This window comes from Argentina silus (genome assembly GCF_951799395.1).
Source record: "Argentina silus genome assembly, chromosome: 21".
NCBI lineage: Eukaryota > Metazoa > Chordata > Actinopteri > Argentiniformes > Argentinidae > Argentina > Argentina silus.
In genome coordinates, this window is record NC_139675.1 from 3,875,210 (window position 1) to 3,945,621 (window position 70,412).

Below are 70,412 nucleotides of genomic sequence, written 5' to 3' on the forward strand. Positions count from 1 at the left end.
ATTGTGGTGGTGGCTCTGTGCAAAGAACTTTGCCTCATCTGTAAGAGATCCCTGGTTCAAGACTTTGTTTGGAAAGTACTTTTGAATATGTTTCCACAAACCTTGATGTCAAGTATACAAAAAGAAGCTTGATGATTGTGGAAGTGGTGGTGGTTTTGTGCAAAGAACTCTGCCTCATCTGTAAGAGCTCACTGGTTCAAGGCTAGGTTTGGAACTTGCGTTTGAATATGTTTCCTCAAACATAGAAAAAGAAGTATGTAAAGACTGAAGGAGTCGTGGCTCTTCGGTTAGTACTTCGCCCCATCAAGACCCGGTCATGGCTCTGGAGCTAGGTTTGGTCGTGAATGTTTCCCCAAACCTTCAAGTCAAATATAACAAACGAAGGATGTGAAGTGGCTGTCATAATGGGGTTTGAGGTTCGAGACCTGGTCATGGCTCTGAAAATAAATGTATTAAAAAAAATGCTTGTTCTCTCTGACAGGCCGATTTAACATCCATGATGTGCCTGCTCTCAGATCCCTGGGTGTCTCACTCATCAGCTGTGGAGCAGCGCACTCTGCTGTTCTAACCAAGGTATCACACTCTACCTATCCTACCACCACTTACGACGGGATACACTGATGTTGCGGCCCAATTCTTTACCATTTTCCTCAAGTGTGCACTTTTGCTCACCACCACGTGGATTTAAAAGCATAGGTTGGTGTAATAGGTGTAAGCATGGGCTTGAGAGAGAGTCCATTATTTTTAAATCCACATGGGGGAGTGCACAAAAAAAAGGTGGAGCATTGTGATGCACCATACAGTATATCCTCAGTATGTCAGATACTGCTTCCTGGTATGGTCTCTCTCTCTCTAGAATGGCCGGGTGTTCACATTTGGAGAGGGAAGCCATGGTCAGCTGGGCCACAATTCCACTGACAATTAATTAATGCCCCAAAACTGGTGGAAGGCACGGAAGGACTGGCCTCACAGGTAGCATGTGGCAGGTAATCGTGACCAATGGCTACATCGTCACTCTGGGCCAAACACAATTCTCCCAACAGTATGTAAAAACAGCCAAGGCAACCAATTTCTCTATCTATAAGACAATTTACAGGTTATGCTACGTTTCACTATTTTCTTTTCACTGTTCAAGCCAGCACACCTGGTGTTGGGGACCTCACGTCAACTCTGGGCCTTTGGCAGTGGGGTCAAAGGTCAGCTGGGGATAGGCAGTACAGAGGACAGTCTGCAGCCCAGCCTGGTACAGCTGCCCTGGGTCTCCGGAGGGGCTGAGATACCTGACGGTACTGGATACAATCTGTTTACTCTATTCTGTAGTCTGTTTTATACTGTTTGGATGGTTGAATACAAGCACACATGATAGCAATTCAATAGTATTAGAAATTAAGCCCTCAGTGCATAATATATATACTTTCTTCTTTGGGCAGACCTGAAAATAGCAGCAGGATGGAATTCGAAATTTGTTTACATGACACATGCCATTTTAGTCTCGGAGTAGGCTTAATCCGTGTCCAGGAAACCGGCCCTAAGAGTATGGAGTCAATAATCCTTTTTTTAGGATTTTGAGGTAGAGAAGCAAATCAGGATTTGTGATGAGGCCCAACTGCAGAAGTGGATGACAATGGGAGAGAGTGATTGCACAACAGTATATTTAATCCTGTTATTTGAAATCATCACACAACCGAAGTCAGATAATCCACACATTATATACAATGCAATTGTGCTAAAACATTGTTTGTTTTTTTACTCAATAGAGAAATATCATTGATGTTTTCAACAAGTTCACATCTTGATGCTGGCTTCACAAAGGACAGTAAGTGTTTTCTCACTACAGGTTTGGATTTCAGTTGAACTAGAAAATTGTATGTATGCATGTCGTGTTTTTACTCAAGCTATGTCTTGTGTTCTCTATGATATCTGTTGATATCTTGTCATTAACCGTAACGCCATTGGTGCGCCAACTTTTCGATTCATCAACTATCAAGTCGCCAGAGATCTTTGTGATACTACTCACGTGCCTCCTTCTCCGTGAGGACTCTTGCCCTTAGCGAAACCTACACTGGATCTGAACGAGGCATCCATGAAAACTTTAAGTAAATAAACTGTCATGTTTCTGTCACTTCATAGGCTTGAATTAGAGACACATCTACTGTATTTCAATTCAGAAGACAAATAGAACAAGTACAAAAAGTATTCCAGTCAGACATTTCAGAAATGTGGGCTGACAATAACATTGCCATAAATGAGGTTGGAGGATAAGGTTAACGTCAATGCTCAACATCATAACCATACAATTACGTATTCTGTAACAGCATGTTGAACAAGACTTACAGTACTACGCAGGTATAGTGGGATTTAAGGTTAGATATTATCCTCTAACCGTGTCATTCCACACTTTTAACACCGTTTACAAATTACAGGGGATTCACCGCTTCGCTTTGTGTCCTCAAGAGGGCATCACTGCCCCAGTGTTCCACCTGAAGCTCAAACGACTCTCCCTCATCGGGGACACCTTCAGACAACTGGCCTCTGCAGATCACTGCGCCTTCCAGCGGGAGTTTGTGGAAAATCTATACTTTTCTATTCTTTTTTTTCTATACTTTTTTTTGGCAACTGAGAACCTACTTTCTTTTAGTTTTCGGTAACATTGGCACAAGTTGGTAGATATACTAATACATCAATACATTGCAACTCAATTACATTATATACCTACCATCAATATTCTTTCACATGGTTATGTCAAATGAATTATGATAAGAAAGTAGTGCCACGCTATCCTCGTACAAGTTTGTCCACCATTATCGTTAAAACACTGCAGACTACCCTTTTAACTGCTTCTGCTATCAGAGCTTGCTTTTGAAAGCACAAGTCTCTGCAAAGCTTCATGGATAATAGGACAAAACAACACACTTGTTTCAAATGTTTTTATATTTCAGTAAAATCTACTTGAATACACTTTGAAACAAGAGTACAACAAAATAGAATATACTTCAAATGTTGAATATACAAACTAGTTCAGTCTGAACGCGAACATCTCTTTCTCCCTCTTTAGATTACTAAGAAAAAGCAAAATGCAAAGGAAATGTAGGTGGCAGAGCCACAACTGTGGTGAAAATACCCATGCTGCCAATTGACCTTTTGTTTTCCAATCTACCAGAAAGAAATTAGACCAAAAATGGCAGCTCCAGGCACCCCAATCAGTAATGATGGGTAGGCCCCGAATTTTTACCTGACTATGTGACATGCCCAGGAAAAACATACATCTATGGCCAAAAGCCAACTAGGACCAACCCATATAGCCTGACCTGGGCTGGAAAATATAATACAAATATGTGTTGCCATATCTTTAATAACACTGTGCTTGGTACAAGGTATCAAAAGGAAACAAAAATAGCGCAACACAAAAAGCTAGATCAGCTTATAAACAATGAAAAAAATAGATCAAATTAGTCTAAGGCTGTTTAGTTTTTTTTAATTCCGTAAACTGTATAGTTGATATATACATATTAAGTCCCTTTGTCCTCACCGCTTCCCTTCTAAGAGCTATTCCTGGAATAGCCCTTGATCGTTCCGAAATCCCTCTCGTGTGCATAGGACTCGCGTAGCACCGGACGCCGCCATACTAGACTCGCACAGTGATAGTCGAACAAATTGCTGGTTTTCCGTTGTCAACGCAAAATAACAACAAAAGAAAGTTCTATACAAAATGTAACAAAGCGCATATTTTTTCCCCCCACGTCTCTTTCCCTTGCCGGTTCACATTTGGTTGTTTCTAAATTTGCCTTTTTTGTAGTGTATTGTCTGTTTGAGTTTCAGCTAGTAACAAACATGTAGTGAGTGATTAAACTTGGTCCCTTTTCTGGAGGAGTCTTTTTTAAAAGTCATTGCAAGTTGGGTTCCTATGTTGGGGGGCGGGGGGGTGGGGGAGGGTTGTAAAGTATGTATGTTTCTTCTGGAAGAATAGGAACTGTGGTTCAAGACCCCTAGTCAGTCAAGAAAGGGTCTTGGGTGGCGGTAGGGTTGATTTTGGGGTAAAAATAGAGCTTGCAGAGTCTTTAAAGTCTCTCAGACTGTTGTCGGTTATAAAAAGAATTTGTATCTGGGCAAAACTGTACATGCTAGCCCCCCCCCCTCTAACAAGGGACAGCAGATCCGAGGGGGGGCCAGGATGAGGTGAAACGGGTCGGCTGGTATGGGGACAATGGTGCGAGGGGGGTATTGTTAGGTTTGGGTGTGTCCGTGAAGTGATCCCCCATCACTTTGCTTTCAACACTCCGGCTCCTCTGATTTGATGAAAGTGGGGGAACCCTCGTCCGATTGGACGATGACCGGGATTATCTCCAACTCCTGGCTCGGACTGCCCCCCCGCCTCTCCGTCTGAACACGAACGGTCTGGACCGGGACCGCTTGGACCTGCACCGTCGCATGCTGCTCCCCCCCCCCACCTCCTCTGACCACGATGTCCGTACTCTTGATGATGCCGCTGACGATGCGAGGCGCTGCCGGCAACGTCGTCTGATTGGCCGTCGTCACGGTGACCACCGCTCCGCCACTTCCTGACTGCGAAACCAGGTGCTGTGTGTGTTGGGTGGGCATCGCCAGTCTCATGACTTGTGTTCCCGGGGCCATGGAGACGGGCGTCAGCGCCCGGACGGTCAGGGGGCTGCCGAGCAGGCTGATGCCCGTCGGGGAGCCCCCGAAGCCGGATTTGGGCTGCAGCTGACACTGGGCAAACTGGTGGGCGGGGATGGTGATGATCTTGGCGAGCTGGACCGTGATCTTGTCTCCGTTCTCGGCCGTGGCGGGCACCATGGTGGGAATGGTCTGGATCATCACCTGAACAAGAGACGGAGGCATGGTCAGAAACAGTTCCATCAAGTCAGAAGAAGTTAACAAGAACAAGTCAGTAACCCTGATTCTAGTTCTATGGCATCAGTTGATTCTAGTTCTATGGCATCAGTTGATTCTAGGTCTATGGCATCAGTTGATTCTAGGTCTATGGCATCAGTTGATTCTAGGTCTATGGCATCAGTTGATTCTAGGTCTATGGCATCAGTTGATTCTAGTTCTATGGCATCAGTTGATTCTAGTTCTATGCCAAATCGTTCATACTGCCTTCTGATTACGAGAAATACATACTATATACCAGGGCTATTCAACTATATTCTTAGAGTAGCCAGATTCACAAAATGTTATTTGCAGGGGGGCCAGACATTTTCCACATGTATGTGATTATTCTCCCCAAAAACTGTAAAAAAAACACTTGTAAAAAAACATACTAAACTAACGTAACATTTAATACCAAATAGGTTGCAGTATCAACGTTCAGTCACGGCCTAAGTGAAGCAACCTCCCTGTTACCTTGTGCAAACATGGTTAATGAATACTGGCCATCGTTCATCCAACTGAGTTTTTTCCGATGCATAAACTAACCAACTGTGGTTAAACACACCTTCTGCTGCGAGTTGACATTGCCCGTTGCCGTGCCAATAGGTGACGCGCTGGTGAGGAGGGTGGTGTGTGTTTGGGCTCCCGCCGTCCCCGCCGCCTGCTGCATGGCAACCGTGGCGATCTTCTGGCCCAACGACGTTGTCATGACCACAGGGACCTGCATAGCGACTCGCACCGTCCTTGGAGACGAAAACAGAACAGCGCCAGCCAATGTGAATACAGACTCCTGGCACTCCTAATAAAGTTTGAGGTAGTTAATATACTTCTGTCTGTCTCTCTCAGGGTTTTTCCTGGCTCAAAAAGGGGCTTATGTGGGGAGGGTGGGCATGGGGGCAGAGTCATGGCTACTAGGGGGTATCCAAGGGAATGGTCAAGAATGGAACAAGAATGGTCAATTCTTGTGGCTTGAAATGAATGGTAGACCTGAATCAAGGACAGTTAGTTTGACAAAGTAGGTAGGCATACACTCAAAACACAATGATGTGGTGGTCCTCCAGCTGGTTTTACATCCCTGCTGTAGAATTATTAAACCTGAATTATAAGCCTTAATGTATCCAAAGAAATAAGTTAAAATGTAGTTGTCTGGTCTATTCTTCCCAGCTAGTTGGTTAAAGAAAAAATAAAAATCGACATTTTCCATTTTATTATCCATGTTGTTCGATCAGTATATCAATAAATCCCTTATAAAATATTCCAATCCTCATGCTCATCCCTGTCCCTCATTTGGTCAAGACGGCTGTTCCTTGCTCCCTCTCCCTGGCTCTGTCCCCCCTCCAGAGCCTGTGTGTTTTCCTGCTCCTCAACCCTAATTTGCTGCTCACTACAGTGATTTAATGGTGCCACATTCAAAACCACTTAAATTGCATTTAATGTATGTTAATTACAAAAATACATAAAACTGGTAAACTATTATTGAATTTGTGTGCTTTGAAGACCACACTTCACCTTGCTTCATCAAATCTGGCTCTTGTGCTAAATGATCAATCTATAAAACAAACAAATATGGACACTAACGTTATATGCACACCTCCAATTGCGTCAACCTAACTTTTCAATTCAAATTATTGACTGCAACTCTCAAGGTTTCCCCTCAATAACCACCACCGTCACAGTTGTGTCTCACTGTTTTCTGGGCAATTTTATGAATTTTCCAAAAAAAAAAAAAACGTTATTATTGTTACAGTGGACAGCCCAAAGATTCTCTATGCAAGAAAAAGCCCGCTCTCTGTAGTATCTAGAGTCCATCTGTCAGTCTGTAACCCAGCAAAGGTCTTTTACATAAGCAGTGATTTGTGTGTGTGGTGTGTGTGTGTGTGTGTGTGTGTGTGGTGTGTGTGTCTCACCTCGGTCCAGATGCAGTAGGGATGATGGCCGTGTGAGTATGCTGTGTCTGGATTCCGTCCTGCGCCGTGGAAACGGTCACTATCCTCGGCACCCCCGCCACCGTCATCGCCCCTCCTCCGACCACAGCCCTGTTGCCCTTGGCAACGGGGGCATGGACGACAGTTCTCGTCCTGCCCCTCAGAATGCCAGGCATCTTCGACAGTTCCGCCGCGTGGAGTATCGTCTCGGACGAGGGCAGGACTCTCTCGTACGAATTCTCTGAGCCAATCAGATCGTCTGAGCCGGGGTCAGCCTTGTCGTCGTCGATGATCACAATGTTCTTGGGCATCTCTTTAAACTGATAGACCAATCGCTGGCCTTCCACCTTGGCCAGGATCCCTCTCTGGTAGTAGTACCTGGGGAGGGAGAGTGGGGGGAGAAAAACGAATGTTAAACCTCAGAACCATTGATATAGAACAATCGCGACCAGTGATACTCAATCTTGGGCCTTGGAGAGCCACAGTGGGTCCAGGTTTGTGTTCCAGCCTAGTGCCATCACACCGGATTTTAACTAATCAACTGATCTTCAAAAAACATGATTGCTGAATCAGGTGCATCAGCGCTGAGCTGGGTCAAAAACCTGGTAGCAACGTGGCTCTCCAGGATCAGGATGGAGAAAACATACTTGTCTAAGTTTTCGGAGACAGAGGTTGCCTTTTTAAAGCAGAACTATTGGAGCGTGTACTAACAGTGCACACACATACAGCTCATACCCCCTTCACACACAACAAACCCAACCCACCCACCCAATCTCTCCCTCACACCCACACAGCAGCAGCCCTCACCTGAGTGCCCTGCCCATGGTCTCGTAGTTCATGTCAGGCTTGTTCTTGTGCTTGCCCCACAGCTTGGACACGGCCTTGGAGTCCACCAGCTTGAAGATGCCCTTCTCCCTCTGGGTCCACTTGATGTACCTGGGACAGGTGTTCTTGTCCTGGAGAAGGTCCAGCAGGAACTCCCACAGGTAGGTGGTGCTGCCTGCTAACACAAAGACAAATGTGTGTGTTATTCACCATAGAGCTGAAGTCTAACCTATCACTGTATTTTTCACATTTAAAGGGGAAACAGGTAGGGTTTTGTAAGCAGTGGGAGATGTATGTTTACTGTTGTCCATGTGACATGTAATGTAATGACCTAGCTGTGGTAAAGCCATTATCTTCAATGATATGGATTATTTTGTATTCATCATGTAAAGTGAAATACCTTTGTTTCTGAAGTAGAGAGAACATAGTATGAGGCTTATAAATATTGACCTGTGTGTGTGTGAAAGTGTGTGTGTGTGTGTGTGTGTGTGTGTGTGTGTGTGAAAGTGTGTGTGTGTGCCAGCCATACCTTTCCCTTCTCTGGGTTTCTTCTTTATCCCCAGGTCAGGGGAACCGTTAGACACAGCTGGCTGGTGCGTCTTTGGCTTCCTCCCCGCTGCAGGGGAAGAGACAAATAAAGTTATTCAAACAGAATCAAATGAACTTTGACCCCCAAATGACCAAAAATCAGAAAAATCACAGCCTTCAGTAGACATGAAAATTGTGTGTGTTGTGGTTGTGTGTCATGTACACACAGGAAGTAATTTGCTTACACGCTTGAATCGAGCAGAATGCGATTCATCTAATCTACCACTAGATGGTGCTCTTTGTCTGGTAGTCCAACTGGGACATACATTGTTATAAAACAATAGTTGCACTGAGCAGCATATAAGGCAAATTAGTACTACTTTGCTTTCTCAGTCAGAGGCCAATGATGTATTACCGGGTATTTCTCACTTTTACAAAGACCTTTTACAATATAGGCCGAGTGCTGATCATACTTAAAGTTGTTTTCATTCAATAGTAACTACAGGTAGTATTATGGGATGCTCGTCTGACGAACCTTTCTTCTTTTTGACAGGCTCGTAGTCAGGCTCTGGCTCAGGGTCCTCGATGAGGGTGACCTCCATGGAGTCCTCGCAGTCCTCGGTGGACACCTCCACCACCGTCTCCGTCATTACGTCAGGACGCATGGCGGCGTGGATGAAGTCTGGCGTGGTCACAAACACGTCTGAGGGGGACAGTAGTTTGTTTTGAGAGTGTGTGTGTGTGTGTGTCTGAGAGAGACATGGGCTGCAGTGTACTCTGAGGTTGGATGGATGGGGTGTGTGTGTGTGTGTGTTACCTGGGCTGCGGTCTCCTCTGTAGCTGGACGGTGAGTCCATGTGTAGCAGAGCCTCCGCAGCCTCGATGGTCTTGTCTGAGCAGTGGATACTGGTGCCATGGACAGACGCCTCCACTGAAACACACACACACACACACACACACACACACACACACATTAATACAGATGCCACACTTTCTGTGAAGTGTGTTAGTGTACAGTGACTTAAGACACATTTCATTACGTTTAAATAGTGCATTTGTTTAATGTTGGCGACTTTCTGTTAGCATTGTTTTGCTTGTGAACTCAAAAGACAGGTGTTGAAGACACTAACACTTAGTACTGACACCTCTAACACCTCAAACAACACACACACACACACACAAAAAAGGTTATCCCATCCCCTCCATCCACATAAAGGGAAAGGGATCCCTCAGGGTAGAATCCAGTACCTAATCCTTAACCCGACCCATTTCAAATCTCAACTTCAATGGGGGGACGTCAGAGCCGGCCATCCCAAGCATCCCACTTCGCATTTACCATCCCTCAGTGGCCCTCTGACTGGTGGATAGCATTCTGACTCAATGGCACCCCCTAGTGACCTCTCTTGATTCGAGTCATTATCTTCTCCAACCTGACTGATTTAGGATCAGCTCCAAATACCCCAATCCTATTCTTAACCACTGTGACCTACACAGCCAAGATGACCCTGGCACAGTTATAGGGATCAAATGGCCTAACCCTCCTAATCCTGGCTGTGTCCCAAAAGTCTTAAATGCCTCCTCTCCTCATCTCCTTCACTTCATGAAAAGGGTCAGAAGTTTTTTTTTCTCCCGTTCATGACCAGGAAAAACTCAGAGCCAAGGCTACGGGATACAACTAGAGCCGAGAGTTTTCCTGGTCGGCTCATGTGGCCAGGAAAAACCCCAGGCCCTTGTCATGACTGTGAATTTGCAAAGATTCACAGCAAACATCTGTGTGGCAGAAACCTATCCAGTCCTTTCACCTGTCAATGACAGTTAAGGGAAGGAGGCGAGGAAACCAGGCCATTTTAGAGTGGTGGTATGTCTGTGGGGCTTCAGAGACGAGACCCAGAGCACCTGTTGTTGTCCATCAGGACCAGGAGTCAGGATCAGGTTGCCTTCTACCCTGCCCTTGTTTGGCTATCTGAGGCTGACACAGGGAAGAGGGGCTATGTTTAGGCCAACCCCTATCATTCAGAACCTAACCCAGGCCAACGACAGGCCAGAGTGTGTACCACGACAGCCACTTCATTGGCTGAGCTGCCCTTGAAACCAGGCAGGAATACTGAAATAATCCAATGACAGGCTGTTCATAGCAGTCAACAGCACTTTGACATGTGAATTCCACACCGATCCTCTACTAAATCTTTAGGTTTAGCCTTAACATTTAAGTTTCTGTGAAGTCTAAATCGTTTTTTAATCCATTGGGAAGTAGTTAGCCCGAGTTTGGTTGTTGTTGATCTGAATTTCAAAATGCCATGGAGTCATTTACAGATAAAAAAAAAGACAACAATTGTTTACAACTGTTTCAAAACATTGCTTTTATATGCATCCAATTAACAACGTTATCACACTTTGTCCACAGACTAGAAAGAAAAAGCTGGAACTATTTAACCGAGTCGAGAATAGCAAGTCCGACAAAAAGTAGTGCTGTCCTATGACTTCCGTATTTACACTCTCTCATCCTTTCCCTCCAGTTCTCTTCGAAGACGCACTCAAATCTTCCCGTCACTCAATCCCCGCCCCGAATACCATTGGCTACCTCACCGCTCAAGACCCACCCATCTCAGAACGCTCATTCGCTCAAGGAGGGCTTTCAAACACCTCGCTGACGTCGTTGGACAATCCATCTTGTCAATCAAACAGATACCCGCCTAGATGAATAGGAACGCTTCCGCCATCAAATTGCCCAAAAATACTTGGAAAAATCTGATTTTTCAAATAGAAAATATGGAATTTCTCGTCAGTCACGGAATGTATATGTTAAACGGAACTCAAATGAGACAAGATTTGTATTTGCATTCTCGAGAAAAGCCAAATCCTACATCATTATGAGTGCACTAGTTGCAGCCATTCTCACTTCACAGACTAAATCGCCATGGCTATCCCATGCTCAAATAACGGGACTTGTCTGACTGTTAGAAAACGAGACTTGGACAAAATAAATACACAATGAACGCACAAGTAACCTTCACACGTCCAATTCTGTCAATCTTCGACATAAGAGGCGACATATAAGGTAGTAAGTGGCATGTTATTCAACACTGTAAAACCATATATATTTATTTTGTTGTATTTCAGTATGTGGAAATAATACCATCGCAACTAATGGCACTGTAAATGACAAATAGTGTGGAAATCATAAAACGAAATTACATGATTTGTGTCACGGTATTATTGTTAAAAGTGGAAAAAATAAATCCACATGCCCTTCCGACTCAGACAGCGTGGCAAAGACGTAGGAAAGACAACACATCTTCTACACTTCCTGGTTTCTCAGCGGCTAACTGTCTGCCTGAATTACCCGTTATTATCATAAACACTGAGGTGGAAACTCTCTACCCCGTTATGCACACGCCACTTTGTGCAGATTACAGTCTAATGTTGCAGTGTGCATAGCCAAACGATACACCAAACATTTTAAGAAAGGATGAAGAAAATCGGGAGAGCGCCATGCAGGTTGCTAGCCAAGGTGATCACTTCCTGATTTGCCCTCCATTACTTCACGAAACTACTTAACGGATCGGGGCGCAGCGGTCGCCGAAAAAACTCACAGAACGCGTCAACTATCAATAACAGAGTGAGTTTTTATATAAATTCCGTTACGTTACCTGCTCGGATGAGCAGATCGAGTTGGTTAGCGGGTCCCTCATGCAGTGAAGTCGCCATGTTCTTCCCTTGCTGCAGATTCACATTGACTTTACACTGAAATGCATAGGCAGCCACAATCTCAGATCACTCCGCCGCCACAGGAAATCTCTTCAAATTCAGCCAAACACACAACAACCCCACTGCTGGAGGTATCGTTCCGCGCCGAACACAGGAAATCCTCCGCTCTCCGAGCTCTTACGTCAACAGAACGTCAACAGGAAGAAAATCGTTCCCAATGAATCGAACGACCGTTAAAAAACAACGTGAACAATGTTTTCATGTGCGCCTCTGCTAATGCAAATTAAGGCGAATGATTGGCATTTCAGTTCAATTTGCGTGTCTTTTAGGGAACTGTGTGGCACAACAATGCATTAAAACCACAATCAAACCATTGTGATAACACTGACATTAACACATGAAAGTAAACAAAAGACATCGCCAAACAGTCCGACGGTAGTTCAGAAGCACAAATACGACGAGAGCAAAGTACTGAGCAGTGGAACAAGAAAGCAGATAATCCACTTTGATGGGCTAATTTCTTGATTCCAACACCTCGCTAGGCTTTGACTTGTAGTGACATTCACATAAACAACATCAGCTAGGAATTGATTCCAAAAGATAACAAATTAATAAAATAAGTATAGTTGACAGGAAAAGTAACTAAAGTAGGCATACCTTTTTCAAATAGTATTTAGACACATTGTCTAAATACTTACTTTTGGAGGACTCATATTACAATGTAATGGACTATACTCCCTTGGTCATTTGTTAATTCAGAAGTCTATACCTTGTATTTCCACATCTCTAAACCGTGTGGTGGGATTTGATCTCGCTATACCTGCCAGTTTGATGATGATATTACCGATCACGGTCAGATTGCATTGAAATCAGAGTTTATAAAAGGTTTCTAAACACGCTTGTAAATGACAGTCAATTTGACATACTACTAAATAGCCACAAGATGGCAGCGTCTACTAGCATGTGGCTGAGAGTGACTGTGTCTAACGGACTTACAGTACATGTTAAATGTGGACAAACCGCTGAATTTCTTATAGAGAGACAATGGGTAAGTGCAGGTGAATAGGCGAAATAGTCAACATTAACAAGGGAATACGTGTAGAATATGTCCTTTCGACTTTGCTGACATTGTGTTCTTACTTTTCTCAATTGGTGTGTGTGTATGCATGTATTTATAGCATGTGTGTGCTATATATTGTGTATATATATATATATATATATATATATATATATATATATATATATATATATATATATTTTATGTATACTGTATATTATTAATGCATATTGTGCGCCTGTGTGCATGGAGCTCTCACCTATCCCGATACTATGACTACGTAAACCGTGTTTGTGGGTGTCTTCTCACCTGTCTCTCTGTCAGAGTTTCCCCACCTGGATCTGTTTTGCCCTGCCTAAAACATTTTGGCTTACGTAAAACTCAATTCGAAATGTTGGTTATGGCAACCATGGATGTGGATTTAGGGGCCTCTGCAACCTGCCTAAGGAAAAATCTGAGGGCAACACTGCTCCATGTCGGTTCACCTGTTTGCGTGAGTGAGTGAGTGAGTGAGTGAGTGTGCTTGCACGGTGCCTGCAGTCTCACCTGTTTCCACCACCTCCGTCTCCACCTCCGTCTCCACCTCCTGCTCGTCACCCACGTCCTCCTGCATCAGGTAGGTCCCGTCGTCGTACACCAACACCTGGGCGGCAAAGCACTGCTCCAGCCGTGCGCCTCCGCTGGGCACCTCCTCCACGATCACTGCTTGGTACTCCCCCTCCTCCTCCTCCTCTTCCTCCTCCGCCTCCCCCTCCACCTCCACCTCACACTCCCCCTCTGCCTCACACTCATACTCCACCTCACACTCTTCGTCCTCCTGGAGAATGGGGGAGGAAGCAAAAAAAAAAGAGGACGATGGAGAGAAAGGAAGAGAGACAGAGAGAAAGAGAGAGTGAGAGGGGGGGGGGGGGGGGGGGGAGAAGGAGAATAGCCCCGTTAAAGACAACCGGTTAATCTTACACCAAACACTTTCCTGTGTGAACATCCTAGGGAAGCCATTGTATGCAAGTCATTTGGAACATGGTCCTAACCCCAATGCTCTTCAGTACTTAGGAAGTAAAGGACACAAGGAAAGGAAGTGACTGTATACGAGTGTTGGAACACAGCCCAATATCCAGTCCTTTCCTACTTGCTCAGAAAGGACAACAAGCCATTGAGGAGACAAGGTTCGAATCTCAAAAGTCCTTCCTCAATTCCTCTTCAGCTCACTCCTCGCTTCCTTCTCAGAGGAGCCTCAGACCGTCTCCTCCGACGGGTTTGAGGAGACAGGGGAGGATAGAGGACGCAAAGAAGCAAGGAAAGACTTTTGAGATTTGGCCAAGGAATTGGGTGTGTGTGAAAGTATTGGAATGCAGCCTCATCCTCTCTCACCTGTTGAGGGTCCTCCACAGCGGTGACATACTCCACCACCGCTCCTCCGCTGTCAACGAGCACCACTGAGGTCATGTCGCATGCCCCTCCACCCCAGAATCACTGCCAGCCCCCCTCGCTCTGGCGCCTCTGGGTGGTGGCCTCCGGTACTTCAGCCAGCAAAGTCCAGAGCACTGGAAAAGACGGGAAGTTTTATTGAACCTTTTTAGCCTGATGGTGACTCCCTCAAAAACAATTATATTTTTCTGTAACGACCTGGTTAAGTGATAATGACACACGACAATGGTTGTGATGGACTGTGCGTCATCTGTTTACTGGGATCTCAAAGTGCATTTCAGATAAACGGAAACAGACGAGACTAACCCAACATCTCTCCAACACACACACACACACACACACACACGCACACGCGCGCACACACACACACCACCTAAGCTGTCCAATGTGCACATTCACTCCCACCCCTGAGCAACTGAACCGTCCGCAGCCCTCCATCTAAACCGAGTCCCAGGTTTCAGTGAGGCCTACTCCCAACTCCCCACCCATCTCCTGGCTCTCGCCTGCAGGACGTTCCTTTCTATTGAAAGGGGAAGTGAGAACCAAAACAGGAAGTTGACTCAGATACCCTCCCCTCTGTCGAAGGACAGAGTGTCCTACAGAAACGCTTGCTTGCTGACACCATGGCAACAGTTGGCGAGGGCCACAGGGCCTTCGTTTCCCGCTCCTGTGCGCACCAGGGAGGAACGATCAGTCTCCAGATAAAGGAAGAATGGACACACACACACACTCACAAATATTCACTTGCTCTCCAACACACACACACAAACGCAGTAAGGGGGAGACGCCTTCATTGTTGAGGATGCAAACCAAACAGTGCATTTCCTTCCTTTGAATGTAACACTGCCCTGTCTAGAACACAAACCAAGCTAGGCCCATAGCATCACAAACATGCTCATCCACATCCTGCTTCCTTACACTGTCCCTTTAGTTAGTCAGCCAGTCAGTCAGTCTCACCCACACACCCTTTTTATGAAGTGCCTCGGGGTTGGTGATATGGAGTTAATTTGGAATTGAGCAACACGCTGCATCCAGCCAGCCATTTCCTCACTTGGGAAATACATGCAGAAAGAAGATTCTACTAAAGTCATAAGCACTGCATAATTGATGAGACGGGTTGGTGTGGTGTTCCAGGCACCGTAGGGGCAGGCCTGGAACCAGTGCTAATGGAAATCCTCTCCTCAATTATTCAACAGAGAGCAGACTGATCTGGAAACCAACAGACCGGTTTCAGTCTGACGCAGACTAACACTGCTCAAGACAACTGGTCAACTGGTCAATCTGAGAGGGGGCAGAGGTGACCCATGTGTTTTAATCTACTGCAAACCTTAACACTGCATGCGTCTGTCCAGACACCTTGCCCTCTCTGTAGCCTGGTGCCACACTGCGTGCCATCTAGTGGGCGTGGTCACATAACAGAATGGACTAGGCGGGGCCTATTCTCCACGGAACGTTCCATGCCTCTCTGTGTGTGTGTGTGTAGCCTCAAGTCCTTGAAGGCTGCAGTCTCCGCAATTTTCCATTTCAGTTTGGTCGATGGAAAACGTTGGCACTAAGTTGATCACCGTGGACGAGAACTTAATTAGAAGGACGCAATCTGCGAATGGAAAGCCAGTCGTTGAAGACAGCTCTCTGTCTCTCCCCCGTCTTTCTATCCATTTTCCTATAATGTAGTAAAGGTTACTGCACCAAGCAAAAAGAGAGAGTTGAGCTGTGGTGCAAACCCAAAAAGTCTTGCAGAGAGACGCTTTTCTTTGAAGAAGAAGTAGGAAGAGAAGAAGGCTTTTCTTTGCTTTTAATGTTGTAATTTATTGATATATCAACACTTTAAGCCAGCCTGAAACCTGACATTTCAAAGCAAACCACCTGAACTCATTTCAGAAAACACGCCACAGAAAGTCATCAGGCCTCACACACCTTAAAGCCTTGGCTCATGTTCTCTGTTGCTGCACCATGCTAACTGGCTAGGAGGTGTTCCACATAGGCTGGATATGGTTGTCTCAGGTGTAAAGGTGGACCACCTGCCTGTTCTTCTCACGCCTGATCAAGACCCATTAAGCTCCAAACACTTATACACTTTTCAATTGCTGGAGCATCGAAACAAAACGAGTGTGCAGTATTTTGTTTGTCCTTGACACCTGTGAAAGTTACACACACACACACACACACACACACACACACACACACATATGTGTGTACCTACACTACCTTGGAACAGATTATCTTAAAGCACACAAGACTCACAAATGAGTCATTCTACAATCAAACAAGTATTACAGGACTAGCCAGGGTGCAGGCTGTAGGCTGCAGGCTGCCATGTCACAATAGAGAGAGGGTGGGGGGGGGGGGGGGGGGGGCAGAGACAACAAAACCTCCAAGGAGTCAACAGAAAAAAAGCAAAATTAAACAACTGAAAAACACTCTTGTACGCCCAACTGGGCATCCATTTAAGCCCAGAAAATGACAGTACTGATACCATTCGAGAAGTCAAATGAGATCAAAGACCGTGAGATCAAAGCAGTTAACTTTAAGCCGAACCTAATGTCACTGTTACCCGTACCAAATGAGTGAGACTAAAACTACCTGATGAAACAGTCCTCAATCACTTACCAAGGAGGAACAAGCACAGACCATGATTCTATTCCCAGCCCAGGGTGGGTGACTCACTGGATCTCATGACCACTCGGAATCCTGCATTCATCCAGAACGTCATCCAATATTCCAAAGGACTCCAACATACCCGGGAAAGGAACAACCTGAGCCAGTCCACCCTGCCCCAAAATCATCTATCTATGGCATAAATCAAGGAGCTTCCACTGTAGCTGTCTTTGAACAAGGTAAAGGAAGAGGGGGGTGGGCAGGAGGGTTGAAGAGAGAGGGAGAAATGTGGTCTTGCTGCATAGCAGAACCATTTTTAGTGCATCTCTCCATCTGTTTCCTTTCTCTCCCTCTTTCTATCTCTCCAGCTCTCTTTCCATCCCTCTCTCTCTCTCTCTCTCTGTCTGTCTGTCTGTCTGTCTGTCTGTCTGCTCCATGCGGTGGAAGGAGCCTCTCAGAGCGACTCAGCACTTTGAGTTCGAGCCCTCCCCCCAGATCACATGACGAGGGTGGAACCCACACACACACACACACACACGTCACATGATCCTGCAACAACAGTGCTTTTGTTCAGATTGCTGTTGCTAACGATACAACGCCCTGCCTTGTGCCCTGCCCCCTCAAACACACACACACACACACAGAAATTCAGTTAAGAGACACTAAGCAAAGATGACCTCAGACATACTCTCAGTCTCAATAAAGACGATAACCACACACACCCACAGAAAATTACACTCATTCCTTCCCACACTCGACACCACCAACAAGTAACTCCCCTGTCAGCAAGTCAAGTAATTTGGTGAAAAATGGCGTGTGCAGTTATTCTAGTGGAGGTGCAGAAACCCGTGTATTATATTGACACGATATTCCAGTACGAAGTGAGCTAGGATTCCCAGCTCACTTTGTACGTTGCAGAGATTTCATCTCCTAAATGATTAAGCTTTATCTTCATGGAGCGAAGTCGATCTCTTTAAGGGGAGCATGGAAGGCATTAGAATAATATGTTAGATCAAGCTACTTTTCAGTCTGCTGGTATCCCCTCTACAATGGACTAGCATGTGCCTACGACACCTCTGTGAGATTTTGATCCCCAGCTCATCCCCAGCTTGCTACAGCCTAGCCGTCTCCACCAAGGAAACCTTGGTGTCACCCCTCTTCCAGTTTGTGATCATCATTTTGCATCCTCCTCCCTTCCCCTCAAATCCACCCCCTCCCAGTCAGTCTCTACCCACATTGTATCATCTCGGCGCAACCTGCGTACCCTCTCCCTCACCGCTTTCTCTTCCTGTCTTATCCTCCTCCCTACCCTCTGTGGAATCCTTCTCTCTTCTATCCACTGATGCAGCCTCCTCCACCCTCCTGTCCACTCTTTCCTCATCCTTCGACTCTGTCCACTGACCTCAAGGCCAGCATGATCCTCTCCACGCTCTCCTTGGCTGTCTGAAACCCTGCAAGCTTGTAGAATAGAGCTCCGGGCAGCTGAAAGGAAAAAAACGTCTGAAAAGAAAAACGGCCTCCCTGATGACCTAAAACCTTATCTCTCTCTCCTCCTCAACTACACATCATCTGCATCAGCTGCTAAAGCTTCTTACTACCATTCCAAAATTCAATCCTCTGCCTCTGACCCAAGGAAACTGTTCTCCACATTTTCCTCCCTCCTCAACCCTCCCCCTCCTCCTCCCCCTCCTCCCTCCTCCCTCCTCCCTGTCTGCGGATGACTTTGTCACCTACTTTGAAAAGAAGGTTGATGACATTAGCAGCTCTTTCTCTCAACCTCTTGCCAACACTGCTACCACTCCTCCCAAACACACTGCGCTACACTCAGTCTCTGGTTTATCAAATCACAGTAGAGAACACGTCCCAGACAGCCACTTATCTTGTGCGGCGAACATCACAGCAACAGCACGCACGCCCCTGTAGATTCTTCCTCTACAACATCAGAAGGATATGCCCATTCCTCACCAGATAAGACTAATGCCTTGACTACTGCAACGCATTCTTGGCCGGACTCCCCGCCTCCGCCATCAGACCTCTGCAGCTCATCCAGAATGCTGCCGCTCGTCTGGTGTTCAATCTCCCCAAATTCTCCCATGTCAACCCCCTCCTTTACACCCTTCACTGGCTCCCGGTAGCAGCTTGCATCAGATTCAAGGCCCTGGTTCTCGCCTACCGGGCGGCAAAGGGAACAGCCCCTCCCCACTTGCAAGCAATGGTCAGGCCCCAAACCCCTGCCCGATCACTCCGCTCTTCCACCTCGGCTGGCCGCCTGGCTCCGCCGCCTTTGCCTGGATGCAACAGTCATGCTTCTCGGTCACGGCTTTTCACTGTCCCGGCGCGCCGCTAGTGGAACAAGCTTCCCACTGCTGTCAGGACTGCAGAGTCACTACCTATCTTCCACCGTAGATTGAAGACCCATCTCTTCAGGCTACATCTTAACTGTCCCTCCTAAAGGCCTCTTCATCCCCACTGCCCCCCTCTTTTCTGTACTGTTTCTCTACTATAAAATACTGTCAAATCTCTACTGTAAAAAAAAAAGAAAGGTAATTCTTACTTCTTCTTTAGCATTGTGACTGCCAACGGCCCCTGGTCCTAGCATAGATTACTTTTTTTTTATGATGACTGATGGATAGATGATTCACTTACTTAGACAAATGTATTTGTGGTAAGTTGCTTTGGATAAAGGCGTCTGCTAAATGCCAAAAATGTAAATGTAAATGAAACCTTGTCTGTGTGTGTGTGTGTGTGTGTGTGTACTCTGCCTACGAGGACACTCTCCAAAAAACAGTCCCACTGTTTCACAAGCGAACCCAACACTCCCTGTGTGCCTTTATTGATTTCCCCGCGCCCCCTCTCCCGTCGCCATGGTAACCCTGTCCTGCCACAGACCTCTGCCTTGCCTTTGCCCGAAAGTCCGCTCAGGGACGAATGCTAAACCTTCACTGCACGTCCAAGCAACGTATAGGCCTCGGCACAACAAACGTTCAATGTCCAACAGCCTCTGCAGATGGAAAGACAGAAGGTTTACGTGTCAGTCCAACGCTGCGTAGCCCACTCTAGTTCCCCCCTCTAGAGTTTAAAGCTTTGGGTGTTTTTCCCTTTGATGGAACATGGCTGTTCATGAGAAATGTCACCTCTAAACACCTTAACATGACCAAAAACAGATGCACCTGCCGGGGGGGGGGGGGGTAGCAACTCATGTAGCTAGCTATCTGCTCTCAAATTACTGTAAACTTTGGTACTTTCCGGAATGGCCACTAGCACCTCCTTGTTACCCCTGGTTTGATTGCACACATTGCAAGTTGCCCCAAGGAGTTGCTAAGAATGTGCGTTGGATGGGCATGAGAGGAGAATGGTGGTCCACCTGTAGACATGAAAACATGTCACTCAACAACACATGTAGCAATGGCAAGGTGACATAGCTTCCTTGGCAAACTGAAGCTTAAGGTCTAGGACTAGGTCGTAGTTCTAGCAGAAATAATCAACCCCTACGTTCAGTTAGCTGGCTGACAGTTTGTTTGCATTGATCACCAGTTTGACTTTTGCCAAGGCACCCAAACCCAAAGCACAAGCTGCCTTTCAGTGAGGACAGCTAATTCGGACCAACTTGTATCCGAATGTTGTAGGTCCCCTGCTGATCAATGGCTAGCTAGTTAGCCATCTAATAAATCATGTATGCTTTCATTTTCACGAACAACTTGTTGTCGCCAACCAGCTGTAATGAACAATAAATCTTGCTATATAGTGAGATCTCCTTACCTTGAATGCTTTTTTGAGATGATGCGAGGACCGATCAAAAAGGAACACAGCACACAATAGTAATGTCAGCTAGCTATTTTGCTAATAATATGCTACAGCACCAGACACTCCGACCTCTCCAAGCAACGAGCTAACGTCAAAGGTAGCAAACGCTAGCTAGCTTTCCGTTTTTGAGATGCGGCAGATCATATCTTGCCTCATTATTGCAAAAGTCCCTTAAAAAAATAAAGACTTCGTTTTTTCCTGGTTGGTATTAAGACACCTTGCATTGATTACAGGACAATACACACGGCTACATACGGTCTTGGACAATACATACAACCGTGTTTTCAAACGGGGGCTGTTCCCTTGGCTTTGCTATGAGATGAGATTCAGGTCAAAATTACTCAGTTTGCCAGCCAATGACACTGACGCCATGACGTCACACAAAACAGCAACAGCCCCCCCACGTTCCCAGAAATGACAACGACCCGTCAGCCGTCAATCATTTTCATCCAGTTTGAGTTTTGAATGCATTACGTGTTGTGTGCATCTCCGATAGCTTGTAGTAAGTAGTAGTCTGCTGTTGAGAGAGAGAGGGTAATCATTTGTAAGTGCTTTCTAATGATTTCATAAAAATGAAACAAAAAATTTGCATTCACAGGTTGAATAAATATGTCTGTAGAAGAGACGTGATACAGACTATGCATTCATAGGATCGTAGCTAATTTGAATAATAGTATCCTGCCCCATCTACTGGTCAAAAAGGTTTGTGTAGGTCCATGGCCCAAAACATTTCAAATCAAATCAAAGTTTATTTATCATATACACAGGATACAGCTGTTAACGTACAATTAAATGCTTAGCTACCTCTCAACAGTGCACAATAGAATAATACCAATACAATACACAATATACTATCAATAGTAATAACAGTCAAACAATAAGTGTAGCCTTGGGTGCAATATACACAGATAAATAGTATAAATATTAATAGCAGCAATGATGGAAGTGCGGTGTGCAGGGGTGAGTGCAAATTGTCTCGAGTGCAGGTGAGCAGTAGGTAGTGCTGGGGGTATCAGTTCAAAAGTCTTGCGGCTTGGAGGTAGAAGCTGTCTCGGAACCTGTTGGTCCGAGACCAGATGCCCTGTTACCGTTGGCCAGACGGGCGTATTTTTAGCCATAAGGCTTCCAGTTTCTTCATACTTAAGTTATCCCTCCTTTTGAAGGGTATGTGATTCTGAATATACATGGCTACCCCACCCCCATTCCCAATTCTATCCCGTCTTATCAGGCTATACCCATTAATATTAATCTGCGCATCATTAATGGATTAATCTAAATGTGATTCAGTTATTGCTAAAATATGCACACTGTCTCCATCCATTAAATTAAAAACCTCATGTATCTTATTCAGAAGGCTGCTGTATGCGGCTAGACCTAGCTCATGTACATCCGGGTCTGAGGCAGGGACTTCTCCAGTGATGACAAGGTCTAGTGTACGCCCATGATTGTGTGTGGGGACATTGTGTGTGGGGACAGTGACATGCTGTACCAGGTTGAGACAGTCAAGCATGCTCAGGGAGTCAGTAGCAGAGGAACAATTTGTTGAATCTATGTGAATGTTGAAATCACCTAGGATAACTACATTGGAGAGGGTAGGACACAGAGAGGTGGTCAGATCAGAAAGCTGTACAGTAAAAGAGAGCGTGTTTGTTTTAGAGGGCGATAGATGAGTATCACAGTGAGAGGACCATGCACTCAAAACATAAGCCAGCATGGACAGGAAACATTTTCAATCTGGCATCGGCTATATTCCAAAAGGATTTATGTCCTCCTTCAAACCATGGATTGTCATTGATGGTTTTCAGTACTTCAAACCATGGATTGTTATTGATGGTTTTCAGTACTTCAAACCATGGATTGTTATTGATGGTTTTCAGTACTTCAAACCATGGATTGTCATTGATGATTTGCAGTACTTCAAATCATGGATTGTTATTGATGATTTGCAGTACTTCAAACCAACTTCAATCTCCATGGCCCTGTTTCACCATTCTCCGTGTAACATGCCTTCTTGCCCAGGGATGGTTTGGTGCTGTCGGTGATTCCACTTGGCCAATCCTTTGATCAGGTTTGCTTTCTTGTCGTCAGCAAACTTGATGGTAGAATTGGAGTTAGGGCCACAGAGTTGTGAGTAAATAAGGGAGTGCAGGGGGGGACTGAGCACACAGCCCTGCCCCTGGCCCCCTGGCCCCACCCCCTGGAGGAGGTGATGCTGCCTATCCTCACCACCTGGGGTCACACAGCCCTGCCCCCTGGCCCCCTGCCCCCTGCCCCCCTGGCCCCCTGCCCCTGGCCCCCTGGCCCCACCCCCTGGAGGAGGTGATGCTGCCTATCCTCACCACCTGGGGTCTACCCTTCAGAAAGTCCAGGATCCTGCTGCATAGGGAGGTGTTAGACCCAGGTCCCTGAGCTTGGAGGGAACAATGGTGTTAAATGCTGAACTATAGTCAATGAACAACATTCTCACATAGGTGTTCCTCTTGTCCAGGTGAGATAAAGCAGTGTGCAGTGTGTCAGGTAATGCGGAGTTAATGTGGGCCTTGACCATTTTTACGTTTACACTGAAGTCATTTAGCGACCAACAATAAATACATTTGTCGAAGTACCGTAAGTGAATCAACTATACAACAGTCAGACCAGTGCTACCTGGCGATAGTCATTTAGGCAGGTTACCTTGGACATCTTGGACACAGGAACAATGGTGCTCACCTTAAAACAGGTGGGGACTCCAGACTGGGACAGGGAACCAGGAAAGGTGGAGTATGTCTGTAAAGACGTTGCCAGAGGACACGGCCTGGGTTTCAGCCTGGCATCATGCAATCATTACGGACAGCTGACAGTTGTTGACATTCTTCTTTATTTACATTCCATATACATTGAACATACGTCATAATTTGTAATTGCATTTTCAACAGGTTGCCCAATGTACATTTAACTGTATTGGGATTTGTAGGAATTTTAAAAGGGCATTTCATTTTCCTGATCTTTGTGTCGAAGAAATCCATCAACTTAACATATGTTTTAAAAGTGTGTCATTATATTTTTTGACAACAAATATATAAAGTTACAGGATAGTTTGGACGTTCAAAACTAATATTTCCATTTTCCATACACATTGCAGACCAACACAGATTATAGGCAATCCTATTGCACTTATTAACATTATTATGTTTAAGGTCCACTGTGGACTGAAAAATACATTGTTTTTCTGAATATCATTTCGATCAAATATAATCTAAAATAAACTACTGTGGCCTGGGGTGGTCCAGTGGTCTAGCACCACGGCCTACAGTGCACACATATGCCCATGTCAGCATGGGTTAGAATCTGGCCCACGCCCGGCCCTCCCCTCCTTACTTCCCTGTCTTTCTTCGCTGTCTCTATCCAGTTAATAAAAATAAAATAAGAGTGGGACCGCCCCACTCAAAAAAAATAATCGAAAAGAAAGTACTGGATAGCATACTCTTTAAAGTATTCCCCTCTTGAATAAAAACCCATTCGGGAACACTGTTTAGAACTAACCATTGGTCCTCCAAGTACACAATCTATCAAGTAACTTCAAATACATTCAATCGGTCGAGTACGGCTTTGCAATAGTGGCACCTTTATAGTACTGAGTAGTAATAGGATCATATAGTCAGACTCTGCATTGGGAAAAGCATGGGGGAGATCTACCTACAGTACCAAATCATAAGAGAAGTGCCAGCTTGCTATTGTGTGAGTGGTTAATGAACAGAGAAATGGGGTGAATTTAGAATGTAGTGCCAGGTCAACTACAATAGCTGTTGTCATTGAATTAGAGTGGAATAACTAATCACAACTTGTTATCGTTCCTCAGTGTGCATGGTGTGTTGGTTATCCTGACTTGATTGACAGTTGTGAAAGTTCCGGAAGGCACGTCTCTCTCATGTCGCCTCACAGCTGGGCTGTCACCAGTGCCAGGGTGAAACTCCCTGTGGCCGAAAAATAGACAAACACAAATTGAGCTTGCCAATGTGCTAAAGCCTACTAATTCCAGTATGCGGCCATTGTTGAGTTCTGTTCATAGAATTAGAATTAGTAGAAGGGACATCGCTCTAAAATTATTATTTTTTTATCTAATGTGGCAGCGCAACAGAATTCACCATCGTTTTGTGGCACAAAATTATGACGTGCATCTATTAATGTCGAAAATGTCTTACGTACCCGCCACAAAATGTTAATTTGTATTGTAATGTCCACTCCACTGAATCTAATTTTATGGTTCTGTCACTATTTACCTTATTTACTGTTCTATTACATCACTGAGCAGCCCCATTTTACTGCCTTGGCAGCCTCCTGTGACGCTGTGGGCATAGGCAGAAATAGTACGGGTTTACTCTCTTGGTGCAGAGAAATTACTTTCATTTTGGCCATATTGTCTGTATTGCATGGCCATGTGCATATTCCTGTCATGGGAGCGGTATTCAAACACATGAATAATCAAAATATTTGAATAATATGCTTCTAGAATTGCTAACTGTCACACCAACCATATTTTCCTCCTCAATGGCTGCTTTTTTCTCTACCTACCTGAACTCATGAGTTGACTACAGTTAAAAACCCCATAAGATGAACCTCATAACTTAACTTTGACATGGCTTACCATGACCAACTACGGCTTCCTCTGCCGCTTCAATGGAGATCTCAGACCTCTCGCTCCCCACGACCACAGCCTCCACAACCTCAGCCTCCACCTCTGTCACCAGCACAGCCTCCTCCAGTGCAGCAGAGGGCACCACCTTCACCTCCACAGCCGGGGTTTCCACAGCCTCTGAGGCTGCACTGTGGCATGAGTGGCAGTGCACTGCCGCCTCCTCTTCAGCTGGGGCGGCTTCTGCTTCTGCTGTGGCTACCTCTGACAGGACTTCCAGGGCTGAGCAAATAGAGGCTGCTACCGGCTGCTCTGTGGCCACGATGAGTGCTAGCTCTTCGGGTACTAGGGCTGCCTCTGCTGCCTCCTCCACCGCAAGGGCCTGATCTGCTGCTGGTGCCTCCTCAACCGTGGGGACCTCCTCAGCCGCGGGGACGTCCTCAGCCGCGGGCGCCTCCTCTGCTGCGGGTGCCTCCTCTGGGGTCACCTCTAAAATGGGTGCCTCCGCTTCAGCCTCCTTCACCTCCTCTAGTGAAGGAGTGGCGGCTGGGGCCTCAGCAAGGGGAGGAGCAGCCGTCTCCTCCTCCTCTGCAGCAGCAGGGACCTCCTCGACGGCTTCCGTAACTACTTCCTGTGGCTCAGAGGTCACCTCAGCGACCACTTCCTCTGCTGGAGACAGAGCAGCAGAAGCAGCCTCTTCAGGCTCGGGCTCCTCAGTTTCAGCGATGACGGCGTCGGTTGGCGTCGCTTCCACCACGACTGCGTCCTCCTTGGCCTCTAGTACGTCAGCTTCCACGGGTCCTGGAACCTCCACGGCGGGTTGGGCTCCTTCAGGTGAGACCTTCTCCTCGAGATGCCGGATGGCAGTCGTGATCCTCCTCTCGCCGACGGACGCAGCAGCGATCTCCACTGCGCAGTTGGCTGTGATCTTCACAGCACTCAGGTGGTCAGGTATAGAACCTGGAAGAGAACCAGGGGGTCAGTCATGGTCTCCATTTAGAGAGATAATGTCCAACAGGTATTGTATTGAAGTAAAGTATAGCCAATAAGAGCTACATAGCATCAGTCTTTACCACCTATACATACAATACATAGTGAGAGCTTGTGTAAAAAGCCATATTTGTATTAGAATCCAACAGTATCAATTTTATCAAGGTAATTGAGGATTGTGGTCTTACATTGTGTACAGTACAATAGCAGCCAGCAGGTAAAGCTTGCGATAATTTCCTTGGGTTTATCTTTCGGTCTTCCTCATGAATAACATTGACAACATATTCTGGCAGAGTTCAATTTCTAACGAACTCATTGGAGACAACATTGCACTGTACATAATTCACTTACCTTTAATTCTTCTCCAACGCAACACAATGCCTAATGGGTGCATTGTCTTGAGCTTTACTTGACACTGACCTTTAAATCATCCTACCATGGGGTGCCACTTTGGGAATCTACAGGAGACTAGTCCAGCCATTTCATGCTCCTTCTCGGTTTTATATTTCACTGCAGTTCGAGTGCAGGTCCTTGGCAGTTACATATGAAGCTACAGGTGAGAATTCTCCAGTCGCAAAGAGCACTTCTGGGAGCACAGTGAGAGACAGTTTGTGGGTTCATTATGTTTAACAGTTCTGCTTAGTACCTTTCAAATAGTTGTGGGATGGGTTCATAATATCAGGTCTGGAGCCATTTTACAGCGTAGAAATAAAGATAAGGTGATGTTGGGAAACATTGATTTTGCAACCACTCTATTCAGGCTTGTGTTTTGAGTGCTACTCCATAGTACAATGGGATAAACTACTTCAGTTGATTAGACCTTAATTACCATTACCTTTTTAATCATAAGAGCGTGGGGTGAAATCCTAACAAGAGATCTGCATGCCTAAATCTAATCATCGTGCACATTTCCCATTGACATCAAAGCAAGATTTGCGTGCGGCTCTCGAGTTAGTGGAGACAGTGGATTACACCCTTAGTGTGCGGTTAAGAGTTACCGAATTTGCTGATCCTGTTGAACAGGTCCTGTCAAAAACATCTGCTGTGGTTTAAGACCAGCTTGCGCCAGAGCCGTCACGTAGGAGCAGATACTTGACACACTCGCATTTAAAAAAAACACTGAATCCAACCAAGACCCAACGCAATGAAAACGTTGGACGTAGCATTGTAACGATACATGACGCATCCATGAATGTCAAATAAAATCGACAGCATCATGAGTCATTTGTTGGACCATACATTCATAGGAGCATGAACACAGCAATGAATGGGAACTAATTACTGATAAGGTAGATCTACTGTGGACTAAAGGCTCGGAGCTGGAAGGCGAGGGTGAGGGGAAACTATAGACTTACATGACTTCTAAACGTTCAACAGACGCCGCCTTTACGTAACGTAGGTTTAGATATTGGTTAGAAGAAAAGAACTTGAACAGCGTGTCGTTTACTGTACTTTTCAGGGACACCGACCTACTGTGCTGTGGAACTCATGAAAAATCTGTAAGAAACGAGAGACACCTAATTCAAAAAGGTGATCAGTAACAGTAATAAAGTGTGCATTCTACACAGACAGAAAAAATAAATGCAATAGAGGACCATAAAAGTAAATTACAATGTCTTTATTCTCATATTTCTCGTTTTTTTTCAAACATTCCTCAAACTAGCGCATTAGTTGGTCATGGCCACAACTTTGTACAACATTTCCGATGTTAAGAGAGATATAGATAGAGATTGTGATGTGTGGTTTATAGAATGTTTCCTTGACATTACCTTCACAGTTAAGAAATAACAAGACACACTGTAACAATATGGGCACACGCAAAAAATAGAAAGAAAATGGCTTTGCTTTTTCAAGAATGAGTTCTACTGAAAGAGACTGAAGAAAAACCACCTAGTGTGGCGAAGAATGTGTGTGTTATACGTATAAGGCCTGACTGGGGTGTGTGTGTGTGTGTGAGTGACGCCCCTTGTTTACAGGTGGGCTCGTGTGTTGGTAACCGGTAGTGGACTCATAAAATGAAAACAGAGGCTTACGCGCTGGTAACGTTTGAGCACTCCGCGAGAGGTAAGGCAGGTAAAAGTAGAAATTCACTACGGTCAGTGAAGTGAAGGTAGACTGGCTCAGGTTCTGTAAACAACTGGTAAGGTGTGAGGGTGTTGCTGGAAGTTGCGCCCTCCCCTAAGCACAGATCCGAGATGAGCTCAATTTAACAATTCCTAATGGATTCAGCTTAAGCGTTGGGATGGGGGGGGAAACTGATCGCTGATCTGTGCTTGTGAGGGGTGACTTATCCCTGGGAAAGGTCTAGAATGACGTAAAGAAGGATTAGACATGATTGTCATAACCAGGAAGCACAACAAGGGAGCAAACTGTTTCAAACGTTTCATTCAGTGCCATTAACGAAACTCCAATATGGCTCCAAATGGGGACATACAGAGCCATCTTGAGGTGTGTATTTAAACTTATTTATGACATCACAGTCTAATCCTTCTTCATCTTGTTCTAGAAAGAGGCGTGAGCAGTAGGTGACAGGAAGAGGAGAAGCAGAGGGGAGGAAGAGGAGCTAACAGGTTTTTGGTCACATTTCACAATAAGATGCAGTCAAAATGGCAAGCAATACTCCCCCTTCTCTGACTGGATCCAATAGGTAATAGTCAACAACCGTAACCTGCTTTAAGTGCTTGTTGCCTCGAGGTATCCCTACTCTTATCCAAATTTGGAGCACGTTCAAAACACCCAGAAGATTGAACATTGCAAACTGATTTCAAGCAAAAAAAGAAATATCCTGAACATCAATTTGACTAGTGAATAAGGGAGTAGTCATTCTCTCCATTTCAGGAACTCAGACAAAAGTGAAGGGAAAAACAAGGTGCCATTTTGTGCCCCGATTTCTAAATGGCACTTGGAATAATTTTACAGCAGGCATCGGGCTCAGGACAACTGTACAATCATGACTACTCACTCCAGCCCCTTTATCCCCCTACGAAACCCTCCTCATAAATACAACTGTGGAAAATAATCCGAACTGTAAAAATGGCTCTAGATTTGTTCCGGTGAGAACCTGAAAGAGACAGCAGTCCCCAGCATTCCTAAAGTGTCCTTACAGAATGAAATCCACCTCTGCAGCTTATTGTAATATGTTGTTTGGGCCTGTGGGTTGGGGCAGGTTGGGTAGGAAGGAGGACACACACCACGGCTAACCCTACCGCTCTAGGTTAACCTTTAACCCCTTACGCTGCAACCTCAGCGGCAGGGGCTGCTAGGGGCTCGGCCTCAGGGGCCGTCTCAGCGGGAGGGGCTTCCGTACCAGCGCTCTCAACCTCAGGGGTGTCGGCAGGCGCTGCCTCCACGGCAACTTCTTCCACAACTGCCTCCACTGCTGCTTCCACAACTGGTTCCTCGGCAACGGGCGCTGCCTCGGCAACAGCCTCTGGAGCCGCCTCTACCGCCTCTGCGACCACCTCAGCGACTGGCTCCTCTACGACGGGCGCAGCGGCTTCTTCTGTAACCACAGCGACTTCTTCTGTAACCGCAGCGACCGGCTCAGCAGCGACCTCAGCTACCACCTCTGCCGCTGGCGCTTCGACGGCTGGGGCTTCTACCGCCTCAGCGACTACTTCGGCTGCGGCCTCCGCCACGGGCTCTGCAGCGGCGGGCTCTGGTTCCGCTACGACGGCGACTGTCTCAGCGACCACCTCTTCCGCGGGGGCCTCTTCTACGGGAGCTGGCTCAGCTGGGGCGGGTACGTCCTCTGCTATCGGTGCCACTTCTGCTTCTGCCACTGGAGCTGCTGCTGCTGGAGGAAGGAGGGAGGAGGGTCAAGAGTCTCCCCTAGAGAGGGATGCTGTAGCCTGGGCAGCTGAAGCACATGACATGCCTGTGGGCTCTGGAAGTTTGGCAATCTCGCAGCACAGTGAGATCAGCTGTGGCTGAGCAGGGCCGTATACTGGGGTCAAACGGTGATGCCCATTAGCGAAGTTTTAAAGGGCTCAATGAGGGCCTAAAATCAAAAGCAGCTTGGTTTAAAACTTAAATTATATTACCAATGATAAGCTTGTAAGCAGAGTGACAGAAATATACTTTCCATTTACATACTGTCCTTGAAAAGGTTAATACCACTGCTTTGGCTAGGTCTTGGCATCAGTGTTGTGGCTAGGGTATTAGCATGGGGTGATACAAAGTCAACAGGTGTAACAGACGAGGTGTGTTTTGCCTCAGCAAGCACATCAACAAGCAAAGACAAACAAAAACATGGCATGCAGAGTCAGGAAAGAAAAAGGACAAGCACCCCAATGTAAGAGAGACTAGAAAGAAAGAAAGAAAGAAAGACGACAATTGAGGAGATGTGACCCAGGGCACATTCCAGAATGCTAAGCTAATTTCAGGATAACTCGAACACTATTGATTAAATAATTTTGAGTCAGCCTGTGTGCCCATTCAGTGAAAAGGTGAGTCACTTCTGTAACCTGTGTCCTTTTTCATGACCATAAATTTAAAAATGTACCAATACTGAAAGTCCAATTACAAGTGGTTTCGCATGTTGGAGACGAATGAATGAGAAGCCCCATTTCTAAAACACGCTGCGGTCGACAGAAGAGGTTTCCAGCCTGAAAAGAGCAAAAGAGCAAGAATTATCAGGTAAAACCTCAGAAGATAAGAACTTGGACCAAGATGAGGACATCTTTATCAATGTTCCATAGCTTAAGTTCAAAAGTACCAACTTTATTGTTCTTTTCAAGCTCGCCATGCTTCTGGTAGCAGTTTTGCAGAGGCCATGTTGGTGTTTGTTTTGCATTGAGAAGCATACTGTATGTAACACACCACTGGCTGGAGTGTGATATTACCGCAAAGCCACTGGTACGGGTCAGATTATGTTGAGAAAGCTGCCCTTCACTATGGACCCTTGAACTCTTGCACCACAGTTTACTATTCAGCACCTGATCAGTCAGAGGAGGATGGGTCTTCCTCGATTCTGGTTCCTCTCAAGGTTTCTTCCTCCGAGGGAGTTTTTCCTTGCCACTGTGCCCTATATTTTTCTCCCCTCTGGGGGCTTACTTTTGGCAGTCTATGGTTTGATGTTAGGTCATACTAATTGTATTGTATTTATTGTTTTGCTTTGTTTTTGTTGAGAAGCACTTTGACATTTGTCTATGTAAAAAGTGCTATATGAATGAATTTGATTGAGCGCAGTTATAGAATTGACAGTTTGATTGAGGGAAGAAAGTCAAAATGGCTGCCACCTCAACACATGAAATGGAGGGTAAGCAGGTGACACAGCTAGTTATGAGATGAAGAGAAGTCAGAAGAGATGAGAAATGAAAAGGGAGAGGAATGTTAGTCCCATGCCACATCAAACTAGCACATACCCACAGTGCCAGACTGAATACGTGAACACATGCATTCTACAGGCATGCAGATTCCAAAATGTACTCACCCTCTTCGCCTGTAACACAGAACAAAACAAAGTTCTTTAAAATAGCGTCTTGTAGATTTACAGACCTATGTGTCTTAGGTTCGCTGTGGGTGAAGGAGAAGCCTCGACAATGTACCCAGGTGAATGAGTGAAAGAGAGGGCTTAGCACCACAATAGACCAGTCGGTCCAGGCAAGGGGCCACCACCCCGTACGTCTCGACAGTTGAATTAATCGCAGACAGATATTGAAGCTGACAGATCAGATTAAATTGCATTCAGACTGATCATTCTACCATGCATGGGTTTCGGTGGCACAGCCAAAATCCAGCCCACTCCCTGTTACAGAATTCTCATCTCCCTCTCTCTACTGCTTTCCAAATAAAAACAGTTGGCTAGGCCTGCAAACTCATTTCAGTTTCAGGCGCAACATTCCTTCTCCAACCGACGACAGGACTCTGGACATAGTTGCATTTTACCGAAAACTCCTAAATCCTGAGCAGGTGCAAATTGTACCAACTCCTATGACTCAATTTTTTTTGTTTGTCAATGGGTACATTGTGTAGACACAAATGTGACAGAACATTCTCTGTGCAGTACAGGACTCACTTGGCCTGGAGTTGATCTCGGTGAGTCTGTCATTGTACCTCTCACTGTCCCCATTCACTGTCTTGTAAGCCTGTGGGGGGGAGAGAGAGGTTAGGCGGACATGTTACATTTCAGTAAGGGAATGAAACTCTAGCTAGTTGTATTTCAAAATGGCTGCTGTGAACACTGCCATTTTGTCAGATAGCAAGACTAGACAATTATCATCCCCAGCCCTTGCAACCAAAATAAGAGGAACATGTACAAGTCACAGTGAAGTGCTAAATTTGTGTACTGAAAGCCAATAAATCTTTCTTAGCAACATAGTCTGTGGAACTGACTGGGTTTTTAGAAAGCACAATACACCATTTGTTTCTCCAAGCTGTGGTAATGGCAACACCATGGCAACAGTCACTGGGAAGGGCCTGCCCTGTGCAACTGGCTATGACACAAAATGGCCGACAAAAGTGTAATTGGTGTGGGTGGAAGTTCCACAACCACTGGCCTCGGGCCATTTTTGTCCTGTAACTCTTAATGGTTATGGATTCGATTAAAGTGGGTAAAATTGATGCAAGAGCTGAGAGGGGGAAATATATGCCGGTATTGACAATGTGTCAAGAGTTGCAAATGAAGAGTAGAACTTGGCAATACTCACGTAGACCACAGCAGCAGTGAGGCCTCCTCCACACAGCACGAAATACGCCACGTTTGTGGCCGATCCACCAGGGATCCCAAAGGACATCTGCCGTGCTGGAACCACTAGAGGAGACAGTGGAGAGGGAGGGGGGGGGGGGGGGGGCAAGGTTAGGGGATGAACCAGGTTCAAAAGTCACAGGTACAGTATATTCCTATGGCCCTTTCTGAACGGTTAGAAACTCGACTCCTCGTGTTCTCTCCTCTACCCACCACTCACATCCTCCTCAAAAACACATTGAAGACCTACGGTCCTCCCACTCAGACATTCTTCTCCGAAGCTTCTTGAGAAGAAGCGAGGGGAGGATGGAGGAGCGCACGTCAAGAAGAGAGTTTAACAATTGAGAAAGTGCCGGTCTTCCCTTAGCACACCGAAGAATAAAGCAATACATTGGCCATTCATTCATTCATTGTGTGGTATTCTTGTGTGGATGTTAAAAGGAACATTTCACAGATTGTCACTACGAGTCAACAGTAAGTTACTAGTGGTCTTTTATCTAAATAGCCAGGAAATAAAACAATTTGAGCAAACAAAATCAGACTTTTATCGGACCAGGAAGTAGCATGTCCGAACGAAAAGACTCCTTAAACACACGTGACAGATGTATATGAGTGTTAGTGAGGTGCTTATGGACGTAAATAAAGCTGTAGCCAATTCGGAAACGATACCCTCAGTCCTCCCCAATGCTCTTTGCAGTTTTCAAAAACCATGCGACAACCCCCAAATACGCCACTCTGGGTAGAAGTCCTCAAACTATGGATACCTAGCTTTTGATATCCACAGAACGCACGCGGAAGCTGTTTTCACATGCCCACACGTTGGTAAAAAAATCGGTGAAGTCCCCCTTTAAAACATTGACACGTTCCAAAAAACGGTAATAATAGGTAATAATTTATTTAAAAATCAATGAAGGTTTTACATCAAGGTAAACTTAGTGGAGGCAATATGGAAGACTGCATCTTTGTTTTGGACAGTTGAGCCAATTTCTTATGAAGGGTCCCACTTCATAATAATCCCAAGACATGAAATAAAATCCTTCAATATTTGCATTGGTCCATTTAGTAAGGAAGTCATCATCCTGTCCCAACTTCAACAGAGGGCAGCAACAGCATTATTCTGGTACGTCAACAGTCTTCTATCCCTTGAGGGATAATCCATTTAAAAATGAATCGTGCTGCTAGCTCATTGTGTGCCTCTACAGTGGAAAGTGTTAGCCTAAGCCAAGCTAAACAGCATCATGCCACTCAAGCCTGATGATGCGCTGTTGACTTGGACAACCCCACCCACCACCCCCCAACATCCGGCTTTGAAACCCCCCCCCCCCCCAGTCTTAACACTTAATTAGGGTCAATATTGGATGTGTGTGTGTAGCTGTGAAATGACGTTGCCCATCCCAAACAATCACTGTATAAAAGTACAGAAAAATAGCTGAGAGATTTGCATCTCCAAACAATCTCATAATAGGCTGTTGTTGTTGTTGTTGTTGTGCTCTTCAGCATCCATCAACGTGGCTTGAGGGGTTGAGCTGATTAGCGTCCAGTAAAAAAAGATTGCCTATGTTTACAGGATTGGCAGTGGCGCGGTTAGACTCTTCCATAAATAAAACCACCCAGTGCTACCTTTGCCCAAACACTGCCTAATCTCTTCTCCCATATGACACACAGCTTTGTTGTCTAGCCTAGTCCACGTTTGTACAGTGCAGTCTTTGAAAGGACTAGAAAAGGCACCCAAGAATGACTGTACTATACAGAACACAGGGAATTGATTTCAAAGTTAAAGTTCACTAGAATGCAAAGGTCTAGTAGAGGGGCCTATAGGGCAAAAGGACACACCCACACACAAATATGTCTCCAACAGACACACTAGCCCAGTCTGAGCAGGAGGGGAACACAATGTACAACAGGGCAGCCCAGCCTCCCTCATCCACCCTTCCTCCTCCAACCCTCCCTCTCCACATGCAGGAGTATCACATTTCAGCTTGCAGCTCTGCAGAGGACACGGGCACACACACACGATAGGAGTTTCTGTTCACCTCTCTCTCTCTCTTATGCTATCAGTCCCATTGATTGTATAGGGGCAGAACTGATTGTGGTTTTTAAATCAATAACATTTTCTATGGCTGCAAACTAAGACTTCAGTACAGGATGAAGTTGCCCCAATACACTGTTCCAAGGTCAGTTTTGCCAAGGTGCTGATGGATAAGGTATGGATCCATCAAGTCCTTGATGTTCAACCTGGAACCTTTCAAAACAACACATCTTGGCTGACCGAACGCTATCTTGCTCCACTAATACCTGCAACACAGAATTGGCCTGTGGCAAGTCCAAGTGCTGTTATTTATACTAGTAATCAGTTAATCCGTGGCAGAGGTCAGGCATGTCACAACGGACACATGTGCTCCTCTACCGTCAGCTCACAACCCCTGCCCGCCCTTGTGATCTCATGGAACCAACATGGCCGACATGAAATGTGAACATGCATGTGCCATGCATACACAGTGAGTCGGCAGGAAGGAGGAGGGGGAAGAAAAAACATACAGCACAGCTAGCTAGCCGTGTCCCCTATAGGCTGACGGTTATGTAAAGAAAGGCCTGGGCCTGTTCCTTCAGCTGAATAGAAGCCATTCAACCCCTCCCCCTTTACACAAGGCCTGGCAACCATGTCAGGACATTTTCTGCAGATCAATAAATTGACGAGTCAGCAAAACGCAGGGTTTGTCTGCAGACGAGGATAGAATAGGTTACTGTTGAAACTGTTGCATGCGTTTTGTTTATGCTGCACTGTGGTTTAAAAGTAGATGTATGATGTGATTGTCAACATGAGTGTCTGACTTGACGTTGAGTTCTACACTTGCGCAAAATATAAAGTGGAGTTAACCAACATTTCTAAAGCAGGAAATTAAAACAGCCAAACGATCCAAGCCCCACGGCGAATTCCTCATGCAGCAGAGCAAATGGAGATTCTGAATGAAGACCGCTCATGGAGCATGTGCAGTGGAAAAGTAACCTAAAAATATAAGACAAATCCTAAAATCCCTGAGATTATAAACGCACTCGATTAAAAGCCCGTTAAACTTTGATGTTGTCAAAGTTAAACGGGCTTTTAATCCAATTACATACAAATGACCTCATAAAGGAAAGTGCAAAATCTAGGCCCACGTCAAGTGCACAAACTCGACGGTCCAGTTCAAGTAAAAAACGCTGCGTCTTTGTTCCACCAGAGCTATACATTCACCACACGTTCCCCACGCCACGTGAACGTTCTAGGACATCATGTTACCATTTTAGCAAGACCTTCTAAAACGACTATTTGGGGAAAATATCAGACATTTTATAAAGGCATATGGTGCCAGGCTGTTACATAAAAAATATCATCTCCATGTTTTCCGACTGTGATGCGCAGTTTCATAACAAATTGTGCAGAACTGCGTGTTCTAAAAGCAGGACACACCTCCCTCTGGAAAGGGGGCGGCTGCCATGATCCGCACTTTGCAATCGTTACATTTAAATTCGATGTTACTTTCCATGCAATGTATGTAAAAAAATAAATTAAAAAATGTGCCTATTTTGATACATTACATCAATATAACAATTTGATTGAATCGATGTAGCGCGAATCCAGGCAAATTAAAAATGTATCTGCATCAAAAAAAATGTTTGCGTTCAACTGATAACAATGGGACAATCAAGCAAAAATAATTAAACCACACATTGGCATAACTAACACAAACACGGCATTTAATCAACACTTAATTGCATGACCTTCGCATGTTTCCTATGACCACGCATGGAACGTCGAGGTGAATCAAAAACGATGAAACTATTTAATTTTGGTGATTAACGGCCGTCGAAATGAATGATAACTCACCATTTCTGGATGAGGGTACCACTGTCTTTTGTGCCAGAGGCCCGAGTCTCTGCCAAGCCCTTCTGCAGAACATTTCTGCTCAAATCCAGTAGCTACAGTGCGTGGTTAGTGTAGGAGACAGAAGGCTTGCAGGATGAGTGAGAACGGGACGATGCTGTGGCAGAGGATTCTGTGAACATGCAAACCCCCCCCACTTTATAAACGTCACTCCAGGGGGAAAGGTCACAACAACACGTGGTTTTAGGGGACTAACTAAATAAAGGTTTGAACATCATGTTCCGGGGGAAATACCTGCATTTATTATGATGTTTATTCTTTGATATCAGTCATTATTCATATGCTTTTGCGCACAATGCGAATCTATGAAGTGGCATATGCTACAGCAGGCACTCAATCTCGTTTTGCATAAACACACATCTGGTCCTGTTCCACTCATAATCTGCTAGAGCCTCGGCCTAGCTGGAAAATTAGAATAAAACCATACCGCTACACATCTCTGAATATTTGTGAATACATGATCAAAGAATGAATAAATCAATATAATATGCGTTAGAATAAACACGATTATATTATGAGGCCAAACAATGGGCCGTTGTCCCCCTGCGCTGTTTAAGTGGATTAGGGCCTTTCTCCCGAAGGTTAGTTCAGAGATATCAGATGTGAATTACATAAGACGCTGCCATGGCCGCTGTTGTGGACCCACATTGACGTGCTTGGCTTTGACTTTCAGACCTAAAGCACGACACGAGAAGTGGTAGATAGCAGGAACGAAATGAAACAAGAAGCGCACTTGGCGTCTTTTCACGCGGCCGCGTCAAAGATCAAAGTTTCCCCAAGTTTATGTGGGGACGTGCACGCCATTGGATTTTATTTTATTTTATTTTGAAATTATTATTTATTTATTTTTACAAAAAGCGTGCGACAGGACATAAGATGCAGGACATGATATTGACTCAATTAAATTCAGTAAGATGTGTCAATTGAAACGTGTCTTTTCATATTGGCCTGTGTCTGTTCATTGAACTCAACATGACGGGAATATTATGATAACGATGCTGGATGCATTCAACCAAATTGAAATGACCTTAACAAAGGTATTCAAGTATTACCCCAATGCACCTCTTCACTGCACTGAGCTAGAAAATAACTCTTAATTCCATATCAATCAATATAAGTGAATTGCTCAACTGTGATATTTTGGGAATATGCTGATGAGCCACTGTCCTCAATGTCCTGCTGTTACTAAACCGAGGGAGAAGTTCTTGCTGTCGTCTATCGCCATGAGGTCATAATACAATGATAATCTCCTCTCATCTAAGCCCTCAGCCAAGAGGTCTTGACCTTTATGGCGCAGAAGGTAGTGCACTTGCACTCTGAAACCACAAGGTTCGCGGTTCAAGTCCTGCTCGAGCTGCTGCTCTCCCTCAGTCTTGACACAATGATCAGTGCTGCTGATCTCATCCCTGCCTTCAGGCTCTGTAGTCCTCAGTATAGGTCAACATCCTGCATCTGTCCAACAGTCAACATTAGACAGGAATGTTCTCTCAGCAGAGCATAATAAACAGGAAAAACCAACTGGCCTCGATACCCAGTTCTCATATGTGCAGAGTCAGTGAATACTGGATTATGCTCGTCTGTCGACTGTCGACCCAAATGCTTTCCGTAAACGGATGCCTCACGCACCCGTGTTTCAACAATTAACGTGTCAACTTTCCAATGCTTTAGACATGATATGACAGATGAATGGAAAGTGTTATAATTGGAATAAAATAAATCAGTGGAACTTCTCCGCCCCAGTGGACAGGAACAGGAGTGGTGGATTTATTACCCCTCAGTCAGGTGGACAGGGACAGGAGTAGCAGGTGCATTCAACCTCAGTCAGGTGATGTTTGGAATACAGGTGCATTACATCATTGTTGTCTGAATTACTAGACAGTATCTCTTTGGCGCCCTCTGGTGCGTCTTGAGCGTAAAGACAAGAGCCAAAGAAATAACTGGACTGGAATTTGGCAAGTGTGGAAGTGGGGGTGGTACAAAGCTCTCCTGAAAACCCCCCCCAAAAGTGCCTCCATAGCAGCCCCAGGTCTAACCCCCATAGGTGACCATACTATGATGCTGCTATGTGACATTAACAATGAATCGAGAAAGACCAAACTGTTTCAGTATAAGCCTGCAGACAACCAACCAGTGTGATGTAGTGACATTTTACTGCTAATAAAATAACCAATAAAATTACTAGTCAGTGTATGGACTCAGGAGGGCGCAACGTTACAAAATGCTCAGACAGAAATGTGTGGTGTAGAACAGATATGAATGTCTGTCTTGTAGGACAGGGAGTAACGTCAGTGTGTTTAGTTGAGCAGTGTTATGGCCTGTGGGTAGAAACTGTTCCGGAGCCTGTTGGTCCGGATCTGGATGCTCCTGTACCTTTTGCCAGGAGGCAGCAGAGGGAATAGGGAATGGGATGGCTGGGGTCCCTGATGATCTTCCCAGCCTTCCTCTTGCACCTCTCAGAGTAGAGGTCCTGAATGGCCTGTCTTGTCCTGGGATACAGTACATATCTATGAAAGGGACTCCTGGACTGAAAGTTACTGTATCTGAGGTGGCATTATGTTGTAGTGTAAATAAATAAGCTGTAAGAAAATTACAAAAAACATAATTGATGTTTTAAACATAATAATGTTTACCAGCTGGAGAATTAAAGAGCCCTGTAGGGTTGGTGTAAGATCAGATTTCAGATGACTAACCCACTTTCAAATAAAATAAAATAAACTGGTTTGGCCTGTTCAGGAAGTCTGCTGTAAGAAAAAGAATAGGGAAGGAACTCTACCAGCTACATGATGAATGTTGCACCATCTTGCCACCGTGTGCACACATGCACATTTGCACACGTGCACACGCACAGCTCTTGGTGCACGTGTTACAAATGTGTTGTCTGCAAAGGTGTTGTCCACATTGAGCAGAGGAGAGCGGTTGGGTCTCATCATGTGATGGTTCCTGTATCATCTGTTGGGGACACACACACACACACACACACACACACACACACACACACACACACACACACACACACAGTACACTCCACCCTCATGCACAAGGCCAGTGCATAACTACATTCATGTTTTCTCAGCTTCTATTTCATGGTATTTGTTATAGTCAATTACAACAAGTTAGCCAGCTATACATGCTACATGCCCAAACCATAACACCCCCTCCACCATGTTTCACAGATGAGGTGGTATGCTGTAAATCTTGGGCTTTTTTCTTCAAACTTTCCTCTTGCAATCACTCTGGTACATGATAATATTCATCATATTGGTCCACAGACCTTTTTTCAGACCTCTGGAGGCTTTTTTGCTTACTGTAATCTGACCATCCTTTTTGAGGGTAATTTGTGATTTGTGTCTGTGGTTTGTGTCTTGCGGTGAAGCCTCTGTAGTTCGGCTGGTAATGTATTCTGCGGACGGAGGTTGTTACGGTGCGCATTTGTCTGTCATCCACTGTAGACTCTTCCTTGGCCTACCAGCCCGTTAGCTATTGTTTAGCTGACCAGTGCCTTTTTTTCTTTTGAAAGATGTTCCAAATTGTTGATTTTGGCAAGCCTAAGGTTTTGGCTATGTTTCTTTTTTTCAGCCGAAACATAGCTTCCCTGACTTTCATTGACCCCTATTTCATCCTCATGCTGACAGACACCAAAAGGCTAGAATCAATTCTAGACATTGACAGCTCTCTTATGCCTGCACAAATTATGAGGGGGACTATGTTTAAAAATAAAACCAATATGTACAGAAATACCCTCAAACACAAGATGAAAATCTATACTTAAAGCTCATAGTAACTGTTTGGTTTCATATTCAAACTTTTAGAGTACAGAGCCAAAAGATGTATGTGCATATCCATGTAAACAAACAGAACATGGTATGTAATGGTATGTAAAGGCCAGTGCTCTACCTATGCAAAATATTTTAGAAAGGGTGCTCCTTACTTAACATTCAAACAAATGAACAATTCATGGAATTTGGAACAATTCAATTCATTCAGGAATTGTATTCCTTGCTTGCTATCGATTTATCATGGTCATTACTATTTCTCCAAGACCATTAAAACTCAAAACTTGCTTTTTACCACAAAAATACTACCATAGTGTTCACAGAGCAAAATATCCCCCTTTAAATCATAGACAGAATATTTTATTGAACATAGATTGTCTATAGTAAGGTCACACACATATACAGTACATAATGTTTTGAACGATGCATCATAAACAGTTCAGAATGTCCAAGGTAAAGCATTTTGGAAATTGGTCCACATTCGTTTCTGTTTAATATTCATCTCTTAACAAACACCAATCTAAAAGAATAACCATCATATTATTGCATTTAAAAGTTCATCACCTCTCTTCAAGTGAACATGAAGTACTTATTGTATGCAACACATACCAGCCACATGCCTTTAAGTCAAGTCTTTAAGACTTAAGCTCTACAACACATAATTGCTGTGTAATGCCCATAAAGCACAAACTGACAAGCGCGCGGATGCACAATACATACACTTCAATGAGGGCAAAGGAAGGCTCAAAGAAGGCTTGCGTTATACAGTACTCTAAGAGGAACAGATATCAACAACATTTCCTACACCAATCCAATCCTTTTATATGTGTGTGGACCGAAGAGGTAGAGGCCAGGGCAGGGGTGGTTAAGGGACAAAACGACACCAAGTCTAGAATATTCTCTCCCTTTTTCCTCTCCAACCTTCCAATTCAAAATTGATCCCTAAACCCCATCTCCAAAGCACTCCCGTTGATCTGAGAGAAGGTTTTAACTGTATGGTATCTGCGTTAACTTTGCCTTCAGATAGGCTGTGTGGCATGTTCACCATCTCACCTACATGCATCCAATCATTTCGGATCGAGGAGTGTTTAGGAGCCAGTGGCAAGGGGGGCGGTTTGGGACACGGCATCTGCACTTACTCAGTCTCAGCAGGTGCATGCCCACACCCCTTTCTCCGGCTTCTTCTTGGGGGGCAGTTTAAAGGAGCCTGTTGCAGTATAGGACCCTGTGCTTAGCAACGGGGCACTCCTCCGTCTCCTCAGCCTGGCACCCAGAGCCTGAAAGACTGCGTCCACCTGGTCTGGTTGTCTTCCTCCGACTCTACCCCTAAGGGGTTGTTTAGCCGACGTCTCAAAAAATGTCATCCCGTGAGTCTCTGCAAACTTGTGCGCCTGCTCCCTGCTCACCTGGTCTTCAGCCCGGGGGTCGCGGAGGTCACTCTTGTTGCCCACCAGGAACCTGAGGTAGAGTTTGAGAGTTTAGGTTTCAACCAAAAGGCATTAAGCTGATAAGTCTGTCTATGGAATTGTTGCTGGATCCTGAGCAAAATCTACCAGTAAGCCCCTTGGACTTTGAAGTTGAAACCAAGTTTGCCAACTGAACAGCTGGAGTTAGAATGAGATGAGAGGAAAAGTCCACACGTCATAAACTGCAGAATGTAAACATAACTGGACACAAGCCATTTTTGGGGACAGGCAGCAACGTTACAATTGCTAGGAGAGAGTTGAAGCAGTTGCTAATTAACATGAATACTAGTCAATTACTAAACATCATTTGCAACCTGTAAAATGTACCTGGCAAACTTAATCTTGGGGCGAAACAGTCCACATAGGATTGGACTGTACATGGTTACTGTTAATGAACTACCAGTCTGGCCTCTCTCAAAAGGTGATGAGTGTCTCCAGTTGAGCTTTCATTTTGCAGTTCGTAACGTATCCATTCCATAGCATATTACTCATCATGAATGGGTGAATGGAATATTCAGAGCAAACAACATGGCGTCCAACTCTAAACTCTCCCTCTCACCCCCAACTCTTCTGTATGTGTCTTAAATGTCACTGTATCCAAAATATTGTGCCCTACCACCAAAGGTATTGCACAAGTGAATAGGGTACCAGTGGATATTTGGACTATCGCTCCACAGGTGACTGACCTGGGAATGTCCTGACCGAGGGAATTCTGTCGGCATTCCTCGACCCAGGCGGGAAGGCTTCGGAAGCTGGAGGGGTGTGTGACGTCATAGACGAAGAGCACAGCGTGGACGTTCCTGTAGTACTGCTGCACCATGGACTTACGGAACCGCTCCTGGCCCGCAGTGTCCCACAGCTGGAGCTGGAGGGAGGGAGAGATGGAGAGGCAGAGAAGAAGAAAGAGATTTTCAGGGTGTGACACACACACAAACACACACACACAAATGTATATAAAGACAGGACAATCGATATCAATCAACCAAATCAGTAAGTGACTTTATCACCATGTTTTGTATCCAATACTCATATGATAGTTGCTAGAAAATAGCATGTCAAACCTACCTTATCGGAACTCAAACAACACAGCGGCAATCCCTATTAGGCAGGAAAGCAAAGCACTCTTGAATAGGTTGGTGTGCTGACAAATCATATGACATTTGGTGCCAAATTCATATTGAATCTATGGTAATCCCCATCTCCTCTTTAAACAAAAGTTTTTAATTTTAAATTAAAAACAAGGTTTCAAGGCGTCACTTCCTCTATCATGTGGTTTTCCCCACTGCTTTGAAAAGGAGAACAGGGTTGGATTCACCAACATGCTCTTTCATTCCACTGTTTTGATAAACACAATCAAATCATTGATATTATGACACATAGTTAGTCCGTAATATTATGAAAGTCTCGCAAATATTACATGAAGTGACTTTCTTTGATGACTTTGATGGCTTTGCACTTCCACACTTTAGAGGTAGGATTGCAACCAATATGCTTAGTTCTGCTAATTCTGTGACACAGAGAGCGTTATTGTCTCGTACGTATTTAACCGTTACTGTTGATTCAAACAACAAAAGTAGTATTGTGTCGGAATCTGCCCACTCATACTTGGATGAGTAAATGTGTACAGTTCACAGCATTACATTATTTACATTTGCATTCATTTTATCTTACTTAATCAACAAACACATTAAGACACAAAGATCTACTCTTGCACAAAGTGGATTTGACCTTTGATACTCGTTAGAGATCTGTGGGTGCCATAAGAGAAGAAATAATAGGGTTGTACAACGGGATTCTTACAAGGATAGCGTGCGTAAAATAAAAAATAAATCAAGTTTTGCGCGATTCTTCTGTGCGTAAAAGTATAGTTAGTGATAGTGTATAGTTAGTGAGCGAACCAATCGTTTCGAAATTATGTTTTCGTCCTGTGTCGGAGTCGGAGACAAGATAAAGTTTACTTGATATGGGATCAATAGTCCCACGTCTTACCTTGATTTTCTCCCCTTCAATATCGATACATCTCTCGCGGAAATCTACTCCGATGGTAGGTTCGGTTCTTTCTGGAAACTCTCCGGCGCAGAATCGGTAGGTGAGGCTTGTCTTTCCAACTCCGGAGTCGCCTATCAGGATGATTTTAAAGATCCGCCAACGAGACGAGAGTGAAGACACGCTGTTTAGAGAATTAGAGAACTCAAGAGATGATTCCATATCAAAACCGATAGACTTCTCTGAGACAATACTAAATCGCCAGTCAATATATTTGATGTTTTAAAAAGTAAAACTGCTCTTCTAGACCCGTACGCTTTTTATGGAAATAATTATAAACTCTCCTTTCATTGTCGGAGGAGTAATGGCATTCCCACATCTGAGGCAACTCCCAATTTATGTTTGGCGTGTGGCCACGTCTTTGACAGCATGATAAGTACTCGCGAGAGCCAGGAAAAGCAAAGGAGAAATTGCCTCATTGATGATTATGAAAGTTGGAACTCTAGAGAGATTCATGGGTCTGTCCCGCCTCCAGACCCCCCTCTTCTGGCAAATTAAGAACAATACACTGGCACCGAAGCGAACTTGTTTTTTCCACCACCTCTAGTTAGTCATTGAAGGGGAATTCAGTCTGGTGTTTTTGTTTCCAGTCACAATTTGGCCACAGGTATAACATTTGGGTTTCGATATTCTCCAATCCAACACTAAGGCATATTAAGGCATAAACGGACCACAGGTTCAGCTACTTTTTAAAAATACTTTATTGCATTGTATATTTGGTACCTCTTAGGTGTTTGACAACAAGGCTAGTTTTTTAACAGCTGGAAAAGGAGAGTAGGCTGATCCTGCGCTAGAGGGACGAGAGAGAGGGAAAAAAACAGAAACTGTTCCTCTCACCCCATCCAAAATGTACAAAGTTCTAGGCCAGCACAGACACGCTGTCGAGAACTAATACCGTTTCCTCTTTGACAGAGGATTAGAAAAGCCTACATGAAGCCAAATGCTTGATAGTGACCACTTTAAATACAGCTCTGAACATCATACAGCAGAACGCCTGATTCATTCTGTGACAAAAACAAATTGGAGTACAGTGATTTTTATTTGAGAATAGCAAAACCATATTTATTGTTGAATTGTTTGTGTGTGTTTCTGAGCAAGGATGGTGTTCAGCACTGTATCCAGAATTCAGTATGATTGACAAATGGCTGCTTTATTTGTAAACTACTATATCAATCGATGAGTTTGACACCTCCATACAAATCAAAAGCTTTTCCAAGTCTGACCGACAAGAGAATACACTGATGCCAAAAGCCTACTGTTTTTCTTGTTTTGTTTTTTTAATACAAAAATCCAGAGATATCATACATCACCATCTCATTTCACATTGGAACCCCAAAAAAAGGGGGGAAGGGAAGGAAAAGAAAAGCAAACCGACACATTTGCCACTCATACTGCACTCCTGGTAACCTTTTGACCTCTGTCTCCATGGGCGACAGTCTACCCCTGAACTCTGACCTTTCAAGGAGCTCTTCTGATTGGCCAAAGCGCAGCCCAAGCAAGGAGAACACCGGATGTATGCTCAATTCCAAATCACCCCACCCCCCAACCCCTAGAAGTATCATGTTCATGTAGAATTTTACACAGGTATTAGCGAGATAGGCATTAGCTCCATCTTACCTGCTGATTAAAGACTAGGTGGAATTTTTGCCATATTGCTTAAAACCATCCAATCCTTTCAGCTTAACACAAGTGTGTGGTGGGTAGGGACTAACTGTTGATTTGGAATTGGGCAGAAGTGGTAGATGCCCAACACCAATTTCACCCTGGTTGCTCTAACACACATTTGTAACAGTCCCCCTCAAGCTTGAAGTTGCCCCTAAGCACAGGTCTGGGATCAGATCACCAGACGCCACATTTACACTGTAACCATTAGTGGGATAAAAATGATCTGACCCCGGATCTGAACAGAGGGTGACCAATCATCTACTTTCTGTACTCTTTTCACAGCTCCTCATCTTTTATACATTTTTATAATTTCTTATAAATTACATTGTTGTTGTTGTTGTTTTTTTTAAAACATGGGAAATGCGGATCAGAATGCGTCAGACGGTCTGTCAGACCAGCCTTCTCCTTCAGACACAGACCCAGTGTTGTTGTTCATTGTCTCGAGAAATTGTTCATCTGTCTCGTTTTTTTTTTTAACGCTTTGATAAGTTTTATTTTCAGTTAGAGAGTAGTCGTCAGCAAGATTAAAAAAGTAAAATGGCCATTTTATTCTCTTGTCATTTTTCTTCCTCCTCCTCATCCTCCTCTCAAAAACAAAATGTCACACACACAGTCCTGGTTTGCCTTGTCGGAGGTGAGGCGAGCGGAGCAGAGCAGAGGAACGAACCCCTCTCCACTTTGCAGCTGTGGCTCAGAAATGGCGGCCGGCGTTCCTCAAGGTTCCGTGCTTGGCCCGATCCATTTCCCACCCCCAGCTCACATGTCATTGGCCAGCTCCTCTGTCTCCATGGAGACGTCGCCGTTGGCGATCTTGCTGTTCTCTTCGTACCCGGGGGGCATGAAGGCCAACGTGTAGGGGTAGAGCTTATGACAGTCCGCCCGGTACGACTCCGCCCTTTCGTTCGCATCTCCCAGTGTGCCGTTCCGAAGGCTCTCCAGGACGTCCGTGCTGATCTGAGAGGAGGTGGGGAAGAGGGAAGTTAAGTACGGTTTATCTAAATTAGGGGCTATTCAAGAATGATTAGAGGATACAATACTGTAATATAACAGTAATCACACACTCTGTCACGCGCACACACACCTGAATGCTCCTGTTGTTGAGAGACTCGTCAAGTGCGGTGGCCAACTCCACTGCTTTCGTTTCCGTGGAGGAGTCCAGGTACACCATCATTTTGGCCGCTGCAGGAGGAGGAGTAATAGAGAGAGAAGAGGGGGGATGAGGTTCACATTCCCATAAGACAACAACACGACACAAAGGGCTTAAAGATACGGCTGGGTCGGGCTACACACTGGTTAGAGGAGCAGCAGAGGAGGGGTGGGTGAACAGAAGAATGAAAAGAATGGAGTTTGCCTGTATGTGTATGTATATATGTGTGTGTGTATGTATATGTGTGTGTGTGTGTGTGTGTATATATATATGTGTGTGTGTGTGTGTGTGTGTATATATATGTGTGTGTGTGTATATATATGTGTGTGTGTGTATGTGTATGTATATATATGTGTGTGTGTGTATATATATGTGTGTGTGTGTGTATGTATATATGTGTGTGTGTGTGTATATATATGTGTGTGTATGTGTGTATGTATGTATATATGTGTGTGTGTATATGTGTGTGTGTGTGTCTGTATATATATATGTGTGTGTGTGTGTGTGTGTGTGTATATATATATATATGTGTGTGTGTGTGTGTGTGTGTGTCCTACCTGCCACCCGGTGTGGGATAGAGTCCGAGTGCTTGCTGAGGAAAGCCTCGTTGAAGCTCTTGCTGTTGCTATCTCCAAACAACCTTGTGATCTCCTGCTTCAACACCGTCCGCACCGCCTCAGCCAGGTCCTTACTCTCAGAGACTGATAGAGGGAGGAGAGGGGGACGGGAGAAGGAAGTGTGTGTGAAGGGGGGGGGATAGGAGATGGGAGAGAAAGGGAAGGGAGGGAGAGTAGGAGACAGGGGAGGGTGTGGAGAGAGTGTGTGTGTTAACATTTTCACCTGACAAAGACGACCATCCACAGTTTTAATAATAATAATATCGGATTTATAAAGCGCATTTCTTGAACCCAATGCACTGCGTTTTGTGTTAACCAGCTCCATATGTGCTGGGTTAATTGGGGGGTTAGTGCCCTCTACTCACCTCCTTTGAAGAAGCGCACTAAACACTGGTGCAGCCAGGGGTGGTTGGGGTCAATGGCCACTGCTCGCTTCACTGACTGCAGCATTAGCAAATACTTATCTGAGAGAGGAGGAGGAGAGAGGGATGGAGAGAGGGAAAGACAAGGGGGGGGTAGAGAGATATGAAAGGGGTGTCATTCAATTAGAAAGGCATCTTTCAAACAGTGATGACACTGAACTCAGTTGGAGACCTGTACCCGATGTATCAATTTGCTAAAACACCGAGAAGTCCTGTGTTCAGTGTGTTTTGTAGATGATGAGATAAGACGCTGCTTACCTTTCCTAAAGTAAATCTCGAAGGCCAGTAGGTGAGTCTCTATATTGTCCTTCACTAGGTTTTTCAATGGGGTGAGGAACTTGACTGCCTCCTCCAGTGGGTTTTCTACCTGTTAGGACACAAGAGGAGAGAAGAGGGTTGACATGGTACAGCAAAATTGTTTGTTTGTGTGAAAGGTAGATTGGCAATACATGTGCATGAGATCACACACACACACACACACACACACACACACACACACACACACCTTGGCCAGTTTATCTGGTATGAGCTCCTCCTTGGGTCCTCCAATCTCCTCGTCATCGTCCTCCTTCTTCTTCTTCTGGTTCTTCAGCTGTTTCTCCTTCTCTGCGTTCTTCTTCTCTTCCTCCAGCTGGGCTTTCTTCTGTGCTCGCCGCTGCTTGTTCCTCAGCTTCTTCAGCTCCTTGTCATTCAGGTTGGCTGGCAGAGAAGAAAAGAAAAGAAAACCGTTTTAAAAAACAGGTGAGCTCCGTCTCACTTTGAACAACTTCTGAGAATGGCCCCTGACGGACACACTTGCACCAAACCTGATCCTGAAATACATGCTCCACACACACACACACAGTCGCAACCCACATTAACACACTCCAATCACACACACTCCACTTTCACACTTTTAACACATTAACTTTTAACACATTAACACACTTTTACACACACACACCTTCTCGTGCACACAGCTTCTCTCTCTAGAGTCCCCCATACCCTCCGCCTCCACCTCACCTGCCACACACACACACTCCCCCCATCCCCCCCCCTCCTCTCACCCGTGTCGGCCTGTAGCTCCTTGTTGTCGTCGGCGAGGGGGTTGTCGTGGAGACAGAGGTAGATGTTGATGGCGGTCCGCGCGGCCTTGCTGTAGAAGGGGTGCATGCGCAGCACGTCCTCCAGCTTGAGCAGGTCCACGTACGAGCGCAGCGTCATCTTGCGCATGCAGTACGTGTGGAAGTCAAACTGGTCGTCCGTGATCTCCACAAAATGCTGACGGGACAGAGGGACCGAAAGTCAGGTTCCATTGAGAACACCCCTCATTTGAGAGCTGTGTTAAGGGTAAGGGATGTTGTACGTATGCAGTGAGTCCTAAGCCCTAACAGCTGAGCAGTCAACCTGACTGTTTTGGCGTAGGCTATAGAACTCCCCATGATTGCCTTGGTGAAAGGAGTCAAGGAGAAGTTGTGGTTGCCCCTCGGGGACAGGGCACTCACCCTCTCGATCTCGTGACACTTCTTGAGGGCATCCCCGTACTTTTTCATGGACTTGTAGGCCAGAGCACATTCTGTCTGGAACCACATGCACTGCATCTCGTTCAGGTTCTCTACCGCCGATGCACCCTCCTATGGGGGGGGGGGAAGACAGGGGAAGTGAGAGCAGCACACATACATACAAATTCTCAAGTTCAGCTTCAGCACCTTCCTGATAAAACACACAGAAAGACACACACACACACACACACACACACACAGCTCTCAGCTGCATTTTACAAAAAGACAAGACATCCTACCTCGCGACTGTACACATACCTACAGACACCCTCTCTTTCATGCATGCATGCACACACACACACACACACACACCCCGCTCCCTCTCACCCGTGTGAACTTTGAGCACATCTCCTCAGCCTCCTTGACGAGGCCAGCCTTCAACATGTACTTGGCACATTTGGAGTTGATGAAGCGGTCGGCCGTGTCCAGAGCCTGGGCCTCGTCCATCCACTGGGCTGCCTCCTTGATGTTCCCAGCATGCTGCAGGATGGGGCAAAGGTCACAGTTTGAGTTTGAACAAGGCATCTAGAATTGAACCCAAGGGTTCTAGAAAATTGATAATGAGAACGTTGGAGTGGACCTAACCATTCTAGAATATTGGAGTGGACCTAAGGGTTCTAGAATGTTGGAGTGGACATAAGGGTCCCAGAGCGTTGAAGAATGTTACATGCCATCTTTCCCATTCATTGCATTTGTGACAGCATGAGGAACGCCATGTAGTCATCCAGGGTGGGACTTATGAGCAGGGAAGGCTTCAGCCAATTGGATCAGCGTATTGTCCTCTTCTTCAATAGGTTTACTGACGGATGGTAAATGGCTTTCAGGGGCATGACGCCATCTACTGGTGCCAATAACCTGAGACCCTGGAGCTGAGTTGATGCTACACTCCAGCACAGCAGGTGGCAGTGAATCACCAACATCTGATTTATGCAAGCTCAAATCACAGAAGATAAAGCAAGTTGACTAGATGGAGCTCCCCATATAAATCACAGTTCATTTAGGGGAGTGCGCCCTCTAGTGGTTATAACTCTATGGTTGGAGCAGACATGAGGGTTCTAGAAGGACGGATCGGTCAACAAGGCTTATAGAACACTAGCATGGGCGTGAGGGTTCCGGAACATTCCCCAGAGTGAACACACTTTCATAGACTGCGTGAATGTGATGAGTGAATGGGGGTTACCTTGTATATCTTGGCCTTGATGAGGAAGAGTTCTATGAGCGTGGGCGTGCTCTCGATGGCTGTGTTGATGTACTCCAGCGCCAGAGTCTGCTGGCCAATCACGTCGTAGTGCTGAGCCAGGAAATACTGTACCCATAGCAACGTGGTGGGCGGCTCCTCCTTGCCGTCGTCTGCAATGACCAATCGGATGTCTCGCTCGTAACTCTCGTTACATCATGACACAACACCACACAATAGCCAAGCATAGCAACAAATAGATACATCAACATCAAATAGCTGTTCGTGGCAACGAGCAGAATCTGTGTCACCACTAGATAAATCACACAACGCCAGACACACATTCCGATGAACGTTGAAATTCGGATGCCACGCTTACCATTCTGATTAAACATTCGGCAGCTATTCAATGTCGTTTCATAGCCCACAACTAAATCCTCAATTATTGACACCTGCAAGGAAACACATAAAAACACCCACGGTATTCAATCTGCTGTGTGAGGAAAAACGTATTCATTGTATTGGTTTTCCAGTAATTGTAGACTTCATAAAACATTGTGTTATCAACTTGACTGCATCCAAGTACATTGCAACTCTGTTTACATCCTGTTAAATGGTTAGTTCAATACATACATATATAAAAACATTTTTTTTAAACTTATAGTCAGTTTCCTAACCGTGAAAGTAGTCTATGGGCCAGGAGAAACTGTAATCCACGGTTCAGAGAAGTTTAAATAGCCACTTCTAACTTCCAGCCACCGATATCAAAAAAACGAATGGGGGAACAAAACAAAAGCCCAACATTTGTGAACCTCAAAGTAGCTTCCAACCGAATCAGAGAGTTCATCTGAGGTGATTGTAACGTTTTACATTCGTGGCCACAAAGTAAGGAACCACGTATAAGTTGAAACACATTGAACAAACCCTTTAGGTGTGTGTGTGTGTGTGTGTGTCAACTAACAGACCACAGGCTCCCCTCACCTTCTCTTTGTCGTGGTAGAGGGATTTGAGAGTCGTGAAGACGGGCGGACAGCCTTTACTGAAGTTCATCCTCAGGTACCTGTCCAGACACTCCCTGAACTTCTCACCTGCAGAAAGACAGAGCAAACAAAGAGAGACGGAGGGAGAGGGAGAGATGTTACTCTCACTGTCTGGTCGACATGATCCGTTTCTACGACACACAACACACAGGAGCAAAGAAACAATAAATCAATCAATAAATCAATCAATCTCAGAGGTGGTGTGTTGTGTTAGTTCGTGGGCTCGTACCAGCGAGGAAGTTGAGGGGCAGCCTCCGGGGCACCAGCCCTTTGGGATACTTCACCCAGGCATCTTCATAGATCTTCTGCTTGTCCTCCACACTGCCTAGAACACAAAGAAACAGACCCACACAAGGTTGAGACTGTCATGTCATGTCAAGTAGTGTGCATAAAGAGCCTTATGTAGTCTCTATACCTATGACAGTGTCATGTAGTGTGTATGACAGTATCTGTGGTCCTCTGTGGCTCTGTTGGTAGAGCATGGCGCTAACAACGCTTAGGTTGTGGGTTTGATTCCCGCTGGGACCATATATACTGAAAGATTTATGCACTCACTGCAATGTAAGTCGCTTCGGATAAAAGTATCTGCTAAATGGCACATATCATTATTATATAGTGTTATGTAGTGTGTATGAAGGCTACCAGGCTTTAAGGCCTTCTCCAGGTTGTGACAAGGACCACTGCTATAGGTTATGTAGTCTCTATGACTGGCTATGACAGTGTTATGTAGTGTATATGAAGCGTACCAGGCTTTAAGGCCTTCTCCAGGCCGTGATAGTACAACCAGTTTTCTGGGTTCCTCTCCTGTAGGCGGCGGTAGACCTCCGTGGCCTCCTCTAGACGATCCAAGTTCAACAGCAGCTCTCCTGCAGGGACATGTGTGTGATTAGTCACACACCATTTATAGACCACATACAGTATGAGACACACGCATGTGACACACATTTACTCAGACACAGACACACACACACACACACACAATATACTGAAATGTATGCACTTGCTGCAATGCAAGTCGCTTTGGATAAAAGCGTCAGCTAAATGGCACACACACACACACACACCTCTGGTCTCCTCCACTGCGAGTTTGTCACAGATCTGTTTTTCATAGGTGGTGAGGTGCTCCAGTGCTTCCTTATAAAGTCCCGCCTCCCTTAGGACCTGGTTCTGGTACAGCAGCAGCTCACTGTATTCATAGTCCACCTTGTCTGGAGAGGTCTGGGAGAGAGAGGGGGGGGGGGCGAGAGCAGGGAAGGGAAGAAAGGGGGGGGGGGGGGGGGGGGAAACAAACAAAAGAGGTAGAGGGGGAGAAAGAAGGAGAGATTAGAAATGTATTTAATGTAAGAAAGACTGAGCCAGACAGCTGTATCCACTTAAGTCTTTCCAACATTACAAAGGGCTCTCAACCTGTGATCTGGCGGGCTGGCGCAGAGCACCGTGCCAATCCAAGACAAATGCATGCTGGGACAATAGCAGGAAGCAGGGTTGGTCTTATCAGCTGCGGCCCAGCGAGCGCACTCCACTTAGGCTCGGGCGGCCGGTCGGCACCAGCCTGTATTTACGACCCTCCAAAGGCGATGGTTGCCTGGCAACATTGTACCCACCCTTCTGTACCTCAGCAGCATGCTAGGGACACGCCCATACCAGGTACTATGAAGGTTAGGGACACGCCCATACCAGGTACTATGAAGGTTAGGGACACGCCCATACCAGGTACTATGAAGGTCAGGGACACGCCCATACCAGGTACTATGAAGGTCAGGGACACGCCCATACCAGGTACTATGAAGGTTAGGGGCACGCCCATACCAGCTACTATGAAGGTCAGGGACACGCCCATACCAGCTACTATGAAGCCTAGGGGCACACCCATACCAGGTACTATGAAGCCTAGGGGCACGCCCATACCAGGTACTTTGAAGGCCAACTCATTCCTATATGCCTGGGCCAGACCTGGCCTTGATTTAGTTGGCCTTAATCAATGCAATGGTCTCAGGTGCAAACTCAAGACACACGGAGGAGGGTGGGTGTACCTGTTGTGTTTTTCGGAACTCCTCTATGATCTTGGCGGCCATCTCGTAGTCCTCCAGGAGGTGGTACGCGATGGCATAGCCGATCCACGAGGCCCTCTGGGCGGGCCTCAGCTGCAGCAGCTGGTACCTCGTCTCCTACAGAGGGACAGTGGCACAGAGGTCAGCGGGTTAGCATAGCATTAAGGGCTTTGTGTCCTATACAGGGACAGTGGGATAGAGGTTAGCGATTAGCTTAGCATGGGGTTCTGAACACAAAACAAAACTAAAAAACAAAACAAGACAACAGTGTACGCTAGCAATTTCCCTTTAGCATAGCATAGGTGCAGTTTAACTGGGACAGAAAGGGCATAGCAGTTATAAAACAGAGTAGGGAGGGAAAAGGAGAGAATGGTTGGCATGAGAGGATGTTGGTGTGTGTTTTTGCTGACTCATGTTGCCAATACTCGGCTCCGCTGGCAGTAGGGGGTCTGATAAATGACACACACACACACACACACACACACACACACACACACACACACACACACACACAATTGCTGTCCAAGAGAACTGGTGAACTGGACTGAGCAGGGAGAGGGACAGATGTGGGAAAACCTAGAACATTCTACACTGACTGAAAAACGTTAGATGAGACACTACCTCTGATCTGTCCTTGTACCATCTGCTACAGCATTCCAAAGCCCCCCCCCCCTCTATCCATTTTACCCATCTTTCTCATCCCCTTCTCCAGTAATCCTCTCCTCACCCATCCATCCATCATCACCCCTCCAGGTCACTCACCTGGATCTGAAGCTGAGAGTGGTCCCTGTGCCCCTCACCCCACTGTCTGCCCTCTCTCATCCCTCATCCTCTTCTCATCCCTCCATCCTCACCCTGTAGCCCTCCAGGTCTCTCATCTGGATCTGGAGCAGAGACAGGTCCCTGTGCCCCTCACCCCACTGTCTGCCCTCTCTCTCATCCCTCTCTCTCCCCTCATCCCTCTCTCTCCCCTCATCCTCCTCTCTCCCCTCCATCCTCACCCTGTAGCCCTCCAGGTCTCTCATCTGGATCTGGAGCAGAGACAGGTCCCTGTGCCCCTCACCCCACTGTCTGCCCTCTCTCTCTCTCATCCCTCTCTCCCCTCCATCCTCACCCTGTAGCCCTCCAGGTCTCTCATCTGGATCTGGAGCAGAGACAGGTCCCTGAGGATCTGCAGGTTGTCCTTGTCCCACTTCAGGGCGTTTCTGTAACACTTGATGGCCTCGTCGTACTTCTTATCTGACCGCTGCAGCAGACCGTAGACGTGCCAGCCTAGGAGGTAAGGGGTTAAGGACCACACACACACACACACTTCTCCTAGTGGATTTGGACAGGCTGCGCACGTGTACACACGTACACACGTACACACACCTTAAGTGACAGAGGATGCAGACAGACACCGATCTCTAAGCTGATATGAACAGGCTATACACATACACTGGCTTCTACTGCGTTATTCTCCGTCCTTTATTGTTCTTACTAGTTTACTAGTTTGTAAACCAAATGTCCCTCTTGGATAATGATTTATTGATTGGTATATGTAATGTTTATTTACATGTGTCCTTCAACCAGTTTCTTACCTAAAAACAGACGTCATCAATCCCTTTGCCCTTGAGTTTCCCGTGTGTGTGTGTTGATGTGTGTCTGGGTGAGGGTGTGTGTGTGTGTGTGTGTGTGTGTCTGGGTGAGGGGGAGACTGTTTATGTGCTCAAGTGTTGATCCTCACACAGGAGCACTAAGCTGTGTTGACTCCACGCTGGCTGGGTCCCTTTGTGTGTGTATGTGTGTGTGCGCGTGCGTGCGTTCATACAGAAGCACTTCTCTTTGTTGACTGCAGGCTGGGTCCGGGTTGAGATAACACTATTATCGATGCAGGGGCCTTATCGGGTGAAAATGTCAGCGCAGACTTCACTCAGGCGCCTGCCTCTGTGGGGAGCAAGTCCTGGCCCTATTCCAGAGAGACAAGAGCTCTGCTACTCAATGTCAAACGGGTGACTGTGAGAGTGTGTGTGTGTGTCTTAAGAGGACCACCCTAATCCACAATGCCAAACTCTACACACTCACTAGGGGAGCAGTGACAGCGAGAAGCAGGAAGATGGACACCACACACACACACACACACACACACACACACACACACACACACACACACACACACACACACACACAGTAAGGATACAGACATGGCTCTTGAGGTCGTTGCGTAGGCCTCGTCTGACCAGGTCATAGGCCTCTTCCTTCTTACCCAAACAGTTCAGAGTTAACCCCTTCATCGCCAGTGTCTCTGGAGAGATAGGGATGGAGAGAAAGAGAGATGGAGAGACCGAGACCAGGGGTAAGGGGAGATGAAAAAAGAAAAAAATAAGGTGTTACAGCGGGAGAGAGGGAGAGAGACAGAGACAGAGAGAGAGAGAGACAGAGACAGAGACAGAGAGAGAGAGAGAGAGAGAGAGAGAAAGGTGGTCATCGTTGATCGATGAGTGATGTAGAGAGAGCAGAGAAACACTCTTTCATCATCCCTCCATCCGCCCCTTACCTCCATGTTCAGCGAACTTGGGGTTGGACAGGATCTGTTTGCAGAACTTGAGTCCGTTTCTGTACTGCTTGTGTTCGTAACATCGCTGAGAGACAGAGAAAGGGAGAGAGAGAGTTAGAATTAGGGCTGACGCATTTTGCTGGTGCAGATAAGTTCCAAACATAGCCAAACTGTTATTGCCGGTTATGAACTCGTCTTCCCAATTGGTCACACTGGGTTAACAGTACAAGCGAAACTGTGTGGAAAAAGCCTCTTGCTGCTAAATGACAGCAATGCGTGTTATCACTTCAGACACAAATCACCAGCGCACTGCTTACCTCACTACGCTAAAGCCTGCCAGATGCCCACATTGGAATACGCCAGTCCCCCCCCCCCAAAAAAACGCCGCAAATTACAACCGCTCTCCTCAGAAGTTAGCCTATATTTAGAAACGCGTTGTTGCACAATCACTACAGGCATTCTATTCAGTTTAAGCTGATTGCAGCGAGGGGGGATGGCGGGGGCTGGAGGGGAGGGGGTGGGGGGGGGAGTAGCAGATGGCATTTCTGTGGCCTGTAATATCACTAATGGAGACTAGGAACTAGGTACAACGTTGCCCCCCCCCCCAACACTGATCTGCGGTCAGTACTGTGTTTTCCTTCCTCAGCAGCCAACGGTAGTACATGGTCCGCTGATCCCAGATCAGCACCACAGGGGAAGCGCTGTGACCTTTCACCCGTTCAGTTGCCCTCGTATATAGCCTGTTCTGACTGCACGCTGCAATGTCCCTGATTACAGATCTCGTATCAGATTACCCCCATTTCCAGGCCTAACCTAAATAAAATAAAAAACATTTCTGACTAGATTAGTGGTCGTTTGTAGCTTACCCCCACAGCTTACTTTCCACAATCCACATCATGAGCATTGTGCCTAATAGCCTACCCAATCCCCCCCAAAATCAACCCCATGCCACCTGTTCCCTTGGTCACGCACAGACCTTTACTAAGTGGATAGGTAGGTATTAGCTAGTCTACATGGTTGTAATGTTATACCACTTTACCGTGCCCACTGAAGGGCCGGTGGAATTATCACCACATTGCTCATGGCCATCAAATCTGGACACAAGCGCCTTGAGGCTACCGTCTACAACTGAGTCTGTTCACTCTGCAGCTCAAAGCATTTTAATTGACTTACTCTCAAACTGGGCTTAACTGTCCTCTGCATGTCGTAAAATAAGATTTTTTTTTTTTTTTTTTTTTTTTTTTTAAACCAAGAAACAGCATTTAGAAGAAGGACACATTGAGAGAGGGAGTAAGTGGTGAATGATACTTGTGTGACTCAAGTTGAATAAAGTTGGGGCGCTTAGTGGCGCATACCACATAATCGAAAGGTTCCTGGTTCGATTCCGACCCTCGACATATCTTGCATGTCGTCCCTCCTCTCTCTCCCATCCTTCCTGTCAAGCTCTACTGTCTCTATCCCAATAAAGCAGAAATGCCATAAAAACATATTTAAAAAAAAAAAAAAAAAAAATATTTCAGTTCTGCACTCTAGATGCTGCCTTGCCAACAAACAGTAGCCGACATGTTCCAAAAGGAAAACGTAAAGGCCGGATGTTGCCTCAAGTACCAAGTTCCTGGCACCAAAGAACAACTGAATATGCAAGAGACCTTTCCAGACACTCTTCGAGGGACATTTTAAGTTGAATAAAAACAACTCCTTTATTATCAAAAACCGTGTCTCTTCCACAAGGGTGACTATGAAAAATGGAATGCATATCAGCATTAAAAGCCTTGACCAGGGTGCCACGACTCAGGTCTACACAGGAACACCCTTGACAACAGCGATGAGTAACACACGCCACCCTGGCGATAGCACCAGACGTGTCAGAACACATCGGCAGCCACACTCTCAGCTTTGACGCCTCACCGTCGTAGAAACCGCTGTGCTTCCAGGGCATGTTCGACACCTAATACGCGAAATAACTTTCCCCTACAATGGCAGGACGGAGTGTGAGACAGCCAAGCCTTGCGCAGTCGCTTTGGTGGAGTTCAGTACACTCTCCTTTCTGTTCAAGCAAGCATTTCGTTACGATAGTATTCTAATCCATATTTTTTTATTAACTAGAAGGACATTGCAACCATGGTGCAGCATTTGGTGCCCGTTCAAGTCTGTGTTCCAAGCTGTGTATGTAACCGGGCTAGATTGTTCACACACGGGGTCATGGTTGGTTTGGCCAGTATGACAGCAATAACATGGGCTCCTGCACACTTGAGCACCGTACTGATTGTATCTCTAACATCGTTACAGCGGTTTGACTAATCCAACCAATCACCACACTGTCAATGGCATGTAGGCTAACCAGTGCAACAAGCACACACTCTCTCCCTCTCTGTCCAAGAGGTGCTACTTTGACCTTTGTGTATTTAGTCGAACCACCGGCACCCAGTGAGCCCAGTGACTGGAGGACATTCAAGTGTGAAAACTTCACTTTGACAGCCTGTTCAACCCTAACAAAGGCAACAAGTCACAGTGTAAAATGCTCCCTCTACAGGATCTATACAGAAACCAGGCCATACCATTGACCAGGAGAGCAGCATTCTTGGCTGGCATGAGGGACCAGCATGTCAACTCTGAAAACAAGCCTGGATGAGGGCTCAATCGCACACTTTGCTGCCAAAACTTTTCATAATAGGAAACTACTGCCAACGTATGAGAGAGCCCGGGCTATCTCACTGACAGTGCCCAAAATTCTAGAATGGTCAAATCAGCTGCATTAATCCACAAGAGAAAGTGACACAGCCTTCATGACAAAACAGCTAATATTATCACATTATAAACACTGCATATATTGCTTATTGCAAAAGTGAGTTCAATCTAAGACATTTCAGAACAGGTGTAGCTAGGTAGCTAGCTGTCACACTGAGTCACAGTGCTGCTGAAGCTAGCCAGCAAGCTAAATACGAATTGCTGACACAGCCAGAGCAATGTTTCCGTTGTTTCGCTTCATTGTAAATGATTTTTAAATTAACAGCTTTGCTACTGGGCCCTGTAAAATAACAATACAATGAGCTAATGAACCTATGAAATTCAATTATCACCAATACGAACATTGGACATAACTAACGAGCTAGCTGGACAGTTTGTTAAATGCACTTGCGCATAATGTCGAGAAAGGCTAGTGGCGAAGTCTTGGTGCTATCAGTAAATGTTAGCTAGCTAACCTCCTTGTTTACTTGTTTGGCAGCAAGTGCGACCAAAGATAGCTAAACATCGTTGTTCCAAAATATATATGACAACGATCTTAGCTAGCTCGTAATGAGTAGTGGAGAGGATTCTGAACCGTCTCGTCTCTCTTGACAAGAGTCCTGTCCATTGCTATCGAGCAGCCAAATGATACCATCACATCAGTGACACTGCTAGCTAAATCTGAAAGCTAGCGCTGGACAACTTTCACATATAACACATAACAAAACAGACGACAAGAAGACAACTGATGCATCATACTATCACATTTATGCAGGCCTGGGAGCATTTGATTGTCTGGCTCCCCAGCTAAGCTAACTAGTTAATTTAGCATGTTCCTCCTAGCTACGGTTATGCATGCGAGGCCTTCTGATGCCATCATGATGGATGCTTTTAGAAGTTAGCTAGGAAGCCATCAATGAGAAAAAGCTAACAACAGACATCTGCAATAGCATGCTTAGATACCATTATCCATGTAAAAAGCACCAGACAACAAAGCCAGGGGTCTGTCTGGATGAAAGCGCTCGTTTTAACTGGGTCCCCATTCAATGATTGCATTTTGCTTACGTTAGCCACTAGCTAGCTAGTACCAGCTAGGCGAGGCCGAGATATTCGTGCCGATGGATGAACCAGGCAAGCGATGGAGGTGCCGGTGGATCTTTAAAATTCATACGGTTATAATCAAGTATCAACTCACCAAGATTCTCTTGAAGAGAGCATTCTCTTTAGGCGGTAGGGTAATTGTCGGCATTGTTCAGGTTGTAATTAAATTACCCCCTCGACCTCAGCACATGTAAATAAAGAGCGAGTTAAATGTGTGGCCAGATCTCTCCCCCCTTGTTCTCCGAAACACTCTCCGCTCGATTGCTCTGTTTTCGGGCTCTACTCTCTCCTCTCACGTGGTGACAGAAGGCCCCCTTCAGCCCAAAATGGCCGCCTGGCTTCTCCTCCGGGTCAAGCTGCGGTGCGCCGCGCGTCTCCGGCGTGCGTCCTCGCTTTGAAGTGTGCAAAGAGCACTACATTTACACACAAGTATGCATATTGGCAATTGCCATGGATAATGGAAACAATGTTACTGTAAACTCCGTTAAGGTAGATATATATGTACTTTATTGATCCCCGAGGGGAAATTAAGGCGTTACAGGAGCTCACATCACAAACAACAACAACAAAATAAAGTGACAATAGAAAATAGTATAACAATAAAATAAAATAGACATCTGAAACATTATATACATAATATATCTAATTGCGGCAGGCAGAAAAGATCTCCTATCGCGCTCCTTTTATGTGCGACATTGTTGGACAGTGCGATTGATTTTGTCCTGTTAACTTTTGGGAAAGTAGTGTCACTTTTGATTATTATTATGATTATTCAATAACTGATTGACTAAAGTAAATTATCTAGCCTAATTCAGTAACGATTTTCCTCCCCAAGTGATTATGTTATCAACATCGTGTCACTCACTGTACCTGTTAGGAGGGCTCGGCTATAAGTATGGTCTGTCTCATGATAACCATATGCTATTGATTTATATATTTTTATGCATGAACATGTTTTGGCCTGTGTTAGTTCTTCATTTGTAGGTTACTACCATATATCTGTGACAGCTTTGACCTTTTTTCCAGTTTTAATAATAGCCCACAAGAGGGCGCCATATTAATATAAAAGGTGAAACCTTACCCCTGCACCCTTGAAGGGCTGTAAGAAGTCTTGTATTATCATTGACTGACCCACATGGACTCACAAGTCCATAACTGTGTCTAGACCACTATAAAATCGTTTTTTGGTTTCCTTTTTTGGATCCAACAATGGTATGTGCAGTAGCCCTACGCGTCTTTGTGTGCGTGCCTATGTTTTCGTGTATGTGTGATGCCTGTGTGTGATATGCCTGTGTGTGTGCGCGCGTTTCTGTCTGTAGTGTTTGAGTTGTATTTATTGCGTGTGGAAGAGGGTTAGGCACATCTCCCGTTCTGCTGCGTTATCTGGTGGCCTTCTCCTCCTCAAACACCACTGGCTGATGCTACAGCATTAATCAACCAGGTCCTCAGGCCTACAGACAGCCTCTTTTCTCTACCTCTCTCTTACACTCACACACACACACACACGCACACACGCACACACACATCTCCCCCCGCCCCTCTCTCTTTTTTCTGTCTTCTGCTATGTCCCTCGTCCCTCTCTCTTTCTCTCACACACTCTCTCTTCCTTCCTCACTCTCCATCTCCCCCATCTCCGTCACATCTATCAATTTCTCCTCCTCCTCCCCCCCCACTCTCCTCCCTTCTCCTCATCCTCCCTTGTGCTCAGTCCCCACACTCGCGCCAGTCAGGGGATATATGTGAGTAACGCGTCTCCACCAATCTCTCTCCCCCGTCCTTTTGTGACACATCATTTATCCCGCTGATTAAACCATGCGACGCCTACACGCCGCAATGGTAGACAGAGGCAGTCAGTGGATTAGCATTTCGGAGCGGGGTTTGATTAAGACTGTCTGGCTGCACCGAGGCTTATTCAACTAAATGGGACCTGAGGTGGATAATGTCCCTAACTAAGCGGCGTACCCGAGGGAGTGTGTGTGAGTGTGTGTGGGGGGATGTACATTTACCTCCTAATCTCCCCCCCCCCTCCTACCCACTCAACTCCACAGTCACCTTGTTGGAGCCTCACCTCCCTTTTCCTCCCCCCTCTTGTCTTGCTCGCTACCTTCACACAGGATAATGTCACTAAGCATCACTAGAGGGGGGTATGGAAGTAAGTGTGTGTTCTGTGTGTGTGTGTGTGTGTGCATGAGTGCGGAGGGGGGATTTCAGATCACAATTACCCCCTTATTCGACCCTATTCCCCCCCCCCACCACCACCACCCTTTTCCTTATCTTCCTCTCTCCCTTCTAGGTGGTGTGGCTCCTGAGCATGAGTAATGATGTTGTCATCTCCCTGCCTTTCCATTCATCAATGTCAAGATGGCGGGAGAGAGAGGGGGGGAGAGAAAGGGAGATGTAGCAGAGAGAGAGAGAGACAGAGAGAGAGGGGGGGAGAGAAAGGGAGATGTAGCAGAGAGAGAGAGACAGAGAGAGGAAGAAGAAAGAGTGAGGATAAGAGGAGGAAGAGAGGGGGAGTGGAGAAGAGAGAAAGAGAGAGGGGAAGGCAAGAGTGAAGCAAGAAAGAGGGGGAGAAATAGAGAGGAATGAGAGAAAGGAGAGAGAGAGAGGGGGGGGGGAGGGGAGGGGGTGTAAAAGACAGGTGCACCTATATGGTTTCTCTCTCTGCTGAAAGGTGATGACACAGGAAGCGGATGATTTATGATTATTATTATCTCCAGACAGAATTAAGGTGCTGCTCTTTAGCATATGCAACTTTAATTATGTAAATAACGTCTCTCAGACACTGCATTAGGGCTTCTGTTGCTCTGTCTGCCTCAAGATATTCCATTTCTTTCTGGAAGAAACATGATTGTGTGAACATTTGTATGCTTTGGCAAGTCAATTCTGAAACAAATGAACTACACTTGACAGGACCTGAGATTTTAATTGATATAACAAGCTACTGTTGCTGTTTGCATGTCAGTAATGTTTCAATAATTACTCCAGCACACAATTGCATGCATACGCAAGTACACACACACACACACACACACACACAGACACACAGAGACACACACACACACACACACACACACACACACATTCACACCCACGCGCTCGCACACACACACACACACACACACACACACACACACACACACACACACACACACACAGAGACACACAGACACACACAGACACACACACACACACACACACACACACACACACACACACACACACAAAGGAAGGATCCTTCAGACATGAGTTTCATTTAATATGATCAGCGAGAACATTCTCTCTTTATTGTATCTTTTCTGAAAAAAAAGTGTTTTTGTAATTCTCTTGTGTTAACATTTTCAGAATTCTGTACAGGATAAAAAGAAATAAGCACTGCTTAAGAACAGAGTCAAAATCTCACGTAACTAGAAAAAAAAAAATTAGAAGAGGTTTTACAATACAAATTAGTAGTAAGACATTGTCTGAAGTGCAATGGCATAGCTCAGATGGGTTAAAAGTGGAAAAAAATGAAATAAAAATACTTCTCTATTTTTCAACAAACAGTAATTTCTTTACAGAGAGTAGAGACAGCATTATCTGATGTATTTAAACCTGTAAAAACATATTTACAAATAGCCATTATCTTTTATATAGGTTTTTTCTCATCATAACATGTAGGTCAGCACCAGTAAAAAAACTGAAAAAAAAAAAAAAAAAAGAAACTGAAAAAAAAGAAGAAAATAATAATTAAAAAAAAACAATGACAGAGAAACAACAAATAACAACAGCAACGACAAAATGATATCGTAGAATGATGTCTACATTTGACTTGGTCCCGGTATAATGATATTTGGAGGAAGCTTCTTTTTTTTTTTTTTTTTTTTTTTTTAAGGGAAATCCTTCACTTTGAAAAAAAGGACATAAAGGTCGCGACCTGTGTCCGTAACACTGACCCGGAAGTGTTTCTCACCCTTTAGTTGAAACAGCGAGCCCCTTTACCCCTAGACACTGATGCAAGTTCAGCTCTGCGTTTCTCCTCCTCATGGTTAACGTTAGGATTTGAGGAAGGGAAGCTGTTCCTAGATCTGTGCCTCGGGGCTACTTCTACCCGGAGCTGGATATTCCTTCTTCCAACACTACACAACCACAAGAGATACATACATTCCCAGAAGATGAACAAAAAACCCCCCCCAAAACAAACAAGAAATGAATATTAAAATCAACTCCATGGGCGTTACCAACCTGTGCTTGGGGAGAGAGGACTTTCACTCGACTTGTACTCTTTGACATTCCCAAAGCACATTAACAGAACTTTTGTCAACTAAAAAGAAACAAAAGGAAAACAGAAATAAACGTGTGGGCTGTACTCCAAGTTTGAGTGTTAACAGGGGCGTTGGTTGGACAAAATGACACTTCGACAGGCCATAGGCCTTTGCAGAGGCCCTCAAAGCCTGGGCCTACATTTTCCTCTATTGTCCTCTATTACCTCTCAGCGTTGGGGAGTAAAAAATAGGGGAGACAATGACTTCAATGGAAGCACTAATAACAATTCTGCTCGCCACCATAACCTTTCAACATCTCATCTTTGACTTAGTTCCCTAAAAGCATATAAATAGAAAATAAAAGCAATGATCACACACAAGGGGAAGCAGTGGTTAGTTTTGGCCTGTCACAAAGCCTTAGTTAGGTTGACCTGTCTCTCTTCACAGTTATATTGCAGGGTCATTCATGGCTGCAACACATCCAATTAACAAAACACAAACATGACAAAACCTATTCGACATCAGTTTTCTGTATTAGAGAGAGAGAGAGAGAGAGAGAGAGAGAGAGAGAGAGAGAGAGAGAGAGAGAGAAAAGACTGAGTTGCATTGGAGGGTTCACTGTCATGACAGCAACACGATGGATCGAAACGATTTCAAAAGTGAAACTTCTTTCTTTTCTTTTTTTATTATTGACAAAGACATCTACAGAGGAAAAAAAATACAGAAAAATAACAAAACAAATTGAAAAAAAATAAAAAATGTCTGGGGGCTCTCCAAGATGGCTGACAATGTTTTTGTCTATTTCAAATGAAGTCACTTGTGGTGCTTGAATACATTCAATGCCTAGCTATCCTTTGCTATACGTTTTCTTTAATACATTTATATAGATTTCATAACAGAGACAGATGATATGATAAGGTGTTATGTCACTCCCTTAGCTGCCTTTCTGACTGATAGATAATCTCTCCTTCCCCCTCCAGTTGTTGGGGAGTGGTGTGTGTGTGTGTGTGTGTGTGTGTGTGTGTGTGTGTGTGTGTGTGTGTGTGTGTGTGTGTGTGTGTGTGTGTGTGTGTGTGTGTGTGTACACCGTAAAACTTCTTTCAGTCGCCCGGGTGTTTATTTGCTAACCACAGAGCGCACCCGGCGCGCATTGGAGACCGGCTATTATTGGAGACCGGCGATTATTCTGTTATCCCCGCTGCTGTTATCAAACTGCTGCTCAAACTCGCGATACGAGAGAGCTGAATATTTATCATTCTCAGAACAAATGTCCACCAACATTACTATGGTAGATAGGGTCATTCTTATCGATCCCATACAAGACTGGCGTAAACGACCTGTCATACATCTGTTCTAATAAACACCGGTAATGTTGCAACGGTCGCTTAGAATCAAATGCGTCACTTAAATCATCTGCAGATGATCAACAAATAATACCCGCTGTTAAACAATTAATTTTGACCCGGTGTTTATTAGGGCCGGCGCTTATTAGCTTCAATGTCATTAGTGGCCCGGCTATTATTGGAGACAGGCGTTTCTTGGAGACAGGCGTTTATTAGAAGTTTTACGGCATGTGTGTGAGTGCGCGAGCTAGCTGCCAGGTCTCTCTCTCTCTCTCTCTCTCTCGCGCGCGCGCACGCACGCACACACTCACGAACAGGAAATGAAGCCCAGGTCCTTGGCTCAGGCTGGTTGCCTAGCAACAGTGCTGGGGGGGGGGGGGGGGGGGGGGGGGGGCAGAATGCGCCTGCGCGGAATAGCACACAAAAGAGAAATGCGATTTGTTTTGTTGTGATGTTCACAGTATACACAGCGGGGCGAACACAGACAAAAAGCAAGACTCTCTTGAGAGAGAGAGAGAGAGAGAGAGCGGGAGGGAGGGAGCGAGCGAGGGAGGGAGGGATGATGGGAGGGAGAGAGGGAGGGATGATGGGAGGGAGAGAGGGAGGGAGGGAGGGAGGGAGAGAGAGAGAAGGGGAGAGAGGAAGGCAGGGGAATAGAAATCTAAAACACTCAGGAAATGGGAGTTGTGAGAGTGCTTTCTACTGCTTCCTTCTCGGATTGGTGATAGCTTGCTCCAAGTGATGCCGCTGAAGTGTATGTCTGTCTGTCAAAGGGAGCTGCATGTGTATTAATGCTACGATCACACACACTCACATGTACGCACACACACACACACACACACACACGCACGCACGCACACATCTGATGCTACAAGAGACTGAATAATAAAATGGATTTGATAGCACAACTGTCAGACATGATCCGACAACCCAAACATTGAAAACAATGAGATTCTTTCCATTTTGAGAACTTGAAGTCCTTCATTTCTCCTCACTACAGTGGTGGGCCCATGTATGTCACGCTACTAACAATGGGGTTGGTTTAATTCCTAAAACGAAGGTGAAATAAAATACAGATGGTCAAATTTGTAAAACAAAATAAAAGAAAGGACTGACCTCTCAATCTCTATGTGATATTCATTACCAGCAGACCGCATTTAGATTTGCCGAGAGTTGTTTTAAATATAGTGACAGGACACACACACACACACACACACACACACACACACACACACACACACACACACACACACACACACACACACACACACACACACACACACACACTACACGACAAGGTACTCTTCAATCATCTCGTTCATGTTTTACAAAACAAAACATGTCGCCTGTCCAATTTCCCATTTTCGTAATTCCCAGTTAAAAGTTCTCCCCGTCCATTCTTTAAAAGTCCGTCCAGTAAAAACTCTACATTTTTCCCTGTTGGCTATTGGTTGGGGAAGAACTCCTCCATCCAACCGTCGCTCGAGTCCAAGTCCGCCCCCGTCCCGTCGGCCAATCCAAACGCCCCCCCTGAGGGCGCTTGCCCACCTCCGTAGCCATATGACGACAGGTCCTGGCTAGATGTCCGCTGGTAGCCTTGCGGCTGACCCCCGACCCCCCCTCCTTGGACGTAGGGTCCTCCGCCCCCACCCCCCATCGTCGGCCCTCCGGGGCCCTGTCCGAAGGCACCCATGCTGGGCACGCCCTGGCCCATCACCCCCTGGTTCATGACCATGGGTCTGGGCTGGTTGGTCCTCGGCTGTCCGCCACCAGCCATGTGGGGGGCCATCATGGGTCCGCTCATGCCCGCCGCAGGGTTCATGGCCCTGGGGTCCATGGCCTGGCCCATCCCCTGGGGGAACTGCTGCTTGGCCATGCGCGGGTGTTGACCCGGCTGCATCCCGTAGCCCTGGGCAGAGCTAAACCCGCCCACCATGTCTCCTGTAGTCCTTCCCACAACGCCGCCACCGCCCACACCTCCCATGGCCTGCAGACTCTGTCCCTGTTGCTGGGGCCACCCGCCCATCCCCCCCGGCCCTCCTCCTCCACCTCCTCCTCCTCCGCCACCTCCAACTCCCATCATGCCCTGCAGTCTCTGGGCCTGGGCTTTTGCGTTGGGCGGCCCTTTGAGGGCCTGCTGGGACATGGAGTTCATCAGCATCCCCTGACTGCCGTACCCTCCGCCTCCACCTGGCATCCCTCCGACCCCGACCCCCGGGCCTCCCCCTCCCTGCCTCTGGGCCTGGGCGGCTGGGTTGTGCTGGGGCGGGAGGCCCATGGCCGACTGGACGCTTTGGTTCTGGTGCTGCTGCTGCTGCTGCTGCATCATTTGGCTCATGGAGGGGTTGAGGCCGTAGAGGGATTGCTGGCCGGGGCCCTGGCCCCCATAAGGGTGGCCCATGTCAGGCTGGGGACCCACTGCACCCCCTGGGCCCTGCATGGAGGTCTGAGTCTGGCCCGGGCCCATCTGGACCATCTGGGCCTGGCTCTGCTGCTGCTGCTGCTGCTGCTGTTGTTGTTGGAGGAGGCGGGCGGTGCGGATGTTCTGGAGAACCTGGCTTCTGGCTGCCATCTCCTGGGGGGTCCCTGAGAGAGAAAGAGCGAGAGAGGAGGAGAGGTGTTACAGGGATGTCTCAAAGAGAGAGGGAGAGACAGATGGGCAGAGATAGATAGATAGATAGATAGATAGATAGATAGATAGATAGATAGATAGATGGATAGATAAGAAGGGAAGTATTGACAAACAAAGATAGCCACTGGTGTTTTGTTTGTCGAAAGGGACCAGTATCGAGATGACATGTATTTTGAAGGGAGGCCGTTTCTAGTTTAAGTAATGAAACATAAAAAAATTTCATACACAAACAAAACACAGAAAACCGAAAGTGGTTTGACCCCGAAACGCCACAAAGGGTTCCGCTTCCGAGTATTAAAACACAATTCGTAACGCAATATGCAGCAAAAATATTCTCAATCCCCCTCTGTCCTCTTTTCTATTTAGCAACAGACATTTGTCTCTTAATAGGCAGAGGAGAAGGAAATGTTTTTAAAATCCCCCAATAAACCTCATCTGACACCATTTCCCCTAATCCCCCACCTCACAGTCCTTTTCTCCTCACGGACGCTGAGAGGAGGAGAGGAACGTAGAGTTAGAATGAGTAGAATGGACGTTCTATTAGGCACCTGCTAGTTCAAAGAAGACCAGTGATGATCTAATGTGTTTCTCTATATCCAAGCAATATCTCTCCCTCCATCTCTCTAGTTTATGACCTCTCTTCCCTCTGGTAAGCAGACAGACTCTCCATAACTCTCTGTAATGGCTGTAAATGGTTCCTCTCTTGCTCTGTCTGCCTTTTTCTCCTTCCCTCCCTTCCTCTCTTGGGCAGGAGCAGTTCTGTCTCTCTGCCTCCGACTCTGCCGGAACTCTGGGGGGGATCCGAGACAGGTTGCCACGGTAACAGGCAGAGCCAGATTTTTTTCTCTCTCTCCGAAGAGAAAATAAAGAGTACCGGAGCGATACGGAGACGTCTTGGGTGGACAGAGTGAGAGAGGGGGTACTCAGAGGAGACTCTGATTGGCTACAGCAGGGTGTGTGTGTGTGTGTGTGTGTGTGTGTAGGTGTGTGTGTGTGTGTGTGTGTGTGTGTGTGTGTAGGTGTAGGTGTAGGTGTATGAGCATATAATGTATGTACAGGTACAAGTTCATGTGTGTGTGTGTGTGTGTGTGTGTGTGTGTGTAGGTGTATGAGCAGCAGGTAATGTATGTACAGGTACAGGTTCATGTGTGTGTGTGTGTGTGTCTTACCCTGGTACTGGTTGACCTGTGGGTAAGGGTTCCTCTGGCCCTGGACCATCTGTCTTGGGAGATGCTGCTGCTGCTGTTGGAGCTGCACAGGAAACAACAGGAGAAGAAACACACTGAAACATCACTTCCTGCTCTACCACATAACTTCCTCCACAGCCACTAAGTTCGCTCAGATCAAGTAACACACTGTATTGTCAAACACTGAATTAGAGTACGACCCCAGACACGGCGAAGCAGACTTTCAATCTGTTCTCATACAACTGTTGGTGCACTAGAATTATGCCGCCTTCACCACAGAGTGAGAACAACATAAGAAAACATTAGGTGAACTGATCTTGAGCTAATGAGCAATCTTAGCTTGGTGTCACACTTGCATAACAGTAAGGTTAATTGTAACATTCTGTTTTCATATCGGGCTGTTGTGGTAACCGCACTACCGCGTAGCATTTGGCATCAACAAATGTTTTATTATGGGTGACTTGCTCCATTATTTTCAGTCGCTTGTAGCCCCAAACATATCACGAGTTTTGATTACCGTTGAAAAGGTGAGAATCTCAGCTGTCCAACAATGCCAAATTATGGAGTCTCGAGTACGGAGTCTCAAATTATGGAGTCTCCCAATAATGAGTGAGACGGAGCCGGTATTACCGGTCCGCTACACCACGAGTGTGAGATCCACGTCGGCGAGACGAGCGCGAGGCGGAGTTGATAGGCTCCCACTGTAGTCAGCGTTACCT

At 45.8% G+C, this 70,412-nt stretch overlaps 5 protein-coding genes across 13 annotated transcripts in view; all 5 read right to left on the reverse strand.

The window, feature by feature from the left end:
• Positions 1-2,913: 2,913 nt before the first annotated feature.
• LOC310821074 (ETS-related transcription factor Elf-2-like) lies at positions 2,914-20,989 on the reverse strand. 8 transcript variants are annotated; one of them, XM_083692932.1, is made up of 10 exons: positions 20,719-20,989; positions 14,305-14,477; positions 13,480-13,750; positions 8,986-9,099; positions 8,704-8,871; positions 8,170-8,256; positions 7,623-7,818; positions 6,798-7,193; positions 5,456-5,633; positions 2,914-4,839 (listed from the first exon to the last, which is right to left on the reverse strand). In XM_083692932.1, the coding sequence occupies exons 2-10, from the start codon at positions 14,377-14,379 to the stop codon at positions 4,270-4,272; spliced, it is 2,055 nt and encodes a 684-aa protein (XP_083549058.1). In that variant the 5' UTR covers positions 14,380-14,477; positions 20,719-20,989; the 3' UTR covers positions 2,914-4,269. The 8 variants fall into 8 exon arrangements, with proteins under 8 accessions (XP_083549058.1, XP_083549060.1, XP_083549061.1 ...); XM_083692934.1 differs by lacking the exon at positions 20,719-20,989 and adding an exon at positions 18,925-19,064; XM_083692935.1 differs by lacking the exon at positions 20,719-20,989 and adding an exon at positions 18,362-18,449.
• Positions 20,990-27,970: 6,981 nt separating this feature from the next.
• LOC310821261 (uncharacterized protein) lies at positions 27,971-37,038 on the reverse strand. Of its 2 annotated transcripts, none has more exons than XM_083693232.1 (4): positions 36,922-37,038; positions 33,016-33,119; positions 32,376-32,454; positions 27,971-30,158 (listed from the first exon to the last, which is right to left on the reverse strand). In XM_083693232.1, exons 1-4 carry the CDS (start codon positions 36,992-36,994, stop codon positions 29,596-29,598), a joined length of 819 nt encoding a protein of 272 aa, XP_083549358.1. In that variant the 5' UTR covers positions 36,995-37,038; the 3' UTR covers positions 27,971-29,595. The 2 variants fall into 2 exon arrangements, with proteins under 2 accessions (XP_083549358.1, XP_083549357.1); XM_083693231.1 differs by having other exon boundaries at positions 27,971-30,161.
• Positions 37,039-41,114: 4,076 nt separating this feature from the next.
• Positions 41,115-44,583, reverse strand: rab33bb (RAB33B, member RAS oncogene family b). The gene is made up of 3 exons (XM_083693360.1): positions 44,207-44,583; positions 42,904-43,082; positions 41,115-42,209 (listed from the first exon to the last, which is right to left on the reverse strand). The coding sequence occupies exons 1-3, from the start codon at positions 44,423-44,425 to the stop codon at positions 41,897-41,899; spliced, it is 711 nt and encodes a 236-aa protein (XP_083549486.1). The 5' UTR covers positions 44,426-44,583; the 3' UTR covers positions 41,115-41,896.
• Positions 44,584-45,394: 811 nt separating this feature from the next.
• Positions 45,395-60,587, reverse strand: naa15b (N-alpha-acetyltransferase 15, NatA auxiliary subunit b). Its single transcript, XM_083692976.1, has 20 exons — positions 60,382-60,587; positions 56,460-56,544; positions 56,103-56,207; positions 55,038-55,195; positions 53,906-54,040; positions 52,937-53,090; positions 52,619-52,738; positions 52,102-52,197; positions 51,814-51,920; positions 51,212-51,284; positions 50,836-51,005; positions 49,983-50,135; positions 49,599-49,727; positions 49,161-49,374; positions 48,620-48,813; positions 48,373-48,481; positions 48,058-48,156; positions 47,633-47,776; positions 47,010-47,107; positions 45,395-46,882 (listed from the first exon to the last, which is right to left on the reverse strand). Exons 1-20 carry the CDS (start codon positions 60,433-60,435, stop codon positions 46,685-46,687), a joined length of 2,595 nt encoding a protein of 864 aa, XP_083549102.1. The 5' UTR covers positions 60,436-60,587; the 3' UTR covers positions 45,395-46,684.
• A 5,906-nt stretch (positions 60,588-66,493) lies between these two features.
• Positions 66,494-70,412, reverse strand: part of maml3 (mastermind-like transcriptional coactivator 3) — a gene marked incomplete at its 5' end in the record, with an annotated part of 7,164 nt that continues 3,245 nt past the window's right edge. Inside the window, 2 exons of the mRNA XM_083692805.1 lie at positions 66,494-68,460; positions 69,676-69,757. Of these exons, the coding sequence (XP_083548931.1) occupies positions 67,319-68,460; positions 69,676-69,757 (1,224 nt within the window). The 3' untranslated portion in view covers positions 66,494-67,318. The remainder of the gene's footprint in view (positions 68,461-69,675; positions 69,758-70,412) is intronic.

What these genes read in the sequence shown, in the direction of transcription:
- rab33bb (XM_083693360.1), bottom strand. Translation starts at nt 44,425, where the DNA reads ATGGAATCATCTCTTGAGTTCTCTAATTCTCTAAACAGCGTGTCTTCA. An exon ending in TTGAAGGGGAGAAAATCAAG is followed by an intron (nt 43,083 to 44,206) that starts GTAAGACGTGGG and finishes CCCTCCCTCCAG; the next exon opens with CTCCAGCTGTGGGACACTGC. An exon ending in CTCGGTCAGGACATTCCCAG is followed by an intron (nt 42,210 to 42,903) that starts GTCAGTCACCTG and finishes ACTCTACCTCAG; the next exon opens with GTTCCTGGTGGGCAACAAGA.
- LOC310821261 (XM_083693231.1), bottom strand. Translation starts at nt 36,994, where the DNA reads ATGTTCTGCAGAAGGGCTTGGCAGAGACTCGGGCCTCTGGCACAAAAG. An exon ending in GGTACCCTCATCCAGAAATG is followed by an intron (nt 33,120 to 36,921) that starts GTGAGTTATCAT and finishes TGTCTCCTCTAG; the next exon opens with TGGTTCCAGCACGGCAGATG. An exon ending in TCACTGCTGCTGTGGTCTAC is followed by an intron (nt 32,455 to 33,015) that starts GTGAGTATTGCC and finishes TCCCCCCCACAG; the next exon opens with GCTTACAAGACAGTGAATGG.
- naa15b (XM_083692976.1), bottom strand. Translation starts at nt 60,435, where the DNA reads ATGCCGACAATTACCCTACCGCCTAAAGAGAATGCTCTCTTCAAGAGA. An exon ending in GGAGAAGGCCTTAAAGCCTG is followed by an intron (nt 52,198 to 52,618) that starts GTACGCTTCATA and finishes TTTGTGTTCTAG; the next exon opens with GCAGTGTGGAGGACAAGCAG. An exon ending in AGTGTCACGAGATCGAGAGG is followed by an intron (nt 49,375 to 49,598) that starts GTGAGTGCCCTG and finishes CTGTCCCGTCAG; the next exon opens with CATTTTGTGGAGATCACGGA.
- LOC310821074 (XM_083692932.1), bottom strand. Translation starts at nt 14,379, where the DNA reads ATGACCTCAGTGGTGCTCGTTGACAGCGGAGGAGCGGTGGTGGAGTAT. An exon ending in CCTACTGCATCTGGACCGAG is followed by an intron (nt 5,634 to 6,797) that starts GTGAGACACACA and finishes TTCGTCTCCAAG; the next exon opens with GACGGTGCGAGTCGCTATGC. An exon ending in ATGTCAACTCGCAGCAGAAG is followed by an intron (nt 4,840 to 5,455) that starts GTGTGTTTAACC and finishes TCTCTTGTTCAG; the next exon opens with GTGATGATCCAGACCATTCC.